Source organism: Miniopterus natalensis, chromosome 13 (genome assembly GCF_054644295.1).
Source record: "Miniopterus natalensis isolate mMinNat1 chromosome 13, mMinNat1.hap1, whole genome shotgun sequence".
NCBI classification, from domain to species: domain Eukaryota; kingdom Metazoa; phylum Chordata; class Mammalia; order Chiroptera; family Miniopteridae; genus Miniopterus; species Miniopterus natalensis.
The window spans coordinates 32,399,741-32,471,593 of record NC_142093.1 but is presented as its reverse complement, the minus strand read 5'-3'; positions in this window follow the sequence as shown (position 1 = coordinate 32,471,593).

Below are 71,853 nucleotides of genomic sequence, written 5' to 3'. Positions count from 1 at the left end.
TAGAGTGGTAAGGATATGCCTGCCAATCAGGAAATATCCCATAAAACTGACATCTAAAAAAAAATGTTTAAGAACAGGGCTTGAGTGGGTTCACCTTCTGGCTGGAGTAATTGTGTTTTTGGTTTCGCAGTGGGGTGCAGATTCAGCAGTGGTTGGCTGCAGTCAGCGCTGAAGGACTCGGGCCCTGGTTGACCTCACTCAGCGAGACCAGCGGCAGGAAGGAGAGATGCCTGCCAAGATCTTGTTTGGGGATCATGATCTGTGCTTGGGGAATAGCCAGGATTTCTCTGGGGTCTTGCCTTGAGGGAGGGCTGTCAGCAACCCCAGATCCCCGATCATACCTGGCCCGTGAATGCTGTCGGGACTCCAGAGGATTTAATCTACCACCTCTCAGCCAGGAGAGAGAGGGAGGGAACTGAGTGCAGACCGTGGCCGGGTGCCATGAACAAGCTTGGCTGCCTCACCTCAGAATTCCCAGCTCCCGTCTTGGGAGGGTCTCTCTTGCTGCATCGCCTCAGTCATTGACTTACTGTTGTAACAAAAACTTACGACGTGCAGACATTATATCCCAGGCATTGCTCTAGAAGCTTTGGGTACGGGGGTGGAGGAAGAGCCAGTGGCTGCTTTCACGGAGCTCACGTGCAGGGGGAGGAGACCAAGTACACACATGAAGAGACGAGCAAATTTGACAACAGACAAGATAATAGTCATTCGACAGGTCAGTGATTGTCTACGTGTGATCCGTGGACCCCTGAGGGTTTCTGAGACACTTACAGGAGGCCTGGGAGGTCAAAACTATGTTCACAAAAATGTTAAGATGTTATTTGCCTTTGTCACTCTCATTCCCTCACAAGCATATAGGGACATTTTTCAGAGGCTACTTGACGTGTGATGATGTCACTCTGGTGGGAGATGGAATGTGTGTAATATGGTAAATCTTGATAGCTATGACCAACATATCCCACATAAACTCAAGTTCTTTGGGGTCCTCAATAATTTTTAGGAGTGTAAAGGGGTTCTGAGACCAAATAGTTTGAGAACCACTGTGATAGATAGAGACTGGGGTGGTGGTGGAATTTATAAGTTATGGGATCTGTGCAAAAAAAAGAAAAACCGGTGCTATTCACTTGGGTGTGACTGTGGCTCTCTGGGCAGGGGTCATTCAGTCATTCTAGGGAGACATAAGCCTGGAGCTTGAGGAGAACCTCAGAGATTTTGGGAGGTTGTCCCTGGGGCATCTCCCTTCTAACTGGACTACAAGCTGATGTCAAGGCTCTAAAGGGCAGTGTTGACCAGTGTCACTCATAGCAGAAAGTTTCTTCCTATTCTTTAAACCCCAGGAAGACTCTTACTCCCACTTTTGCAGACACAAGACTTTCACTAGGCACGTGGAAAGTTAGAGTTGGGACCATTTGTGATAGCAGCTATGAGAAGCAGAAAACCCAAAGGCCTCACTGTCCAGTCCTCCATGTGCCAGACTCTAGGGCACTGGATTGTTAGGACTTGGTTTATCCTGGCACAGTCTCGGGAGGCATAGGGTAAGGAGCCCAGGAAGCTGAATCACTCCCAGGTAAGTTGCTGTGGCTCTGTGTGACATGATGACTTCTGCAGGGCCACTCAGCAAATTGTTCCCAGGTGTAGCTGCCTCAGCTCGACAGTCTGTCAGCCGCATTTATTGGGAGCCCGCTAGCAATGTGAGTCGGTAGGTGATCTGGGCATTGAAGTAGCAGTTCCCAAGAGTTGAGGGCTAAGTTATCTATCTATCAAATCCTGTCTCTCCACTGACATCTGGAAAACTAGGTGACACCCACACACCTGAGGCCTCGGCAGCAGCCCAATTAAAGGTTGCAGTTTTTCTTTAGTTACTTTCTGACCTTGGAGTTTGAGAGTGTGGGTATTGGGCTTTGCTTCTGATTAAACCGCGTGAATGTCCCAAGGTCTGAGCATTTGGAAATTAATATAGCCGAAGGTACACACATGTGTGTTGCCCATTTTGTTGGGTCCCTTTCAGTACGACCTAAGATTGATCCCTGGACAGTGACTGATCACTGAGCACTCACTTATTTCCACAGGCAGAAGCAACCTGTCCAGAAAAAGAACCCAAACATGCCACCGGATAAAGGTTTAAATGGGCTTTCTGCCAGTGAATTGCATTTGATAGTTGAGTGGGTGCAGCCCGTGGCAGGAATCCACACAGCTCACAGGAGATCTGTGGGGCCCTGGGGTGTTGCAATGTCACTCTGTCTGGGTAAGTGACAGCCAGGATGTGGGATTTGGTGATTATTTTTGGTTTGGTGTGTTTCTAGCTCAGAAGAAAGACTATATATAACATTGAGAGAGGCATAACTTCTAGATTGTCAAGGTTGGTGCTAATAGTGAATGATATACTAATATATGTTACATGGAATCACAAGCTTGCAAAAGCAATGCTCACGCACTCGATGAAAGGATAAATCTTCTGTTGTGTAATGGGAAAGGAGAGCTGGCAATGTAAATACAGTCTTAATCCCCCCCCCCCCCAGCATTGGATGTGTAATTAGGCATTCAGTGACTTTCTCGTCTAAGGAGATTTGATTTTAACGGGTGCTATGTGGTTAACTATGGAAGGAGTCTTTTGAAAAGGCAGAGGTGGGGATGGGAAGGTATTAACGGTGAAGACGGATTATTTCCTTGGTCTTGAAATGAACAAAACAAGCACCCTCCCCCAAACAAACCCCCAAATGGTCAGCATATAAAGTATGTGCATAGGTGCTAGACTCAGTCTAAGCCTTGGAAATTAAGCCAGGAACAGATAATTTTTACATCTTAATGCCTATGTCACATTTTGTCATTTAAGGACCCCTCCCAAGGGCTTCTGCTTATTAAACACAGTTTCATTGTCTGGAAATTGCAGTTTATGATGCAGTCTCATGATGTCTTGGGAAATGAAAGCATAACTTTGGGTAAATCCAAAAGTCTAAGAGAAAGTTTAAACACATAGTTTAACCAAAAACAATACAACTGAGCCCCCCCCCCACTCCCCCCCCCCAAACTTCCACGAGTGTCTGGGAAAGGCCAGGAGCAGCAACAGCCAGGCCAGGATGAGTGCCGGGTCTGACAGCACTGAAAGCGTCTGCTGCTGCCCAGGAGGAAAGGGTTAAGAAATAAAGGCAGAAACTGAGTTTAGAGATCGGAGACTGTGGACAGTCCTTAAAGGCAGCCACTCACTTGCCAAGCCCCAGCTCCCCTGTGTGGTTCATTCTGGGGCAAGCTTTCGGGGGACACAGTCTCAGAGAGTGGCATTGGGTGATGACCCCCCTCGTATCTTCAGCTTAAATGGCCAGGATTCCTACCTGGTTTCAATATACAGGGATTAGTAGTCTATTAGGGAAGGGAGTCTTTTCTAACCAATAGTAAGTTTTAAAAAAATTTTTGTTTGGGAAGAAAATATACCTACTATTCCTCTCCTGGCATTTTACAGAAAATATTTTGAGCTGTCAAAAGGGGGCATCCTTGCTTTTCCAGACAAAATAAATAGCAATTTGAGTTTGCTTTTTGGAGATGCCTCAGTGGGAGTGGTAGGAAGCAGCAGCGCTTGCAGTGATTCTAAACAGAACAGGTGTGCAGTTAGGGTACACATGGCGGGGGTGGGGGGCCCTAAGTATCTACAACCTCACCCCTCAAAGCCTGGCCATGGGCCAGCAGCACCAGCAGCACCGGGGAGCCTGTACAAGTGTGGGGTCTCAGGCCCCAGCCCAGACCTTCTAGATCTGAAACTGCATTTAACAAGGTCCTAGGTGGTCAGCGAGCGCCTTTAAGTCTGAGAAGCTTTGCTCCAGAGCCACATTTCTCAAATTTCCAGGGGAAGAAGAAATCACCTGCGTGGTTGTTCAGAACAGATCCCTGCGCTTCCAACTCCAACTAGTGACCCAGCATTTCCAGCAGAGAGGTTCGGTAACCTGTGCATTTAGTACACGTCCCAGGTGATATTAATCCTGAGGGAAGTGTGAGGAATACAAAATACTCTTGTTTTCATAGAACATATATAGTGATCTCTAAAATACCCTGCCTTCTCCAGGATACATCTTCCCTTTGGAAAGGTGCACTCTCCCTTTCCCTTCTCATTCCCACTCTTCCAAACAGTGCTAAGGATGGGGCACTGGGACCAGAGGAGAAGCGCAGGGCCTGTGGGTGCAGCCCGAGGCGAGCCAGGCGAGCCTGGTGACTCTGCGGGCACCGGAGGCCGCCAGCAGAGGGCAGCAGAGCACGCTCTGCGGCCGGGCCTTGCTGCTGTGCAGCGGGGACCAGGAGAGACCCTGGAAGGGGCCTGCTGCTTGCTTCTGGGACTTTCCGGGGCTTTGGGTGGACCTCAGGCCTGGCTGGACAGACACCATGTAGGTCTAGTCGATGGGGTCGCCCTTAGCCTGGCCGGTCTGAATGGGAGCCGGGTAAGGTCGGAGCCAGCGCTGTCCAGTAGAAACAGAATGTGAGCCACCTGGATTATTTTAACTTTTGTAGAAGCTGCGTTAAAAAAAAAAAAAAATAGGTGACATTAACTTTATTTTTTTTAAGGTGACATTGGCTTTAATAGTATATTTCACTTAACCCAATACATCCGAAATATGATAATTTCAACATGCAATCAACCGACACATTTCTAATGAGATAGTTCATAGTCTTTTTCTGTGCTAGCTCTTTGAAATCCAGTGTGTACTTTATACTTGCAGCACATTTCAGCTTGGACCAGCTGCATTGCAAGCACTCAGTGGCTACACGTGACAGTGGCTATGTGTTGGACAGTATGGGTCTGAGTAGTGGAAGAGCAGAGCGAAAACAGTAAGGCTGGGGGTGGGGAAGATTAGGACCAGAATCAGGGAATGATAAAAATCTGGCCTCGGGGCAGGTTTTGGTGTTTTCATACATGAACAAATATTCACTGAGGGGCTGTTTTTCGTTCCTTACTGAGCACCTACCATGTGCCAGGAGCCAGTCTGGAGGCTGGAGATACATAAATTCTCAAACACAGTCTCTGGTGCTGAAGACCTGGGTCCGTATTAGTGGGAAGATGGCCTGGAAACAGAATCTTTCAGATCTGTGTGGCACACACTGCGGCGGGCTTATGAGCGGGTGCTGGGGGGGACCCCGAGACAAATCGTTTGACTTGCCCTGGGGGGAGGCTCTGAAGGACAACTAAGTCAGAGTTGGTTGGGTCTGGTGTTTTCCTTCTCATAAGCATTTCCAGTTTTGCTCAGCAGTTGTTTGAAACACACATTTGTTTGGTCTGAGGGAGAAATGTGGCTGAGGTGAACATCTGGCTGGCTCTCGGGCCCCCTGAAAGGAAAAGCCAGGGCACTGTCAGCTGGTTGCGCGGGAATCTGCCTGGGGCAGCCCCCTGACCTTTTCCCAAAAGTCAAACCCACCATATCCAGGGCCTCTTTTCCCCCAGTGCTCTCCTAGGTTAGTGCTATTTTGGGAGTGTGGTTCTTCATTTCAGTGTGAATTTCCTCATCTTTCTGCACAAATTGAGTGAAATCTTTAGGGCATTTTTTTCGTATATGGATGGAAGCTGCAAGAGAATGGAAGGCCTCCAGCTGTTTGAGGCTCTGTCTCAACCACAATCAAAATTCTCCATCTTTTCTTGTTCTTGGCACTTTCTGATTGAAATAAGATTCCAGCATTTATCTGCACCTGCAATTTTGACAAAAAAGGAAAATTTAAAAGACAAGTGAAAGAATTCTCTGAGGGAAGTCAATGAGTCGACAGTAGTCAGCCGCCCGCGAATCTCTTTGCATCCCTCCATCAATTAAGCTACAGTCACATTGGAGAGCAGAACTTAAGTCTGTGAGTAGAAATGCAAAAATGTGCATCGATCAGTAGCAGGAACATTCCTTTGGAGTGAATATTACTTGGAGAGCAGCTGATGATCCATTTGCCATTGAAATGGGGAGGATTTTGAGTCAAAGAGGCCACTTTAAATTATAGATTTGAGTTTAGTTGAAGGTCAAACTTACCTTGCATGAATAAAATCTTCAGAGATTTTGGAATATACTCAGAAAATGCAGGCTGTCTTAAGCACATAAGCATTTCCTTCAGGGGATAAATCGGTTTAATATTATTGCCCTCTGCATAATTATTGATCACATCAGCATAGGAAGGCCGAATAACAATCTGATGGCCACTTTGATTCTCAGCAGCTACAACCATGAGTTTAGACAGGAAGTTGTCTGGAGACCTGGGAAGGTTGTTAAGGGAATTTGGAAGTGGCTGGCAATTTCATTTTGGCTCAACAGATGGCAAAATGACCCATTGAGAGGTGAAAGAATATATAGCTAATCCCATGTGACATAAATAATCTCCCGTCACCAGGAATTTGGGAGCCATCTGTGGGATCATAATGTTGATTTGTCTATCTGGATGCCTGTGTTACCTGACTCAGCTTCCTGGCAGCCAAGAAGAAGAGGGAAATAGAGTTACAAACTTATCCTTTAGGGGTAATGTCCTCAGCTCTCCAAGGAAGCGGACATTGGTGAGGAAGCTTTCTGAACATTAAAACTATTTGACTCATGGCTGTAAGATTCTTTCTGAAGATATCGGTTCACCTCGCAGAGTAATGATTAGGGTTTAGGAAAGTGTAAATGCACTTCGTTTTCCAACCTGTTACTATGAATTAACTTCCTTTCCCAACTCCTCCCCCCAGTGCTAATCTAAAGCTTGTGTTTTCTCCTAGGCTTGCTGAGTTAATTGGATTACAGAGATAATCCCCTCCCAATAAAAAGTAATCTCTGCAGGTTTTGGAATCTACATTCTGTTACATTTTGTAGGATTATCTCTCAAAGGCAACAGATTAGAACTGGTTGGTGTGAATACGCTGAAGTTTGTGCCGTAGCCCATTCCAGTGAAGGTGGGGCCTGAGAGCCTCGAGGTACAACCAAGGGAAGAAGGCGAGACGAGCAGTCTGAACACCTGAGCCTAGTCTCAGTATTGCTGCTAATTTGTAGTGTAATTTATGGCAAGTCACTTTACTTCTTTGAGACTCAGTTTTCTGTGCAAAATGAGGAAGTAAGTACTAAGCTGGCATTTCTCAAAATGTGGTCCAAAGAAAACTGATTCTTCAAAATGTTAATAAATATTCCATGAATAAAGAATTGGAGGTCAAGTACATTTGGGGAAATCTGCATACCATCATCTCCTTCTGAAGCACCGCGATGTCCATTAGCATATAATAGAGTTCTTAAGGCTTCCACAGTAAAGAAACACATATATGCATAAATGCAGGAGTTTTCAAACATATTTTGGCCATATAACCTTTCTTTTTCTAAAGAAAACTTAACTTCTAGAATATGGCTGGTAAATGTTGAACTTCATCAGAGACTCTCAAACTTTTGGTTCTCAGAACTCTTAAAAATTGTTGAAAATTCCAGGGAGCATATATTTATGTGAGTTGTCTATTATTTATCATATTAGGCATTTAAAAAGATACAGTTAAAATATTAATTCAGTAAACGTAACAATAATAAACATTGCATATTAATATAAATAACTTTTTTTTCAAAAAAGTAACTATATTTTCAAAACCAAAAACTATTGAGTGGAATATCATTGTTTTACATGTTTGCAAATATCTTTAACACCTCCTTAGGTAGAAGGCATCCAGTTTCTTATATCTGCTCTACATTCAATTTGTTGTGATATATTGTTTTGCTGGAGTCTGTAAAGAAAATCCAACTTTAGAGAGATATGTAATTGGAAATGGGAGGAGAATTCTAATAAGTGTGGAATATGAAATTATATCAATGCACACTTATTTATTATCCTCACCTGAGGATATTTTTTCCATTGCTTTTCAGAGAGAGTGGAAGGGAAAGAGAGAGAGAGAGAGAAACATCGATGTGAGAGAGACGCATTGATTGGCTGCCTCCTGCACGCACCCCGATCCTACCAGGGCCGAGGATCGAGCCTGTAACCGGGGCATGTGCCCTTGGCTGGAACAGAACTTCAGGGACCTTCAGTCTGCGGGCGAGCAAGGGCTAGGGCAACTTCTCAGATTCTGTTTCATTAAAATCTATCAGTCTATCTTGTATTTTGAATGGATTGTTTACCCCCACATGATTTTATAACATCATATGTTCATCAATTGCAAAATGTTGGTTTACTGAGTTATGTATATGTGTCTTCAACTGTTGACATGCCCCATTATACAATATCAAATATGCAACACCAAATATACAATATCAAAAAATCACACTTATTCATATCACTACAAATTTATCCGAAAAATCTTATAGTCAAGCTCACTGTGGTACAAGTTTTCCAAACTTCAACATTTTATTTGAAAGTCTGAATTGTATCATTCATCACAAATATGTCACTTGTTTCCCTTGAAGTAATAGGCATACCCAAGTCTGAAGGCCCACAGGTCGTCAGCGTCCTCTCGGATAAAGGTGCTGCTGTGCGATGAAGTCAGCAGCCGTCCCAGTGCTTTCGCGAAGGCCCATTGTCCCGGGAACCCAGCAGGCGTGCGGCCCGGAGTCCCGCTTCCTCCCATAGCATTTTAACTCAAAGGTCAAGGTTTAATAAAATTAGTAATTTTTACTGTTTCATCAGGGACATTCTTAAGGGACACTGGCTCTTTTCTTCTCAGCCGTTTCTCTGTAGCGGTTTGGTGCTGCTGCTTTGATTCATGCGAAGGCACCAGCAGTTTTATCACCATTGTGTTTGTATCATTAGTGCAAATGTCACAGTGAAAAAGACCAATAATGTCTTAGTGTTATTAGGAAATAAACTTTGACCTCTCAGATGCCCCCCAAATGGTCGTGGGGACCCTCAGAAGTCTGTGGATGTCCTTGTGAGAAGCACTGGACTAGATCACCTTGAAGGTCAAGCTCGGCTTTAAGACTCTAAGATGAGGGCGAATATAGATTCATTTACATTTCACACCTGGTCCCTCTTTGGGTGCACTTTTGTACAGTTGTTCCGTGACCCAGGATCAAAGTAAAACAAAGCCCAGTGGTTAAAAGCATGGAGTCTGGAACCGAGCTGTTTTGGTTTGAATCCTGGCTCCACCACTTCCACCTGTGTGACTCTGGGCACGTGACTTAACCTCTCAATGCCTTGATTTTTTAGCTCTCAAAGGGATATAATAAAAATCTGTACTTCAGAGGTTGCTGTGAGGATTAATGAGCTAACATAAAGTGACTAGAACAGGGCCTGACACGTAGCCAGCCCACAATAAATGTTCCCTTTATTGTGGCTGCAGGTCCGCGGAAGGCCATATACCCCTAACTTCATAGGAGCATTAGGTAGAGACCAGTCGCCCCGGCCCTGAGGTCGGCCAGGGCTCTATGTGCTGGCAGTCAGTGGGCTGGGCGGCATCTCTGTGTGATAACCGCCATCCCACCGTTTTGTATCCAAGCCAGCCTGGGGGTGGGAGTTTCTATTCTTAACACCCAGAAGAGCCTTAACAAGACGAGAGCCTATCCCGTGTCATGAACATGACTCTGAACTGTGGTTTGGCAGGTCTGTCACTGTAGTTTACATGGGATCCCAGCTTTCCTCTTCCAGTGCAGAGGAGGTTGTTGGAGTAAAGCCTAGTCTCTACTTTCTGAATAACACCTGGTGGTTTGATTTCTGGTCAGGTAGGACTATGAGAGCCACTGATCTCTTTGGTGAACACTAGGTAGTCGGGTACCTAATTAGGGGCTTCCTTGTTTCTGACCAAAAAAAGGATTTAGATTTTTTTTTAATATATATTAAGAAATATTTACAAAAATATTTCCCACACTCCACTTCCAGCAGTGCCTAGTCCACATCTGAAGATGGTGTTTGCCTCTGGTTTTCTTTCTTCCCATCAGTTCTCCCCTCTTCTCTCTATGAAGCCATACCTGCCCAGTCATGACCTTGAGATGCCCTTTAACAAGTCATCATGGATTGTAAAATACACCATTGCTTTAATCCCAGCTTTTGGGTGTGGAGGGAAAAAAACCACATATACATATTGTTCACAAAATTATTTCAGTGGTAGAAATATTAAAGTATCAAAAAATCTTGAGTTTTAGAAACAAGGAAATATAGTGCAAGGGGAAGGAGATTGGGTGCTTTAATATTTTAGTCAGTGCCATTTACACATGTGCCATTTATATAAAAACGAATGTGTGTCTGATAAGTGGGTTGTGTCTAGAATATGTAAAGAACTCTTACAACTCTTATAACCCAATTAAAAAATGACTTGAATAGATGTTTCTCCAAAGTAAGACCGGCTAATGGCCAGTAAATGCATGAAGACGGTCAATATCATGGAAATGCAAATCACGAGATACCACTTCAGAATCAGCAAGATGGCTGTAATCAGAAAGTCAGATATTAGCAAGTGCTGGCGAGGATGTGGAGAACCGGGAGTCCACACGCTACTGGTGGGCATGTAAAATTGTGCGGCTGCTTTGGAAAACAGACCAGCAGTTTCTCAAGAAGTTAAAAATTAAAAATACAGTTATGATTTGATCCAGCTCTGCTTCTATCTCACCAAGCAACCTTTAGATGATTAATTAGCACGACACAGAGAAAGGGTGGAGCTTGGATTAGGGAACTGGAACTTTTTGGCTTCTGGAGCTGACTCTCACCCACGTGAAAAAAATAAACTGCAGTTCTGATTTATACGTTAGTCTCTTGTGAGTTTAATTAGCTGGAGTTTAGTACTGAAGGTCTGATCATCTCCAGGTTTGTTGATCAAGGCCATTTTAAAATGCTTCAGGTTGAAAGTCTGATGTTGGACAGTGATATATTCATCAGGTCCACCCAAGCCCTGAGGTCTCTTGAAGGCCTAGCAGCTGACTCTCCCTAGATGACACCCGTGACCCTTCTGCTCACACATCTTTCCAACTATAACCAATCTGGCATCATGATACATATGCTGACATTGATCTTCTGTAGCCCGAGCAAGAATCCTGCCAGTTCTGTGGACCAACCAGCCAGTTTTTAAGCGAGACCTTTAATTGCTATTGACTGATCTGACATTGTGAGTGTGGACCTGTGGTCATTTGTTTGGCTGCTTTGACTCGGGAGGGTGAAAAATGCACTCAGCAGTGGAATAGTGTTTGACCCTGCTGGAGACTCAATGGCCTAGAACTTGTTAGTGAGGAAATTTTGTGCATGTCTCTTCTGCTCTCTGACCTGCTTTTTCGGCTGGTGAGAGCATGGAGCAGGAGACACAGGAAGGCACATTCTCCAAGCCAGCGATGGAGAGGGAGATGGGGAGAGCGGTGGACGATCCTGGAAGTGGGCTGAATTGTGTGAGCAACGATGATGAAAGGCACATTTCGAGGTCATACTATCTCATTGGGTTTTCATTTATACAACAAAATATTTATTTTGTTTCAATAGACAGCAAAGAAAACAAACTAGCCACTTCCCTCAAGGAGTTTACATCCTGAAACATGAGAAAGGTAACTGTATTAACTAATCTGCTAATGGGGACACCTATTTGTTTGCACTGTTGGACATATAGTCATTGGTGCTAAAGAGTTAAGTCAGGTGCTACCAGAAGGTTCAGAAGGCGTGGGTCTGAGGAGGGTGAAAAGGGCACAGATAGTGGCAGAATTCAGGCGCTTTTCCACCCTGGGGAGGGGCACCCAGGGCCAGCTTGAGCAGCGGGATCTGGGGATGAGATTTGCCTATTGACTTCCCTATGCAGTCAAAATGCATATACACCCTGGCTGGCGTGGCTCAGTGGCTGAACATCAACCTGGGATCCAGGAGATCGCGGTTTGATTCCCGGCCAGGGCACATGCAGGGTTGCGGGCTCCATCTCCAGTGGGGGGCGCGCAGGAGGCAGCCGATCAATGACTCTCTCATCATTGATGTTTCCATCTCTCTCTCTCTCCCTCTCCCTCTCTCTCTCTGAAATCAATAAAGACATTTTTTTTTTTTTTTTTTAAAAAGCATACACATATTACATATGGACTATATCTCTCTGCTTCCTTCTCCAGCACCCATCCCAAAGGGCCCCGCGTTTTGGGAACCCCGTAGTAATCACCAGCTTGCTCGAGTGCGTAGTGATTGCCACGTTGAGAAGGCAAAGTTTGATTTTGGCAGAAAGACAGGAGCTGAGTCGGTGACTATAGGCCTGTCAGAGGCTAAGTGAAAAGAGTTGGAGGGAAAGTAGATTAGCAGAAAATGTGGGGACAGAAGGTAAGAGGGAAAGAAGGCACCCCGAGAGAGGAGAAGCTGGTTCGAGGGTGGGCAACAAGGGGCAGAGAGGGCCTTGCAGGGGCTGTTTGCCAGCGCCAGGCCCCCTGCACGGTGCAGGGTCTGCATGGCATCCTTCTGCTTCCATCTCACCAGACTCTGTTGTTGTTTACACTTTAAAATATTATGAGGTGCCGCAGAGAGGGGATGGTATGAAACGCAGCAGGTTTGACAGTAGCAAATATAACTAGGTGGCAAAATGAAAACAAGAAGATAAGAATAGATTAGGATATTAAGAAAAACAAGGTATTTCTTTTTTTAAAAAGAGGAAGGGAAACTAAAGTCAAAAGAGGAATTTAAAGAAGATTAATTTTACTAAAGCTCTGAGCATGGGAAGCTGGCGCAAAAAAACATTTACTTTTCACAGGGTTGTAGATCGAGGGTTGGGGGCCAGAAGCTTCAGCAGTTTGGGGGGGGGCTGTGTAAGAGGAAGACTACAAAATGATGACAAAATTAGAAAGGGGCCTTGGGAGGGGACTCTGCTGGGGGTGGGCCCTGAAGCTAAAACTTCAGTAGCTTCACAGTAAATCCCCTGCCTTTATGTGGGGGGGCTCACTGATCTCCCCAGCCCCGCCCGAGCCCCCATCCACATTCCAGATGGCCTTTGGCACCGTCTGTAGAAGGGCCCTGTGTGCCGTCCTCCCCAAGCAGCCTTGTCTCCTGGGCACAGGTGAAGCTCCTCAGCGGGCACCCCGACCCTCTGTGGGCCAGCCTGGCCCCTCCTCCCCTTTGCACCTTCAGGTCACCGTCTCCACATTACTTGTCATTCCCCTAATGCTCCGTCAATGCTCAACACGCATTCTATTGCCTCTGCCTCGACTGGCCCCTCGCCCAGGCTCCCCACGTCCTCCTTCTGAGTCTCCTTTAAGAATCCCCGACTCCCCCGGCCTGGGCTGGGTTGCCTGCCCACCCTAGGTGCTCTCACTGCACTCTGCAGACTTTCATCACAGGACTCTCCACGCAGTATTGTATTTGCCTGTTTCTGCCTGCTGCATGCCCCCAGACCTTATGCTCCGGCTGGTAATTAGGAGCAGACTGCCTGGCTCTAAATTCCGGTTGTGCAACCTTGAGCAAGTAGCTTAACCTCTCTGATAGTTCCTCACTTATCCAAGGGGAACAATGACAGTGCTTATCTCTCAGAGTTGTGAGGCTTAAAAGACATAATGCACTAAAGTGATTAGCCTAGTGCACGGCCAGTGGTCTGTGGCACCAAGCTCTGCAGCTTGGAGAATGGGACTGAATCTATACTTGGATCCCCTGTGCCTTGCACAGTGCCTGATGTTTAGGGGGCATCACTAAACATACTTCGAATTAACCTGGGGATGATCAGTTTAAATGACTGAGAAATGAACATAATAAAATACTTTCCCCCCCAAATTAAAATAGCTTTTAAAATATTTATTATTATTATTTTTTATAAGAAGAGAGGTGAGGGGTAAAGAGGATCTTAATATATGGTGATGGGAGAAGGTATGACTTTGGGTGGTGGACACACAGAGCAATATATAGATCTTGTAACATAGAAACCCACACCTGAAATCTATATATTCATATTAACCACTGTCACCCCAAAAAATTTAATAAAAAAGAGAGGCATGCAAAAATACAAGAATTAAGTAAAACTACAATAGCTAATGTGACCTTTTTCATATAATTAGGAATTTTTTGAGAGTGAACAGGAGGGCTCTTATAATCAGACTGTGTCAAGCAAACCAGAAAATATGGTCACCCCACCTAGAAGCTCCATTCCCCAAAGATGGCCATGGTTAGCATGTTTTGTTACATAATAGCCTCCTGGTCTGTCTTTATTTTTTCTTATATTTATAGTGTAAATTCTATTTCCTAACATGCTTTTCTTTTACTCAACAATGTCATAAAATCCTTTTCATGTCAATAAATAGAGATCTTTAACCTTATTTTTAATGACTGCATACTACTCCATTCAGATGTATCATAATTTATTTAACTCATCTTGTATTGATGGATATTTAGATTGTTTCTAATTTTTGAGAATTATAAAATATTTATAAAGAAATTTTAAGTTGCTTGTTATCACTCTGTGGATTTGAGTTTTGCAGGGACAATATCCAGGTGGCCAATTATTTTCTCGAAGGTGCTCTGCCCTCCACGGTGGCTGTGTCTGTCACCTCCAGGGTCTTAGCTATGATCTTGTGGGATGGCTAGCTATTCTCCCTATGGGCATAAGCAGAGAAAAGTTAGTATGTCTTCCCCCTCAATTAAATGAGATTTTTAAAGGACTTTTTATTAAAACAACTAAGCATAAACTAATATTACTGACAATTGTATTCAAATGGATGACACACAATTTAGTCAAGAGGTGAAGAACTGTGAATACTGATGCTTAATTAGGTACCATTCTTATTGGCCCTTAATTCCATTGCTGCTTGAGTAAAATGTTTCATTCATTTATTTATTCAGACATTCATTCATTTACAAACTACCAATCACACTCAGTGCCAGTCCTGGAGACACTTCTTGCAATCTAAATCAAATACAGTGAAACCTCATTAATGTGAATGCCACTGGTTCATTAGAGGACATTTACTGTGTTCATGTTTGGTGTCATTCATGCAGGTGATAGTCATTCAAAACCCTCCCTCCAGTGCTCAAGACTTCACTTTAATTGAGAATATTGGTTACAATTTCTGCCAATTATATCCCGCGTGGAACTCCAACGCACACTAGCCCCAGGATGTCTTCAAGGGATATAGTCAAGAGAACTTCGAAATCTCCAGATTTGGGAACTCTGAAATAGTGCTTCCTGGGGAGTGTTGTGGAGATGAAGACAGAGAAAGACAAAGCTGTGCTGAGATGCAGATGCTGATGCTGGGCTACCAAGCAGAGAGCCTAGCAGGTCACGGTGGTGTGGGATACCGAGGATTGCGGGATGGACTGAGGACTTAACAATTGTTTCAAAGCAATGAGGCAAGACTTGAGAGCATATTGGTAAAAAGACAAAGAGAGCGGAAAGGCAAACATGGAGAGGTTACGTGAGAGGTATGTGGGGGAAAGGCTAGAGGACCAAGCTAAACAGAAACAGGCTTCCGTTGGGCCCTACCTTAAAACTGATGTGATGTGAAAAAGCCCCAGGGTGAATGTATCGGTTTGCTGTTGCTGTGTAACAAATTACCTCCACCTTTGTGACTTAAAACAATACCCACTAATGATCTCACAATTTCTGTAGGTTAGAAGTCTGGGTACAGAATAACTGGGTCCTCTGCTCAGGATCTCCCAGTGCTGATCAAGGTGTTAGTAGGGCCATGTTCTCATCTGGAGCTCAGGGTTCTCTTCCACACTCATTCAGGTTGTTGGCAGAATTCAGCTCTTTGTGGCTGTAGGGCTGAACCCCATTTTCTTGTTGGTATTAGCAGGGGTTGCTCTCAGTTCCTAAGGCTGCTCTCAGGTCCACAGGGCTCACTCTGTAGGCAATTTACAACGTGGCTGTTTGCTGTCTACCAGGCCAAAAGGAGAGTGTCTGTTGCTGCTGCTTGTCTCTTTTCAGGGCTCAGCTGATTAGGTCAGGTCTATCCAAGATAATTTCCTTTTTTATTAACTCAAAGCAAACTCTGCTGATTAGGACCTCAAATACATCTGCAAAATCCCTTGTGCCATATAACATATAACATTCACAGGAATGAGTTGCCATCACATTTGGGTCTGGCCTACACTGAAGGGAGAGTGTTATACAGGACATGTACACCAGGGGTGGAAATCTTGGGGGACATCTTAGAATTTTGTTTGCCACAATGAGCTAAACCAAAACAACTAGAAAAAGCATTTTTGTTGTGAGCCTTAAAGTCACTTGGGTTCTTAATCAAGAATTCAGTAAACACAATGCCCGCCAATGCAATGTTCTGGTGATGATAATTACAAACCTTTGAACAGTGGAATGAAAATCTCCAGGAACCGTATCACTGGGCCATCCCCTTGGTTAAAGTCCCAAGTTGAGGGGAGAGCAGAGGAGGGGGAGGGTGGCAGGGTTCGAGTGGGGACAGCATTCCAGTTCTTTCTCCTGGGGCCCAGTGAGCTCATTATATAAGACTACCAGTTTAGTCCTGAGGAACCATTCAGATTAAAGGGCCCCTAAGAGAAGGTCTTCAGGGAGCAAGCTCCTAGCAGAGGAATGTCCAGATGGTGTGTGGTTTCCAGAACCATGCAGGTGTGAGGGGGTGTGGGGGTGATGGGGAGGTGTGGAGAACTCAATTTAACCTTTAATACCCAAGATGGGGGTGCCCATCTTTAACCTGCACACTCACTCTTAATGCACAGACATTCGAGATGTTGCATTTGATAAGGTAACTGGTGGGAGCCAACTCTGTCTCAGACCTGCTCCCCTCTTGCTGCCAGAGATTCTTGGATGGGTCAATGAGGTACCTTGTGGAAACTTTGGGAGTACTGGTCGCCATGTTGCACAGGACTACATTTATCTCACAAATATCAAGCTGCTAAGTGCTCCATCATCGCAAACTTCAACATTCCTTCAGTAGTCAAAGTCAAGGGAAAGGGAAGGAGGGGGATTTCAGGGCCCTTCTGGTTCTAAATAGATGCCCTGCTCAGCCAGACTTGAGCAGGGGAGATGGGTAGAGATGAGTGGATCAGGAATCCTCATAATCACAGGAACCAATTAGATAAATGCAGATATAAAGACTTGGGCTTTGAGTGAATCACATTTGAGGTTCCAGCCTCTGGGACTGTCCCTGGCAGCCACTATCCTGTGCTATGAGTTGAACCAGTTAAACATGTTTGCAAAGCTGATGGACAGAATGCCATAAACATCAGAAAATGGTCTAGATGGAACCAAAAAGCAGCAAAACTCTGAAACACCAGAGTCTGCAAGGATCACCTGCACTGGGAGCTTACAAAACAGAAGAGCAGTGAAGACGCCTGCTGGGGGTATAGCCTCCGAGTGTGTGCACAGCTTAATGCTGGGCAGGTGGCTAAGCTCACTCACTAGTGATATGAGGCCCCTCTTTGCAGTGCACAAACTTAAATAAATGCCTCTGTAGAGTAGCGGTTCACATAGCTCATGGTCTTCACAATTATGAGAGTGCTAAGTTTTGGTGGGGATTGAGGGCCAACTGTCTTCACTGCATGAAGGCCTGGACTGAAAACTTAGAAGGAAGGAGAAACCCAGCTCTACACCTGTCTCTAATGTCGTACTGTCTGCCAGGAACTATTCTAAGTGATGCATGTAGGTATGATTATCCCTTTTTACAGATGGGGACGCTAAGGCATAGAGAGGTCAATTGTTTGAGGCCATATGAATAACAAGTGGCAGAACTGGGATCTGAAGCAAGTCAGCATAGGGTCAGAGCCCTCGTGGTTAGGCACCAGGCTCTTCTGACCTCCTGCTACGACGCTGCACATCCAGGAGCGAGTGCTCACAGACTTTGGCACTATTTTTCAGGCAGGTAACACGCATTGGGTAAGAATGTCTAAAGCGTGGAGGGCAGTAAAGGGGAGTGTGGGACGCCTAGGTGGTAATGATGGGCCTAAGGAGGTGTCTCTTCCTCTCTCCACTGCTCGCTGCCTGCAGGATTATTGATTGCAGCATTACAGAAATGCCACTCTCCACTTCAGGGCTGTTGCTACTTGCAGCGGCAGATGGCTGTCCTCAGGGTTCACTGCAGCTGAGCATAAATATAAAACCCTCCATTTCTAAAGGGGGGCCCGATGATGCCCAGGTGTGTGGTTCTGGAGTAATTTTGCTTCAAGTAAATCAGTAGGTCCATATTAGAAGACACGTGTTAATTTATTGCAGCAAGATTTTATGTCTTAGTCAGTCATTAGCAAAATTTTGTACCAGAAATTCTTTCCTCTTTAATCTTGGTGGGATTGGTATTACGCATAACTCGACTATTAAGGCAAGAATATCTTGCAGATAGGGAGGTCGTTAATCTAAAGGGTTTTTGCAGTGTGAAATGCAAATGCTCGGTGACAGGTATGCTGGGATCCCCCAAAGCCTTCTTAATCTGCCATAAAGGGATCTAAGGAAAGGTTTGATTGTTTTGTTAACACAAATAAGGAGCCTTTCTGCAGCTCAACTCTCTCTGCAGCTCCAATTCCTTTACCATTTGTTCAGATAAACTTTTCAGCCCCTAGAGGGTCGGTTCATCAACACCTTTCTCTCTGTGTTTCCAACGACAGACCTGGGGTTTGAGGCTCACAGCCACAGAAGGTGAGGGTAAAGCGGAGATGCTCTCTCTCCAGCATCTCCTCGGTGGCCTCAGTGGCCAGCGTTCTCGGGGACTCCTCCTTCCTACGGGGCAGCGCTCTGGGTGTTTCCCTGTCTTCTGGGTTGATGGCGCCATTGGTCAATTCTGGGAGATGAGGGATGTTGACGCATCCTTGCAGTAAACCAGGAGTTAGGAGGCTCTGATTCTAACCCAGCTCTGCCACAAGGTAGTTGCGTGACCTTGGGCAAGTCATCCCTATTGCCTCAGTTTCCCCAGGTTGGACGAATGGTTGCTCAAGTGCCTTCAGCTTTAAGTATTATCCTGCGACCTCTGCTTTACAACGCGCAGAGGCCCTCGGTGAAGGCTCTCACAGTCCACTCGCTTTCTTCAGTAAGTTATGCTGCCAAATGTTTTTACAAGAGCTCGGACGATGGTCTGGTAGAGAGTAAGCGTTAGAAGGGGGTGGGCTCTGGTGTTGGACTACCTAGCTCGCATCCTGGCTATGAGTGATTTGGGGCCAATTTTGTAGCCTGCATATGCCTTAGTTCTTTCATCTAATAATAGTACCAACCTCAGAGTGAACCTGTGAGATTTAAATAAGCACTTAGACTCAATCTTGGTGTGCCTAAATACGAAATGTTAGCTGTATTATTAAATTTATTCTCTGTAACTTGGAAAAAAAATGGGCTTAAATTCCTGTTGCAGGGATAATCAGGAAACCACTTCCCCCTTCAAAAAAAATTATTGTTTTCTTAGCGACTGGTGCAGAAAGGAGCCAAACCTCCCCACCCCGCCCCTGCTCAAACCCCAAGTTGCCTTCACTTGGGAGGGTGAGTGTGAGGACACGGCCGCCTGTGGACATCCCTGCAGCCAGCCCTCCTGGGCTTGGCCCGGGATCTGCTCCTGTCTTGCCTTTCTGGAGCCCACAGACACTCTGTCCCCCGAGTGGCCCCACTGTGTGCAGCTTTCTGGCCTGCTTCATCTCAGCACCTGTGGAGCACCTGCGGCACCTTCAGTGGTCTTGTGGCCTCAAGGGATCTTTGGGTCTCTCTCCCGCACTCACCATTTTCTCTCCCTCCTCTCTGGCCCCCCACTTGCATTTTTGTCCCCAGGGAGCCCCATCTCTTTCTCTTCATCCCCAAAGAGCCCTCCAAGGACCCATCGACAATGGTCTCAGCTTCATGCCTTGCAAAAAAAAACTCTGTCCCTCTGCACCTTTCACGGAAAACGATCAGCCCAAAAAGTTTAGGAAAAAAATTCATTATCTTTAATGGGATTTCGTTACCAGCCTCGGCCAGGAGGGACCCGAGTTCCCAGGAAATCTAAATTAATAAAGGCCCTACCAAGGGGGGGGGGGGGCTCAACCAAACTGAGATATAATTTCTTCTTGAGCTTTGCAATGAAGGGTGAGAGTCGCGAACAGAAAACCTAAAATGCCGTCTAGCTAGGATCAAAGATTTAAAGCATCTGCGAGAACCCCGGGACTGTTTGGAACCCATTTTGAATAAAGTGGAAATATTTGGAGGAGTGAAACGGCTGCTCTCGTTTAATTGGCATCTGGTTGATCAGGGACTGCTATCTACGACCATGAGAGGGCTGTCAGGAAAATCAGTGTAAAGAACACTTCACTAACAAATTCCTGATTTCATCTGCGCCAGCCACAAAACTTATTGTGCTCATTTTAGCTCTCGAATGAAAGAGCAACTGGCGGGTTCCTCTGGGGTCTCAGAAGAAGATTTAGAGAGGTTTGTTAGTCTATTAGAAAGCAGAGGGAGCGGTTCTTCCCTTCAGCTGTAAACTCCAGAGAAGTCTATTAGAAACTCTCCATGTAGAGCGCGGATCTCCCTCCCCTTTCATTCAATCACCCTGAGTCATTAGGCTGGTTGAACACCACTTTAGACTGTGCACTATAAATAATTAAAGCATAGAAACATGTGCGGTCACCTGATTTAGCCCCAAGAGGAAGTGGTAATGCAGAGGATGTTTGACTTTGTGCCGAGCTTCTTGCTGATGGCCAGGATTTTAAAACTGCATCTTCAGTCCCAGCCTAGTCCTCTAAGCAACAGCCCCTCCTTTCAGACTAGCACCATCCTGGCATTTTCTGCACCTGACAAACTCCACCAAGGGAATCCTGAAGCTGGAACCTACCCCTCTAGGCCAGCTGTTCCTCCTGATGTTATGTGTCAAGACTGTACCTCCGATCTCTAAGCCACCGAGTGTGGCAGGTGGTACCCTCTAAAAAGGGCCCTGAGTCAGTTTCCTAGGGCTGCCCTAACAGATCACCACAAATTTGGTGGCTTCAAACTACAGAAATGTATTCTCTCATAGTTCTAGAGGCCAGAACAGAATCAAGGTGTCAGCAGCTCCCTCCAAAGGCTCTAAGGGAAGGTCCTTCCTTGCCCCTTCCAGCTTCTGATGGCTCCTGATGTCCCTTGGTTTGTGGTAGTGTAACTCCAATCTCTGACTCTGTCTTCACGTGGCCTTCTCTGTGTGTCTCTCTCCTCTGCGTCTGTGTGTCATCTCCTCTTTTTATGAAGACATCAGTCATTGGATTTAGGAACCACCCTAATTCAGTATGACCTCAACTTAATTATATCTGTAAAGACCCTATTTCCAAATAAGGTCACATTCTGAGATTCTGGGTAAACGTGATTTTTTTTTTTTTTTTGGCCGGGGGGAGGGGGGTACCATTTAACCCAGGACAGGCTATAACAATATTTCCAATTTCATATGTGCTTCCAGAACCTTGCCGCTGTTCTATGAAGAGGTGAAGTTTATGCCCTCTCCCCTTGAACTGGATGGGCCTTTCTTACGGCTTTAATGAACAGAGAACAGCAGAAAAGATGCTGTGAGCCTTCTGAGGCTAGGCCGTTAAAGACACACAGTTTCTGCCTGCCTTTCTCGCTTGTGATGCTTGCTCTTGGAATGAGCCATGTTGCTGTGAAGGAGCCCAGGCACATGGAGGGGACTAGGTGGGGAAAAACTGAGGGCTCCCACCCCTCAGCGCCAGCTGAGCTTCGAGTGACCACCACCACCAAGGTGCCACCATCTGGGAAGAGGGTCCTCTAGCCCTCAGTCAGCTGCCCAGACCGATGGGGCATGGACACAGAAGAGCCTTCCCTGCTGAGCCCTGCCCAGATTGCATATTTATAAGCAAAAATAAAAGTAAAAATGATTGTTGTTTTAAGCTACAAAGTTTTGGAGTGGTTTTAATGCAACATTAGATATCTGGAACATGGAGCCTAAAACCTTCAGAGCATTGTGACTCCTCTCTCTCACCTCAGTGCCCTCTTTCTCTTCCCATCCTCCTGCCCCCACCTAGCTGGGCACCTAATTATTTCTCCCTGGATCACATATTAGCATATTAACTGGCCTCTGGACTTCGGCCCTCCCTTCCTCCATCCTTCCAAGTGGTCTCTGTAGCTCATTTTGGTCTTGCCACCATTATGCCCAAAATTCATTACTTAGAGCCTTTCCCCACATTCCGTAACAGAGATGACTTCTTTAATATGGGGTCGGTTTACCTTCCCTGCCTTATCTCCTATGCCTTCTCCATAAGGATTCTTCCAACAAGTCAGACTATTCACTGTTCCAAACATACCTCCTTCAAGAAGCCTCCTCAGGTCCCTTAGCCAAAAATGATCTTTGCTTTCCTCTGAACTCATCTTACCTCTTCTCACCTCTTCTCTGATCAAACCAAATAACTTGCAGCTCTGTGACCGCACCAAACTTTCCCAAGCCTTCTGGCCCATGTGCCTGCTACATGTTTTCCCTTCACCATTTTCCAAAGGGGTAACTCACACTAAACTTCATACCTCAACTCAATATCATTTTCTTTTGAGGAATTTTCTGTGATCCACTTGGTCTGGCTTAAATAGACTAATGTATGATTACCTTGGGCTCAGAATAGATCCCATGTGTATCTCTGCGGCTGTGGAGGGCATGACCTGTGTCTTTAACTCCTGTATCCCATGTATCCAGACCATGGAAAATGTTCCGTAAATGTTTGTTGAATGACTAAATGCTGAATACAGTAGGAGCTCACTAGAAAGATCTCAAAGGCCTTTCAACATGGTTTTATAGGAAAAGGATTTGGAAATAAGTTTTTGCTTAGCCATTAAAGGTCTGGTGCTGTATTTCAGGTTCCTTGAGTCGATTTTTGAGCTCAGCTCCAGGTAAAAGAACTCTGTAAACATCCTTTCATATTTTGGTAATGAAACATTTTAGCCAGAGAACAATCAATTTAGCATTTTGCTAAATATTTTTTGTGTACAAATCTTATTTCTTCAATAAAATTATAAATTTTTAAGTTTAAGGACTGCATATTTTATCTCTTTAGATTCTCTCACAACTCCTATTTGGGGGAACAAATAAGCCCCTCAATATTTATTCAGCAGATTTTTGTGGGGAGATATAACTAATCCCCCAAATTTCTGTTGGTTTCTTTTGGAAAAAAACAAAAAACAAAACAAAACTGCTTTTGAGTGTACCAATCTACAAAGCTGCTTCCTTCCCTTCCATGGATAATGCTGCTCCTAGACTTGGACTATTGGAAGAAGTGAATTTTAAAGAGAATTGCATTCTGGGAGGAATTTCCCATTTCACACTCTTTAACTTGTCTTTCCTTTTGGGGATAGAATTTGAACCTTGAGTTTCCTGGGATGTCATTATACATCCTGGGGTTTAATCATCCAAGACTTGCCTCCTCCCAACCCCTCATGTGTCCTTAGGGACCATGAAGACATTACTGCGAGAGAGAGAGAGGTAAGCTCTTTAAAAAATCTGCGTTTTAAGCTGTATAGTTAGATGACCTCCCTTAGCCTCTAGTATTAAATCTGAGACTCTTGAGAGCATTTGCTGAGGGAATCCATCATCTTTTTATTTTGCGTTTCCTGGGTCTTACTCAATGCTATGACTCTAGGGGGAAAAAATACCATGACTAGTACTTGAAATGTTGGCACCTATAGTATCTTGAGTTAATGTTACTTGCAGCTTTATCCAGGAACAATTCTGCCGTGAAATACTCAGCTGTAAAAGAAACGAGACTACTGAGAAGAATTCTTTTGAGTGGCTCTGGCATGCAGAGAGGCGATGGGGATCTGTGTGTGTGCGTGTGGGAAAGTGAGGGGGGTGATAAATAGTGGGCTGCCTCTCCTTTAAGAGCATGTCCTTTTATTCCTGACACTTAAAAAGACACTGTCAAAAAGATGTTTTACTGATTTGACTTTCTGTGCAGGAAAACGTGCAACAGTTACCTAGTAAGTGGTTTTATAGGGAGTCTCACCCACACGTTATAATAAACTGAGCCCGAAGATAACATATCTTTTGTGCTTTTACAGTGCTTGGATGATAACTGTGAAAAATTATCTAGTGGAGGTTAGCAAACTGTACCTGTGGTCTTTTTCTCATGACCTCTGTATGATAAAGTTTACTATCTTGGAGCATGATGCATTGTCAAATAATAGGTTTGCTTGTCTGGCCAACAAGAAGTAATTGAGGAGTGTTATAGTTTTACAATCCATGTTTCAATGACTCTGCTGCTTTTGAGTTGTTAGACCTGAACAAAATGGGTCAATGTTGAAAGAATCAAGCTCCCCCCCCCCCCATCTCCCACCTTCTTTATGGAGGTGTTTTGAAAGGGAGGGATGGATGGGACATGGGCCTTGACTATGATGATTCTCTGCCTTCGCATCCCTGGCTTTCAATATGAGGCTCGAGATGGGAGATCTTAGTCCTAGTTTAAAGATTGAGAGCAAATTTGGGTTTGACTTACCAACAAATATCTATTGAGCATCCTTGTATTTATTTTGTCCTTGGTAGAAAACAAGTTTATTTTGGATTAGAGGTTCTTTGGACCTCGTATCTATGTCTTTAAGAAATGATTTTCCCTGCACATTCTTAAGACTTGTTGGGAGCAGATTGAAGCAGGATGATCTAAGGCAGGTGGCACATTAAAGAACGTTTTATTTTGCTACAATCCATATGGGGGGGGGGGGGAGCGCTAGATCTTGTCCAGCATTTTATAAAATGTGTTCCATATAACACTAGTTCCATGAGATGCTTTGTGGCAAAGTGTGTTTGGGAAACATTGCACACCCAATCTGAGCCCTTATTTTAGTGCCTTATGATAAATATTAGCATGTTAAAGGCTTGAGAAATCCAATAGCAGAGAGGCACCTTAACTACAGCATTTTCCAAAGATGGTTACAGAAGCCTACCCCACCCCCAACATCCTGCAGAGCTAGTGTGCTCTACAATGTATTTGGGAGAATTTGGTGGTTTTGGTGATTTATAAATAAAGCCATCATTCTTTCCAAAAAGAGAACATTGAGAGGCCAATCACTGCTTAGCAATCCCCTGCACACACAACATGTACACATATGCACTTGTCTTAGAAATTTTTTTTTCAATAGGGCTATTAAGATAAAAAATTAAGTTTTCCCCATACATAGAAAGAGTTATTTCACTCTTACGGGGGCCAAGAGCTTTTTAGGAAAATAAATAAGATAAATGACTAGAATTCATATTTGTGTAGGAACATTTGATGGATTTATTTGTGTTTGCTGATGGTGGTGGTTTACTGAAAATTCAGGGAGGGGATAAAGAACTGGTATCTAAAATATACAAAGAACTCTTAAAACTTAACAATAAGAAAACAAACAACTCAATAAAAAATGGACCAAAGACCTTAATAGACACCTCATAGTCATCAAAGAAATGCAAATTAAAACAACAATAAGATATCACTATATACTTATTAGAATGGCCAAAATCTGGAACACTGACAACACCAAATGCAGACAAGGGTATGGAGCAACATGAACTCTCATTCATTGCTGGTGGGAATGTAAAATGTTATAGCTCTTTGAAAGATAGTTTGGTGATTTCTTACAAACTAAACATACTCTTACTATATAATCCAGCAATTGTGCTCTTCAGTATTTACCCAAAGGAGTTGAAAACTTATGCCCGAACAAAAACCTTCACACAGATGTGTATAGCAGCTTTATTCATAATTGCCAAAACCTGGAAGCAACTGTATGTCCTTCAGTAGGTGAATGGATATATAAACTGTGGTACATTTAAACAATGGGATATTATTCAGTGCTAAAATGAAGTGAGCTATCAAGCCATGAAAAGACATGAAGGAATCTTAAATGCATATTACTAGATGAAAAAAGTCAATCTGAAAAGGCTACCTACTATTATATTGTGTGATTCTAACTATATGATTTTCTGGAAAAGACAAAACTATGGAGACAGTAAAAAGATTAGTGGCTGCCAGGGGTTGGGGATGAGGGGGGAAGGGATATATAAAAGATGCACAGATTTTTAGGGTAGAGAAAATACTCTGTAGGATACTATAATGATGGATACATGTTGTATACATTTGTCCAAACCCATAGAATGTATACATCAGTTGTAAAATATATACCCTTCTAGAGGGGGTGTTGATAATGGGGAAGGTTATGCATGTGTGTAAAGACAGGGAGTATGTGGGAAATCTTTCTACCTTCCCCTCCATTTTGCTGTGAACCTAAAATTGCTCTTAAAACAATAGTCTTAGGAAAAAATGCAAGAAGGGGCCTGCTGGGTCTGGGAGAGAATCTATTCTAAAAAACAGAAGTGTTAAACATGATTAGCCAAATTCAATAACAGAGCTCTGCCGATCAAAGGGGAGCAGTGGTCCTCTGGTGTTCTGGTCGCTACCTGCACATGGCTTCTTAGAGGTGGTATCCTCCCTGAAGAAGGAAGGCAGTGTGTGTAGAGTTCAAGGAGCCCTAGCAGTGCTTTGGGACACCTTTTAGAGATACTAAGAGGAGGACATCTGTTAGATAGTCCAGCATACAGTGACAATAAAAGGTTCCAGGGAGTGTGACTCAGAAGCCAAGAAATAGACAATAATGGTGGCTTGGGCAGTGGTCTGGGGGAATGTGAAGATGGGCCTCAAAGATGATCAGTGGTAGCTGTGTGGCATGTGGGAAGCAGACAACGGGTTGGGAATCTTAAAAGAAGGCCTGGAGACTAACAGAAGCTAGCTCTACTATATTAATAGAACTTAGCTTTATTCACAGGGTCAAGTCCATGGACTGCCTTCCCATCACTTAAGTATTTACACTCCTGGCCAATTCAGCCAAACTGTTTCAGACAGAAGAGATAAATACCTTGGGGAGTGCAGTTGGGACATCATACAAGAACCCATAGGATGGTTGTATTAGTTACCTGTTGCTGTGTAACAAACTACTCCAAACCTAATGGCTTAAACAATAGTAAACATTTATATCTCACACAGTAGGTCAGGAATTTGGGAGCAGTTTAGCTGGGTGGTTCTGTCTCAGAGACTCTTGAGAAGCTGGCTGAGGCTATGTCATCTGAAGGCTTGACTGAGGCCGGAAGATCCATGCCCAAGAGGGCTTCCTCACCAGGCTGTGGGCAAATTCCTCAGTTTCTGGCTGGATGTTGGCAAGAGGCCTCAGTTCCTCATGTAGATCTCTCTATAGATCTGCTTGAATGTGTTCATGATATGGCAACTGGTTTTCCCCAGAATGGTCCAATCAAAAACAAAGAAGAGGCCACAGTGCCTTTTATAACCCAGCCTGAGAAACCACACACCACCACTTCACTATTTTCTCGTTGTTAGAACTGAGCCACTAAGTTCAGTCCACACCCAAGGGAACTTAAGCTTCACCTTCTGAAGAGAGCAGTGTCAAAGAAATTGTGGACATAATTTAACACCACTATAATGGTGGCTCACTTGTACTTAATCCCCTCAAGAGGTGAAAGGGTTAACAAGAGTGTCAGGAAGGTCTTTATTTGGAGACAGGTGTGGATAAATGTGCTGGCCTGCCCAGAGGTGAAATCTATTGTGAGTCATAGAAATTCTTTTTAATTTATTTTAAAATCAAAAGATGGGCTCCAGACATGAGTGCTTGTTAAATCAGATGAAATTAAAAATAGCTTAAATGGTGGGGAAGAGGGGGGAGATGATTAGTTCTCAGGATATATTAAATGTCCTCACATGAGAAGGGAGTCAGCTATCGGGAAGGGCTGCTTTGGAAAACATATGCTGTGTCAAACTCCGCCAGCAGATGCAGAATCTGCTGCTAAAGTTAGCTCTCTGAGAACAGAGCTGGATGGGCTGCCATCACAGATGTCTCAGCAACCAGCACCCGAGACAAATATAATTCTTACCACTGGAAAGCAAGGCCCCTCACAAGAGCCTTCTCACCCCGGTGGAGGGCTGGAAGCGAGGTGCAAAGACAGATTTATGACCCCAAATGCCGACTCTTCTGTGATTCTTGAGGATAACAGATGATTTTTAAGCCACGAGGTGTCCTGGTATTTTGCATTTCTAAATTTGAGAATCCCTCATAAGGTGAATTCTCGTTACTTTAAGCGGAACCCATGCTATATAAAATTCAGGGCCCGAATGGAAAGGTTTTAAAATGTTTTTTTGAGATTTACAGTCCTGAAATGTTGGAAGCAGAGGAGATGTGTTCCAAATGCCTAAAACAGTAGACAAAGAGTTAGAAAACTACACTAATGAGAAATTATCTAAATATTTCATTAACCCAGGAACCAAACAAGGAAGGGACCCAGTTCTGTGGCAGATGACAGATGATGTTCATATGCTGAGCTTCTGATACATGACAGAGTAGGATTTCTTCAGAGTGGGCTTCATAGAATGTAGCCCACAGGGAAGCCTCAGAAAAGAAGGATTCTCTGATAAATAAAGCTGGGGAATGATGCAAACACAGTTTCCCTCTTGGAGAGTCACAGGCACACATCAGCATTTTAATGGCTCTAAGAAGCCCTTAAATGAAGAAACATATTAAATTTTGTTTAGGTTCTTAGATCCCATATACCATGGACCCCCCCCCCCCCCCCCGCTAAATTCTATTACTCTCCAGCTCTATTTCTGTCCCTTTAGAATGTCAGCTTCACAAGGGCAGGTCTTTGTCTGTTTTAATCTTGGTAAAGGCTCCATAGCCCAGAGCCTGGCCTGGAACTGTTCACAAAGACACGGTAAAGCAATGGCTCTTAAGTTTCAGGATGCCCTTTCCAAGGCCCTGCACCTAATTTTCTAGTCACAATTTTGTGTTCTGTCCCTCAAAGAGGTCTCCCAGGGTTGTTATAAGCTTTAGGTCCTATACAACCTGGATCTGCCCCCACATGGAACACATTAGGTGCTCAACCAATAATTACTGAATAAATGAATGAGCAAATGGATACCATGAAACCAGTGTTCATTGGAATACACACTGGGAAACGCCATCACAGAGACGGGAGACTCTCAGGCAGGAAGACCTAATAGTTAATGTTCATGTTAGACTGAGGAGGTATGAGAGAGGAATAAAATCTCAGCTGGGAAAAAAAGAAACTGCAAAATATTGGAGCTGGAATAAGGTCTAGTTGATATATGATTAATGATTAGGGCTTACCAGTCTCTGTTATCACCAGTTAGGATTTATCTGATATAATGTTAGAGAATTTCATTATGAGGGTTTAGAGGGCAAACAACAATCTCAATGCAATTTTTAGTCATCCCACTTAGCGGCGGAGGTTCCTGAGAGGCAAAGTGCTGGAGCTCCTGCACACAGACCCTCAGCTCCCTGGGCTAGCCACGGCTCTGCCCACCGGGAATGCGGCCGTCTCAGATGTGGCCAATGGATCCCTACAGTGTTAGAGGATGAACAGAGCTTCATAAAACCCAGGGACTGCCAGTTCTGGCCCCTTCCCACTAGTTTCCCCCCTTTTGTTTCTAAATGCATGTTTGACCCTTAAGTAATGAGGTAGACTTTTAATAGTCCCACCAGACCAGATGAACGTTGTCTTTTAAAGATGGTGCTTTGGGGAGCAGCACACAAGCTCCATACAGCTGTTACTAATAAAAATGTGGCCCTCTTTTGGAATTGTCTTTTGTGTCAATTATGAGGCACACGAGAGAGATCCATCCCCTTGGCCATATGTTGTTTTTGACCAAAAATGGTCTTACCCAGCTTACCCTGCAAAATGGCCCAGCATATTTAGCTGGCTTGATTTTAGAATCATTTTAGGATTTCTATTCAAACTCAAATCCACTGTCAAAAGACAAAAATTTTCCAGTATCGAGATTGTTCCAAAATATATGCCATGTGATCTGAAAGCAGCTCCCCAAGAGGAGACCAAAACCACTTTGAGCATTGGCATCATCTCCAGAGAGCCGGGGGCATCTGGGAGGGCTGCCTTCAATGGGACAGTCTTTGCTGCCATTTATCTAGTTCTATTGGAATTTTGAAAGTTCTGATTCTGAACCCTGACTACTCATCACAGTCACCTGGGAAGTTTTGAAAACACTCCAGGCTCAGACCCTCTTCCTAGAGGTTCATATTCAACTGGCTTGGGGGGAAGCCCAGGCATTGATTTTCTGTGTGTGTGTGTGTGTGTGTGTGTGTGTGTGTGTGTGTGTGAGTGATTTGAATGAACAGCCAGGATTAACCTTTATGTTAAAGAATCAACCCTACTAACTTTAGTCACAGTCGTTCCTGTTTAATTTTTCTGTTCGGATGAAAATCTGTTGCGACCCGGCAGCACTGAAGGTTAATCTAACACAGATAAGGGAAACATTTGGGGGCTGAATTGTCAGTAGCAAAACTGGCACTGTGTGCCACACCACTAGGGGGCAGACTCTAACATTTATTAATAAGTGTGCAAAGATAGTAACTTTCAAGAAAAAAAAAATTCCTGGAAGTAAAAGGAAAAGTGGTCGAAGGCTTTGTTTGTGATTAGATTACCCACCCCCAGGTGCCTCATTTTACTAAGTCTCCCAATGCCACGATTTTGTCAGAGTTACCAGTCACGGAACTGTGAGTGCTAACTATAGAAGAGGGAGTGGTAGAGAAAACTTGCTGATATATTTTGAGCATTGGGGTGTACACTGCATCCATGATCTCATTTAATCCTGTATAACCTTATGTAACAGAATTATTATCTCCTTTTTAGGCATGAGGAAATCTTCTATAGATGACTGAGGCACAGAGAGGTGAAGCCACTTACACAGCATTATGTGGCCAGTAAGTATTAACAGCAGATAAGAGTTTCAAGTCTAGGTCTATATGATTCCTAAGTCCATGCCCTTTCTTTATGCACACAATCTTTCTGGAGAAGGGTGGTGTTTTGAGGTGTGAATTTTTGTTTTGTTTTTGTCAACATCGGTCAGATAGATTAAAGTGAGTGGTTTGGTGCTATTCTTGTCATTCTCGGCAGAATGACAAGCTATGTGTATCTCAACTGCAGAGGTACTATCTTCTATAGATGAGGAAACTCTTTGTCCAAATACTAGCTGTGAGGTTTAGGGGAAAGAGTTACGGGCTATAAATCTATGTGGAAATGGTCCATTTACTGCCTATGTCTGCTCAGAGAATAAAAGCTCTGTGAGGGCAGGGCTCTGTCTAGCTCACTTATCTAGGGCTTGCCACATCATAGATATGCAAAAATATTTGTTGAGTTCTCCAGCTGAAGGATGAATGCATGCATGCACACATGAAAGTCTTGAGATCTAAATTATATTCTTGGGTCTGAAACATCAGCCATTACAATTTGGTCTAAGTCTCATCTCCTCTCTGGGCCACAGCTTCTTTATTAGTAGGTTAAAGCGATGATTGAATCTAGATGGCATGTAAAATTCCCTTCAGATCCAGCACTTCTGGGATTCAGCTTTTACCCCCTCACTGGATGGCTGAATGTGAGGAGGGACTTGGGGGTTCAGTTCTGGTCAGTGATCTGCAGACAAAGAGGAAAATGGTGGGAGAGACCTTCAGAACCTGACTCAACTATTAACGGGCCCAAAGAGGAGAAACTCTACATGACTGCTCATGGCGAGGCGAGCAGTGTGTGGAAACAGGAAGCGAAAAGAGAAGAACTGGGGAAGCACACTCACAACTTTAAATGAATCTTCGCTGCTTCATCTCTTAAAGTAAAAAAGAGGTGTTGGGGCTTGAGGGTGAATTATTTATATGAATGAGATATAATTTCAGCAAAATGTGCCACACATGCTATGCCTCCACCATGCTCAGAGAGCCTGTATAAACACACATGGATCGCCAATGGATACTTTTGAAAAATTAATTTTAGTGCTTATGGACTTTCTGATTTGTCTCCAGACACACCAAAAATAACTTCACTCCTCATGCTGTTAATGAGCATAATTACAAAAGTATGCAGAGCATGGCTTTCTGTCATCAAGAAAGGAATCTCCCAGGGAGATTCCCCCCAAACCCAAGTAGAATATAATGGAGGAGAGAGATTGGTCATTTTTTCCCCTGTGGGGAAAGAGCTTTATCATTTAAAACCAGCTTCTTCAATTCAGCCCTTGTTTCTGCCACTACTGGCTCAACTTTCATTCACTCACAACATAGTAACGCTTGGTAATGAGCTAAAGTTACTCCTGACTCTGCTGAGCATGGTCTAGGCACTCTACATCATCAATTAATCTAAGCTCCGCAACGGCGTTATGACGTAGGTGCTGTTATAGTCCCATTTTATGGACAAGGAAACAAGAGAAAAGAAAGGCCGAGTAACTTACCCAAGGGCACCCTGAAAGGGGGAAAGCCGCTGGCTTCAGGGTTTGCACTTTAAACTCTCACACTATACCCCCTCTCAAAAAAACGTTCAGTAAGCCCCACTGTACAATGGACCAGGACCATGCTGGGAGAGAGCTTTCAGTGTCAGGTCAAACAGGCCGGAGGTTAGGCCAGTGTCCCAAGGATGCTGGGAACTAGGAAACAAGCCAAGAATAGAAGCAGAAGCCCAACTGTGTGCACTAGGCATAGGAATGAAAGATGGTTGTGGGAGGTCACAGCTCCTTAGACTGGCGGATCCGCAGATTCTCTCTCCAGGAGCAAGGCACAGGCCACCCCACACTCTGCAGGTAGAGACTGCCTCACCCCCACTGCCAACCATGTCTCATTGGCTCAGGGATTGGGGAGCAGCCTGTGAGGTGGAGGTCTTGGTAAGGTCCAGCTGGCCACACTAGGATAGGCAGGGACAGTTTTCTGCCCCTAAGAAATTAGAGTTACCCAGAGTTCCTGGGCCTCCACTCCTTTTGGACCCTCTGGAGGCCATGTCATTCTTCTACTGCTGGGTGGCCATGTGATTAAATTCTAACCAATGGGATGAAAGCATAATAACTGTGTGCAACTCTCATTTTAAAGAAAATGTATGCAAGTCTTTAGCAATTTCTCCTTTATGTTGGCCTGAATACAGGTGATTGCTGGACTTAAGCAGCTATATTGGCCCATGAGGTAGAAGTCATGTGTTAAGGATGACAGTACAACAAGATACAAGGAGCTTGGATCTCTGGTGATTGTTGCATGTAAACCTCAAACTGTATACATTTATGTTGGAAGAAATAACCTCTTTCATTTATGCCGCTGTTTTGGTGTTGCATTTGTAGTCATCACTGGCAGCTGAACCTAATCCTAATACAGGTCCTTTCTACAAATCAGGCCCTGGGAAAGAGCAGGAGTGCTTCACAGCTTCGGAGAAAGAGCAGCAGAGGGGTCCTGAATAGAGTTTGGGGGCTTGTGAATATCAGCGTGACTGACCGGAAGTGGGTTTATGAGATGCTAAAGATTTGTAGAGAACAATTTGTAGAGAACAAATATGAGAGGATTTCATATTTGTAATTTGTATTCTTTGTCCTTAATTTTACAAACTTTACAAACTTCAGACTCCACAAAACTTGAATCCACTGATGGCACAGATTACTGTTTTTGTTTTGTCATACAAGAGCGTGATACAGGGACACCTCAGGACATCTCTGGGAGGAGGGTTTGACCTTGAGCCTAAAGACATCCTGTTCCCTCTGTCTTCCTCCCATCCACCCTGTAGGACCTCCCTCAAATCTTGTAATCTTAAGAAAGCCTTCCTTGAATGTCAGGAACCAGCCTGTGTCTTTTTCTCCCCAACTAAGGGTCCGTAGGATTCACCTCATTGCCTTTTCTGTGTTCAGCTGGGTATTATAGAAGGAGCCTTGGAATCAGAATACCTGGACTTGAGGCCTAGCTTGACTTCTAACTAGACACAAGGCTTCGACCAAATAACTTAGGCTCTTTGGACCTCAGGTTTTTAAAAAAATCTGTAATGAGAGGATGATAGCACTTGCTTGCTAGTAAGCCAGAGGATTAAATTAGATAAATTTGCTTGACTGATGATGAAGTATGATAAAATCAAAGAAATTATGATTACTAGTATCACAGCCCTCATCCCCAAGAGTAGTGTGCCTCTTTTAGCTCCAATGCCATCTGACACTCAATCACCTGCTATTGTATATTGTTCTCTAATGGTTTTATATGCCAAGTTTTAAGTAAATTGGCAGGTCCTAGAAGGCAAGACCATGTTTTATAATCTCTGGACATCTAGAACAGGGCTGGGCATACAGAAAGCATTTTAAAGGGCATAGCAGTAGTTATCCAACAAAGGAAAATTTGTTGATAAATGCACTATTGTCTTGGTTCTAGGACTGATTAGAGCTGGGGAGACAGACTTACACCAAACATGCTCAGAAGATGTTGATGTATTGCAGTCAGACATCAACTTATTTTAGAATGAGAACTGTTTTTCCATCACTGAAGTGCATGTTTCCTGCCTACCCCCTTCCTGGCACCTGTATGCCTGGGAGGCCAGAATTGTATTGAGAAGGTCGGTTGTGAGCTTGGTGGGGAGAAGTGGACCATTTTGAGGAGTATTCAATCTTGTCCACTGTGTGGCTTTATGAGTCACCTCTGCCCCATGACAGAGCTCACTTATCCAGGGAACAGAAAATTCACATTCTCCGGACTTAGTGCCTCTCCAACTTGAACACCAATGTATAAACAGGGTCAACTTCCCACTCTGCAGACTTCCCTTTCTATGTTCTAGGCTTTCTCCTAACAAGATACAATATAATTGATTTTGTGTCTGCTTTTTAAAAGTACAATCACATTCAATTCTGCTTCCCCAAGTGTCTTAGCTCAGGTTGCTATAACAAAATACCATAGACTGGGTGACTTAAACAACAGAAATTTATTTCTCATAGCTGGAGGCTGGGGAGTCCAAGATCAAGGTGCCAATTTGGCTACTGGTGAGAACACTCTGGCTTGCAGACTGTCCTCTCTCTGTGGCCTCACATGGTGCAGAAAGAGAGAGTGCTGGGGTTTCTTTCTCTTCTTATAAAGATACCCTTGGGACTTTATCTAACCCTAATTACCCCCCAAAGGGCCCACCTCCTAATATCATCACATTAGAGAGTTAGGCCTTCAATATATGAATTGGGGGGTGGGGAGCACAAACTTTCAGTCCATAGCACCAAGATTATACTCTACCTTTCATCTCAGCTAGTGCTCTATCTATCTGTCTGACTATCTATCTATTTATCTATGTATCATTAAGAGGTAATTTGAAATTCCTAGTATTCTTGGTTTCCTAGTTAGGCTGAAGGCATGGCTTATGTGTGCTGCATTAATGCTCTTCTGTGGCTTTCAGATGATGCAAGAGGAGATCCTGGGTCAGAAGCTGCCATTATCATTTGGGGTTTGGGACTCCCCAAACTTCTCAATCTCTTGGATTTCTCCCTCAGATAGGGAATCACATCCAATGTGTGGGACTTAAAAAAAGTTTTTTTAAACTGGTTTAACTCCTGCTGAGAAACCTGATTTTAAGTTTTTGAGGACACCTCTCACTGTTGTCCCTTCCAGAATCAGGGATTCTAGTACTACTTGTACATTGAATAATTGAATGTTTGTGGTGCTGATCACTGGACCCTGTCCTATGTCTTCCAGCCTCACTGGCAGGGACTGACTTGTTGATTTTTATTGCCACCTGTTTTCAGCCCACCTGAAATGGATCATTTGAAAATTCACCCGGCCCTGAGCCATAATCCAATGCAGTTAAAAGGTACTTTCTCTCCTGCTGAGAAATTAACACCTTCTCCTTTGTCCCAACTTTCTGGGATCATTTCCAATGTGTCCTGGCTGGAAGTTAATTAAATCCGTGTTGACACATACTCAATTTCAAATGGCTTTCCACACACAGGAAACCTGTTGAGATTTTCCCTTTTGGGCCCAAAACCGCTGTTCCATCCTTTTATTCCAGTTTTAAGGGTAAATTTTCCACTTGCCAGGAAAGGATGGAATTTAAAATGGGAAATTTATGGGATTCCCCACTCTAAGAAAATCACGGTCTCCCACTTCCCTATTATTAAGCTTTCTCGATTTCAAGATCTGCCTTCCGCAAGAAACTTCATTTTGTCTGTTAAAACAACTGACTTTATGATCACAGGAAGCTTTCAGAGGCAGGGCAGAAGCAAATAACGAGTAAGGTTAAAACCCTCAACTCCACAGCAGCTGCTTCAAGAACACAGTGCTCAAAACCAGAGTCAGAAGATGTGAATGTAGGTCAAGTAATTTCTAATTCTGATTGGATGTTGCATACGTGCAGCCCGGAGCTTTTTCTCCTGCCCCCCCCCCCCCCCCCCCCCCGCCCCTCAATCAAGAGTTAGAGAGATTTGGGTGGGTTACAGGAAAAGTCATTAGCAGCAATACTAAGTCTTTGGTTCACCCCAAGAGGCACATGTCAGCTTCGTCTGATGCTATGTGCTTATTTCAGTGTCCAGAGTGCTGCTCGTGAACATCTGGGGAGAGCACCCTCCACGCTGAGCTGTGGCCTCGGTGCTGAAATTCCCTCGCTTAGCTGGGCCTGTCCATGCTGCTGTGTTACTGTGGGGCCAAGTTTGCAAACCCGCAGCTGTGGGCTGTATCAAAAACGCAGGTGTGTCTGATTTAGCCTGCACAGTATTCACTCATGTATTTATTTTTTAATGAGCCAACTTAAATAAATTAGAACGTTTTCATACAAAAACTAGGATTTGTGGTTTTCTTGAAAACTCGGTGCTCCGGCAACACTAGCATCCCTGCTTGGTAACCGGGCTGTCGTTGCCCCCTTCGGATGAGACATGCATCTCCAGTCCGCCGGTTCCTACATAGCTTGCTTCATTCATTTACATTTCCTGCTCTGTGTTACAAGAATGTGCCACTTCGCCATTAAGAAATGCCCTCCACAAATGGCCTGATACCCTTCAGCAGCATAAGGTAAATGCTTCCAGCCTCTATTGGAGAGGAAAAGATGCAAGTTATTCTCAGTTATTTATGTGTAAGTCCAGAGCGAGTGGGTCAGAACAGCTGGCCTAGAGCAAATGAGTCATGAGCTATGGGGTAGGTTTTTTTGGTGAGGTGATGTGGAAGGAAGGTCAAGGTCTAGAGTCAGGGTGGCAAAGACAAGAGGTCGCTCTGAGACCCAGGGAAGGTGATGCCAGGAAGAAGCTGGGACCTTTGCAAAGAAGACTCTGAAAAGTACTGGGTTGTCTGGGATGATGCCAAAGGAGACGTGATGGCCATGAGATGTTGTGTATACATGGTGATGAGAACCAGTCCCGTCCCCCTAGGAGACTGGGCTTCCTCAGGTACAGAACCCTGAGAAGGGGCCCTGTTTCATCCATCTCTCTGTTATAGAGATATCCATGCTGGGGGCTCAGTAAGTGGCCTTGAAATGGGACTGAAAGGTGTGCCTGTGTGTGTGTGCCGTGCATGTGTGTGCGTGTGTACATGCCTGAGTGTGGGAAAGCGCAGGATGGGACACTGGATAAAGGGTGGACATTAACAGGAAGACAAAGAGAGGAGGAATTGCATCTTGGGGGTATATAATACACGCCAAGAAATACAGGGCTTTGTCTTTAGATGACAGTGGTTCATTTAGAAATATTTCCCCTCTCTTCCCAAGGACGAGGAGTGCTGATGGTTAGTGGATTGCATTCTTGCCCCCGAGGCCCAGGAATCCACAGTGACAGCTCTGAGTAATGAAGGCTGGGGTGAGCAGCCTCATTTAGTGAATCTTTGGATACTCACCAACCCTCCTCTGACATCCATTTTCTTTAAATCTGTCTGTTTCTAACTAGAGTATGCTTAGCACATCACACGGCACAGATGGAGAGGTGAAGGGAATGTGACAGAGTGCGTAAGGACATTGGAGCTGAGTTCAGTCCTGGGATCAAGCTTTCCCTTCCTCCGCCGGCCTTAGCTGTGTGATGACAGGCAAGCGGCTTCACCTCTCTGAGCTGTGGCTTCTTTGCTAAAAGTGGGGATAATCAGTAGCCTCTTAGAGTTTATGTGAAGAGTAACCAGTGCCTGGCATTTGGTACGTGCTCCATTAACGTTCTCTATTATTATATCAAAGTTCAAAGCTGCCCTGGCTGGCTGGCTCAGTTGATTGGAGCATTGTCCCGTACACCAAAAGATTTTGGGTTCAATCCCCAGTGGGGGCACGTACTGGAGGCAACTGATGCATGTTTCTCTCTCACATTGATGCTTCTCTCTCTCCCTTGCTCTCTCTCTCAAATCAATAAAAAACCAAACATATCCTCAGGTAAGGATTAAAAAAACACGCTAAATGGGCTTTCTAATTTATGACTTTCTCCTAAGATGGTTTCTTAACATTGTGTTCTGCGCAGAGGACAATTGGCAGAGATGTTTTCAGATGAAGTGCAGTACTTGGCTCCCCAATACTGCAGTTGTTTTCCATGTTTTGGGGGCATGGACATGGAGTGGGGATACAGGGCAGACTTCTATTTGTGCGCTGTGACCCCCTTTATTTTGCAGTAAGGAGCTAGCTCTGGTCCCTGCTGTGTCACACCAACTCTCAGATCACTTACCCTTGTTAAAAAATGCCATCTGCCTCAGTCCTCTTTGCAGAAAGCCTCCCTGAGTCCCATCAGGGTGTCCCAGGAAGCTTCCTGACCACACTGCTCAAACCTAACCATGCAGGCTGCCCACATCACAGCAGGAGGGGCTGGCTCAAAACCTCACACCAATTTTCCCCTCCGCCTCCTCTGGAAACCTGGAACTTCTCCCAAGTGTAGACAGATACCCGCTTTGGACCAGAACTAGAGAAAATGCCTTATACCCCTACATAGGAAACTGAAGACTCTTTCATGCTTCTCTTGCCTCCTCTCCCCTCCCTCCCCTTTCCATTTGTGGAAGAGAAGATGAAATGCAGCATTAGCCCCTGTTCCTCCAGCGCAGCTCCTCGATGAGCATGTCAGGCTGGATACTGTAGCTAAACATAAATGAACGGTTATTAATGATGGTCATAATGTTTTCTAGCAGTTAGCTGGCTGTGATTCTAGAATTTTTTTTTCCACTGTGTTTTGAAGGGTTAGGTTATTTAAACTTACCATCAAATAGAATCAAATCAAAGTGAGCTAATTTTTCTTAAACACTAATCATTTTAAGGCTATTGAACTAAATATAGAGGCAGTTCATTAAATCATTAAAACAGCCTGCAATAATGCTCACAAAGTCATTATGGAGCTATTCCCTAGCCAGAGAGGTAGTGTTGCCTTAAGCACAGTTTAATCAAATTAGATGGTGGGCTATGTCATGGGGTTTCTTCTATTGATATTCATTAAAAATACATGATTTATCACTAATCTCTGTGAGGTAGATCCCACTCTTCCAAATGAATTTTGTAAATGTCAGGGGGAAGAAAACAGAATGGCGTATTGTTATAATAATTTAAGAGTGGTGTGATCACATTTACATTTTATATACTATGCAATTTAGGAACAGATAATAGCTTTAACAAGGCTAAACTTTTTTCCTTAGTTAAAGTTAGAACCGAAAGGCCAAACCCTAAGGATTAGCCATGTTTTATCCCAGATTGGGCCCCAACATTTGAATGATCTTTTAGCAGTAGAATGGCAGCTTGTTCCCTTGTTCAGCTAATACTTTTCTCAGATTCTTTGGTGGGGAAATTTCTACATAAATTTATACTGTCCTGATGGGTCCCAATAAGATTTCTGTATTCAGATTCTGTCGTGATTCGGGGGTTGGGAGAGTTGAGTTGTTTTCTGGGCTTGGGAACCCTCCTTCTGTGTTCATGTTTCATACTCCATCGCTCTTTGGCCTGCAGATCTTGCCCTTGTGATGGTAGTGAAATTTGCCCAGTGCCTTCCTTCTCTGGGGACTGTAAAGGGCTGATAACAGTTTAAAAGTATCACCCCACCCAGAGGTATTTGCATTTTAACTGGGATCAAAGCTGAAACTAAAGGGATTAAGTCCTAATAGTAGAATTTTAAGCTTCATCCAGTGGGTCAAAGAGGATTTTCTGCTGCCAGAGGGACCCTCCCTTTGGCTTTGATGGGAGAGAAGTGTGGTCCGAAGTGGCCAAGGTCAGCCGAAAGGGGGGTGGGGGGAAACTTGGTAGCAGGTAGGCCAACAGTGCTTTTTCCTTTTTCACGTTGTGCTATTTTTTTTTTTTTTTAAACTGAGAAATGAGCTTTCTCTGTTTCAAGAACTCCCTTCCCAAACAGGTATTTTTCTAGGGGGTACATGTTCCAATATTGATATTCTGATTTGTTCTCTAAACATTATCCCCTCCCACCATCCCCCCAAAACAAAAAAACACCTGGGGACTAATGTTTGAAACTCAGATTTACAGTTTGGTTTAAAGTCTCAATCTTGCCTTTAAAATACCCCTGAAGGAAGAAAGACACTTAAAGAAGGAGCAGTCCCCCTTCGACATGAAAATGTGCCTGTTCTTAGCAAGACACATGAGATGTCTCCTTACACTTAAGACGCTTATCACAAGCTTTTCAGAATATGACTTACAGCCAGAATGGTCAGAACCAGCAGACAGAGGCACTCGATTTGTACAAGATAGAGGCTTTTAGCATCTTGGCCATTTAACCTAATCTAAGAGAGAAATGCAGCTTCAATGAAATCCTACTTATTTTACTCTGCTATATTGCAGAATAATGGCATGCCTCCCCTTTCTGCACAGGAGATCTCTAACTCGACTCTTGGCTCGGTGGGACGCTCTCAGAGCCATTTCCAATGCCAAAATCAAGCTACAATAGGTCTTGGCCATTAGCCATGGAATCTCCTGCCCGTGAAATAATGGAGATGAGAGCGGGACGGTACTGAATTATTGGCAGGAACTGACTTAACTTCTCAAAATAATAAACGAGGGTCCTAGCAAAGCCTCTTCTTAAGTAGCTAAATGTCTAATTCACCTGGGCTATTGTTTCCAAATTCATTTCATGTTCGGTAATTTGATGAAAGGAAGCACTGGTGGTTTCTCTCGGGCGGGCTTCTCACACCTAAGGGCAGGGCGCGTTCGTTTTGATGATGAACACAGGCGAGTTTCCTGGCTTAATGGGAACGTGCTAGTTCGACTGGAAATGACACTGCCTTCTCCCCCCTCTTCATTCATCAGGTAAACACCCTGATTACTCCCCTTCCAAGTCTGTGCTCGGCGGAACTTGTGTTATCCACTGACACGCTGGAAACATTCCTGCATATTTGTGGCTGATTTCAGGTGGGCAGCGGTGGGTGTTCATTGATTGCTCAGCTCACAGCTCTTTTCAAAGATGGGTAACAGGAGGCTGGGAGAAGAAATGGAATGAAATAGGGTATTTCTTCTTCTCTTCCCCTGACATCCCTAAAATGTCACTAAGAAACATGGGGACAGCTTTGCTGCCACTCACTTAAAGGACATTGTCCTTATTTTCATAGGTTTATTAAAACTGTTATAAATGAGAAGACTAAAATCAGAGGTTGTGGAACTAAGAGGGTTGGGTAGGAAGGACCAGGGCAAACGACTCAGCCAGTTTTCCCAGATGGGTCCCAGGATTAGCATCAAAAGTCCTACATCCCAGGAAACCTCTCAGTCTTGGGCAAACCAGCATGAGTGGTGACCCCAATGCTCCTCCTGCCTTTGCCCTCCTTAAGTCCCATTTAAGTCAGCTGGGTGAGCTAAGAGTCACTTGAATTTTCAGACAGAGAACATCTTTTGAAGCATTCCACTCTTATTCTTAATAAACTGAAACACTTAAACAGATAGCGAAATTATTAATAAAAATGATTTTTTACATCCATAATCCTCTTAATAATTAAAAAGTATTTTCAGAGTTATTTTCCCTTGTAATCCTCGAAATTAGGGCAGTAATCCCATTTTAGAGAGAAGAAAACTGAGGCTGCAAATAGTAGTTTCCTGTCTTCACTCTCCTCTCAGCCTGCCCTTGGGGTGATGGAGAGCAGTCTTACCCACCTTTCTTAGATTGGAAGAGTCTTCGCTTAGCAAGAATTCAGAGTACGCACTACACACCCAGGACTCGGTGAGGAGGACACAATTTTCAAGCCTGGCCCGCTGACCTCTCCTCAACTCTTCCCCAGGTTCAATTCAGAAACTATTATATCACCTTAAAATCCTGCTCTAAGAGAATCTTAAACCCTCTCCATGCTAAGCTTCAGCATTTTGGTATCACCCAACAACCAAAAGAATAATTAAGTCCTTCTGATTTTAAATAATGCCACAGTCATTTGAGAACTCAAGGACAGTGGAGTGAGTTTACCTGGCACGGCGCTTGGGGTGTGCACACGTGTGTGGGTATATGTGTGTGTGTGTCTTCTAATAACGACCCACGTTTTTGCTGCTCTATCTCAGTGCACCAGAGGAGTGGTTATGGTCAATTATGTCATTGTTAAAAAGAAGTCTGTCTCTTTATTGACACGATATAGACTCTTTCAATATATAATGGTGCCATTAACCTTCATGTGGTCACCAGGCAGCCCCTCCCCACAATGTGTCTACAAGAGTGAGTTCCCCGGGAAGTAATTAACCTTAGACATGTATCTGCCTCTTTCTCGTCTCATCCAAGGCCCTGACCTCACACTCACCATGAGCCTTCGAGCTGCAGTTTCCTGTTAAGTTTGGTGTGTGCCAAGGTCCTGCAGGGAGAAGAGACACACCCTTGTGATTAGCAAGAGCATCCTGCACAGGGCTATGTACAGGTGGCAGTTTAATAGGTACTCTTGGGTGACGGAATTGAGTTGTCAGGCCCTCTGTTCTCTTGGCTATTAATCCTTTTCTGTCATGGTTTAAAAGACAGGATGAGACAGCCAGAAAAAGAAAAAACCAAATCTCGTAGAGCCTGACCAGAATAGAAAAGAGTGTTTCAAAAAGACAAGTGAGGTTAGAGTCGTTTGCATAGGATGGTTGACCACTGGACCCCCAAAATTCTAGGCATGGTCTCAGGGGGCCAGTTTTCAAGTTGAAAGACAGCGAGGGATTTCCTTTCCAAAATGTACCTATTCTTCTGTTTTTCTTACACGTAATAATCAGCTTTCATGGGCAATAGCACATGTCCCTTGAGGACAACAAATCTAATTTTTTTAGCAGTTATTCTCAACGCTAAGCACAGGAGGTGCTCAGTATTTTATGACGTTCATTCATATTTGTTGAATGACTAAATATCATAAGCCTTGGCCCAAAATAAGGGAGTAAAGGTAATATCTATTGCTTAAACGTCTTTACAATCCTACGCCTAATAGTAGGTGGCAGTCTTAATCACAGGCTACTATGTACTATAGGAGGTAATAGAAACTGCATCTGCATGAAGCATGTTTAGTGACATCTTGGTTGTTGGGTGGTCACATTAACCATTGTTCACACCTCTTTATCTGCTCTAATTAAGCCTTGAAATTTCTTCTACTGAACAAATACTACTAAGGGTATGGGAGCAGCATATGCGTCACGTTTAGCATTGAACCTATGATACAAGTACTTAATGATGGAAACGACGTGCTGTGTCCCTAGAACGCTGAGGGATATGGGAAAACAGGTTGGTGAGGAACCGTAGGGCCAGACTTGATGAGTCAAACGATAAACGCTTAGCCAGGTGAATGCCAGCTTCCAGAATGAGGCATAAATCCAAGCTTTCTGGGTATGTCTATAACAGACAAGGACTACTTCTGCGTAATTGGGGTGTCTTTATAACCTCCTGAGCTGTTTTGACTTCTAGGTCGGAATCAACGTATCACAGAAGGAGCCCTGACTAGAGGTAGCTGCATTCATACTGTTGGGAAGGGTGTGAGAAAGTCCCCAGGGACAATGGCTCTCCAATATCAAGTATAAGAGATGTTTCATTTCTGTTCTTGGCCTGAGTCCTTTTAGAACACAACCTCTCATGGTTTCTGTTTTCCTTAGATGAAGGCATAAGATGTAGTCAAGAGAAGGTATGATGTTGAATATTCAAGAGAAAGAGTAGTTGCCAAAAAAAAAAAAAAGAAAGATGGAAAGAGGAATTAAATTTAGCTTAAATAAGACAGGGAAGGAGAGTCCAATCCAGAGGGTTCAACTTCTGTCAAATTAAGGAAACAGAAGATACAGTTGACTCAAAACAGACAAGACCAACTTGGAACTGTCTTCAACTACAATATGTGTGAAAGGCGTTCTGAATGACACTTTTTTTTTTTTTTAATCACCAACATTCCCATGCAGGTTACAAAGGCTACCACCAGGTTGGAGACTGGGCAAGATCTGCCTCCAAACAAAGTGTTACTTTTGTCTTCTACCTAATGAGACAATGAAGTCAGGGGATGTGAAGATAAATTCCTTTTACCCAAAAGGGACATAAGCAAAAGAGAATCATGAGACCCTTAAGAGGGCATCAGATTGTGGCTGCTTTGTCTCCCTTCTCAAAAGAGAAACCAAGGTACCATGATGGAACTAAACTGAATCGTTTCTAGAAAGTCTCAAATGTTTCTCTCTTATCCCTTCAAATATAAATGCAAGAGAACAGAGAGCTGACATGTTCCAAGGTCAGATCTTTGAAGGCTGGACAATGTTTCCTGATCGTCACAAGTGAAAAGCAGGTGAACCAGTGAATTTTCATGTCAGTTGGAGAGAAGTTTTGTACTAGGTATGCTTTTTGCCACTCATAGAATGAAGAATTTTTAACATCTTTTGAAAATCTGAACTACGTACTTTTGCTCAGTGAAAGCTCATAGCCTGATGAGAACAAATTTCTTTATACCCTTAATTCAAAAGGTTGGAAACAATTTTTCAGAGTGATGGAACTCCTTTACGGCATATGGAAAAGATCAGTTTTAAGAAACAAACAAATACAGTTTTTGTAATCATTAAACATCTTCTTAGTTCATAAATCCTTTTTTCCTCCTGACCCTCAAAAGGGAAAAGCACCAATGCAGTAAGGTCTATGATTCTTGGAACTTTGACACTAGAACAAATGCATACACTATAGCTTTTCCATACTAAGTTTTCTTTCTTTTTCCCCCTAAATACATTTCCTTGAAGGTAGGGGCAAAAATGTGTCATCTATTGAAATAGACACTTGTTTCCTTTGCAAGATTGGTCATTGAGATTAATTAAAACATTCTAATTTAGAAAAGTCAGCACAAAAGAACATTTTGTTTAGTGTGTCTAAAATATAAATTTTGTTTTTCTATATAGGATGGAACAAATCCCAGAACAATAAGGATAGTATAATCCCACTTTTGTAAATTGAAACAATTGCATGTGTGCTTAAAATGAGGGAAAGGTGTTGAAAAGTTATCTAGGTACATGGGATCCTGAGTGCTTTCTGATTTCTTCTTTATTTGTCTTCTCTCTCTCTCTAATAAACATGAATTGCTCTTATCATAAAGAGAAGGGATATTAAAAACAAAAATAGTACTCAAATAAAATAATACTCATAAATAATACTCATAATATTCATAAAAAAAAATACACCATGGATTTGATATGTGTATATTTTATTTGCTTCCCTCCCGAAGTTCTTTGAGTGTTACCCAGCCATTCCCTCTGCTTCATCTTCCAGGTGTAGTGGACTCCAGTGCTCAACTGCTTCTCTGGATGGTGAGGAGATGGTCCCTGGGAGTGGGAAGCAAAGATCATCTGGGATATGGGACACGAGACAGCAGTGTCTTCTTTGTGCCTCCCTTTTGATTGACACAAAATGATTAAGGAACTGAATCCTTGAAGCAGGAAATCCCACGGCGATGAGGACGACGGAGCCCGAAGCGCCTAGAACACCTGCAGGCACGACCCCGGAGACCAGGTTCAGTGACGCAGGTCCAATTTTATTGCGGAAGTTCAGCGGTATATAAAGGGTATTTGAGCAATGGGATGGTGCCATGTCCAGCTGGGCGCCCAGTGGAGTAAAGGGTCAGGGTACTGTGTAGGCGGCCTCTTAGAGATGCCACTCCCTGTTGTGCCAAGGAAGTGTGTTTGCTGGAGTGTGCTCACAGCATTGCATCCACCACTGCACCGAGGTGTATCTCTTGGGCTCTACCTACAAATCCTGTCTCCTTTTCAAAGCCTAACTTATGCCAATTCTCTATTTCTTTCTTCCTCTTTCTCCCTCTTTCCCTCCCTTCCTGTATTTTTTTTCCCTAGTAAATTTGAAGCTTTTTAAGGATAGGGGCCTTCTTCATTGTCATGGTTCTTGGTATAAGGTAAATGCTCATTAAGTGTTTGTTGAGTAAAGGCCCAAAGACTCTAAGCAACTTATTCAAGGTCACATCAGGTTAAAAGCAAGGTCAAGACTCAAATCCAGGCTAAACCCGAAGGACCAGGGGCTACAGAAAGTGTACTAAGCCAAATCGAAATGAATGTGGGGGTCTCAAGCAGGAGGGCTATGTTAATAAACTGGCAAGGACATGGGTGATATGCAGCACATGTCATCAAGCTAGGGACAGAGACAAAGATTGTGAAGGCAGAAATTAAGCTGATATGCTTCCATATATGTTTGCTAAAGCTCCCTTTATTATCACAGTTGTTCCTTTATGGAATAACTACTTTTAACCATTATTTTCAACTTCTCATAGGTAAGAAGGTATATAGCTTTGTAAAAAAGTGCAGTCACAACAAGCATCATATTTTTGCAGAGACCATAAATGATACATTTATTCAGCAAAGGAAAAAATAAATCTATCAACATCAAAATCACAATGGACCTGTTTCTATAAAAGGCCCCCGAGAGACAAAGCACCAAGTATGAAAGCAACAAGAGTACAGCGGAGAGATTTCTCCCCACTGAACCTTCCACCCCATGAGGCAGCCAGTGCAACCTCCAGACCCAGGAGGTTAGAAAGAAAATCATTTTGTTGGGTAAAAGTATTCTGAGTAACTGCCATTTTTGGAAATGAAGAATTTCATTTTTCCATCTGACAAATGGAGAAGAACTTGTTTTCAGTGAAGATACTGGAGTTAATCGTCCCAGGATAATGGTTACCTTTGACCAAAGACACAGCCCCAGGAGTTGTGGCTTCATTCCCTTCAAGTGTTGATCAAGTCTCAATCTTCGGGATAGTCGTGACACATTCTATTTCTGTAACTCCCTTTCAGAAAAGCATCCTATAATTTTTATCCACTTCTTGTAGTTGTTGCTGATGGTGACTCGTATCTCCACTAGAACCATGCTGGGCAGAATTGACCCTTTGCAAGCATCCCTTCATGACATGCTGAATAGAAAAATCGAGGGGTGGAAGGAGAAAGCAAGCAAGAAAAGGGGTAGGTAAGAGGCAGCGCCGGGGTGATGGGGCCAAGAGGAGTCAGGCCCTCTCAACAATCTGACCCTCATGTGCCTTTGCACCCACATCCAACTTGTTTCATTAAAGACGTGTTGCTTTGAAAGCCTCTAAGTACGTCTACTGCTGGGTTTAGAGGCATGAAATCACCCCAGGCATGTCAGTAATTTGACTCCTCTTTAAAACAATATTTTTTTAAAAATTGCTTACCTGGAATTTAATACGATTTGAAAGACACTGATTTTTCTAGAAGTAAAAATTGTAGTCACAGGCCAATTTTCTTACTGATTCATTTCAATTGGCTGAATGGGATCAATGTTCTGAAAGGAAACCAGCATAATGTTTCCTACCTTTCTGTTCTTGCCCTTTTTTCCGTTTCCTTTTGTAGTGATTTTTCTGAAATATACCATGTTCTGGAGGAGTATTGCAGTGTTTAAAATTTAGATAAAACACATCACTTGTCCCTGATAGTAGCACTGTGCTACTAAGTGCTATTATGTAGCTTCAGCATTTCACTGGCTGCCGCCATCAGCTGGTTGACCTCAGGTGTGTGTCTCTGCTGGTGTGTAGCTTGTCGGGGCGTAGTGCAGAAATAATAGCAAGAGGGAAGCATTCATCAGATATGGCATTTTAAAAGTTTTTCAAAACTTCTTATTTTGAAATAATTGTAGACTCACAAGAATTTACAAAAACTATCAATTAGTCCTGTGTAACCTTTATGCAGCTTCTCCCAAAGGTGACATCTTATGTAGCTGCAGTAGAATATCAAAACCAGGAAATTGACATTGGTATGTTTTTGTTAACTAGACACAAACCTTTAGTTTTCACCATTTTTCAAAAACCTGCACTTATGTGAGCGTGTGTGTGTATGTGCATAGTTCTATGCAATTTTATTCCGTATATAGATTTGTGTAACCACCACCGCAATCAAGATACGGCACTGTTCCATCACCACAAAACAACTTCCACCTCCTGGCAATGACTTTTACTGTGCGTTTGTGGGGAATTAGGGCTGAATTAGTTTGCCAGGGCTGCTTTAACAAAGTACCACAAACTGTGTGGCTTAAACAACAGGAATTTATGGGCTTGCATTCTGGAGACAGGAGGTCCAAGATCAAGGTGTCAGCAGGCTTGGTTCCGTGTGAGGGCTAGAAGGGAGAATCTGCTCCATTGTCTTTCTGAACTTCTGGTGGGTTGTCAGCACTCTTTGGTGTTCCTTGGTTTCTATTTTCATCTTCACGTGAACTTCTCCCTTTGTGCATATCCATGTCCAGATTCCCCTCTTTTCAAGAGCACCAGTCATATTGGCTTAGGACTCACCCTAATGACCTCATTTTAACTTGTTTACCCCTTTAATGACCTTGACTCCAATTAAGTTAGGACTTCATATAAATTGAGGCGGGGGCAATACAATTCAACCCATAACAAGGATTAATTTATATTTTCTCAAGATATGTTGAGTCCTGAGTGAAATCTGAGTTAACTGACATCCTGTTTAGAGATTATTCTTTGATGTTGAAATGCCCTGTACAGACTGGTATCCTAGACTGCTTCCTGAAAGGCCTGGTCCAAGTATCTCAATGAAGGAATTCTCTGGGATCTAAAAAAATTCCAACACCTGAATAAACGAAAAAGATGTAGAGGAACTGATGCATTTATTTGAGAGCTTAATAGTAAATAGAAACTTCAGTACTGGATCACTGGTTCTCGGTAACCAGCACCATCCACCATCTCTCACCAGGATTACCTTACAGCCTCCTACAGGTCTCCCAACCTCCAGTCTTTCCTCCTCTAAATGCTCATAGTTTCAGAAAAGACTTCTAACAGTGTGAATCTGATCATGGTGTCCCACACTAAAGGACTGGTTCTCCAGTCACTTCAACATGCCTGCTCTTGCCTCAGGGTCTCTATGCACGCTGTTGCTCCTGTTTGAATATTGCTTTAAATCCCCTCTGCTCACCTGGTTGACTTGCCCCACCTATGTCAGCATAGACCGCACTCCCTTCAGAGGGCTTTACACTACTTCCCACCGCAGAGTGGGTAGCCCTTGCAGACGTTCCCAAGTGCATGGTGGCTGTCCTCATACCGTAATAATCGATGAATCTTTCTGTATCCTTCACAAAAATACAAGCTCCCTATATGCTTGCCTGGTGCACTATAGGTCCTCAGTATATATTTGCATCATGAATTTGTGATAACTTTTCTAGGATTGTGTTGAGCCTCTTCTTCTGGAACTTGATGGAGAAAACTAGGTTGGTGATTTAAATGAAAATCAGAGAACTAACTACATAGAGGAAACAGTTGCTTAGGGTAGAATTAGACCTACCGTTAGGGTTAGGTTGAGGGTTAGGGTTACGGAGATAGTTGTGGATAGGTTTAGACCTAGGGGTAGGGTTAGTATCAGGATGAGGGTTAGGGTTAGAAAGACAGTTAGGGTTAGGATTAGACCTAGGGTCAGGGTTAGGTTGAGGGTTAGTGTCAGGGATATGGTTAGGGTTAGGATTAGACCTAGGATTAGGGATATGTTCAGGGCTGGGGTTAGAGAGATGGTTAGATTGGATCTAGGGTTAGGGTTATGTTGAGGCTTAGGGTTAGAGACATGGTTTTCGAGAGCTTTGGACCTAGGGGTAGGGTTATGTTGAGGGCTAGGGTTAGAGAGATGGTTAGGGTTAGGAATGGACCGAGGGTTAGCGGTATGTTGAAGGCTGGGGTTTGAGAGATGGTTAGGGTGAGGATTGGATATAGGGTTAGCGGTATGTTCAAGAATGGGGCTAGAGAGATGGTTTGAGTTTGGATTGGACCTAGGGTTAGGATTATGTTGAGGGCTAGGGTTGGAGAGATGGTTAGGTTTAGGATTCTACCTATGGATAGGGTGATGTTGAGGGCTAGGGTTAGAGAGATGGTTAGGGATAGGATTGGAACTAGGGTTAGGGTTATGTTGAGTGCAGGGTTAGAGAGATGACTATTGTTAGGATTGGACCTAGGGTTAGGGTTATGTTGAGGGCTAGGGTTGGAGAGATGGTTAGGGTTAGGAATCCCGCTAGGGATAGGGTACTGTTGAGGGCTGGGGTTAGAGAGATGGTTAGGGTTAGGATTGGTGCTAGGATTAGGGTTATATTGAGGAATAACGTTAGAGAGATGGTTAGGGGAAGGATTGCGCCTAGGGTTCGGGTAATGTCGAGGCCTAGGGCTAGAGAGATGGTAAGGGTGATTTTTAGACCCAGGGTTAGGGTTATGTTGAGGACTAGGGTTAGAGAGATGGTTAGGGTTAAGATTGACCTAGGGTTAGGGTTATGTTGAGGGCTAGGCTTAGACTGATGGTTAGGGTTAAGATTGGATCTAGGGTTAGGGTTATCTTGAGGGATAGGGAGAGAGTGATGGTTAGGGTTAGGATTGCACCTAGGGATAGGGTTATGTTGAGGGCTAGGGTTAGAGAGATGGTTAGGTTTGGGATTGCACCTAGGGTTAGGTTTATGTTGAGAGCTAGGGTTAGAGAGATGGTTAGGGTTGGGATGGCACCTAGGGTTAGGTTTATGTTGAGGGCCAGGGTTAGAGAGATGGTTAGGGTTAGGATTGGACCTAGGGTCAGGGTTATGTTGAGGGCTAGGGTTAGAGAGATGGTTAGGGTTAGGATTGCACTTAGGGTTAGGGTTATGTTGAGGACTAGGGTTAGAGAGATGGTTAGGGTTAGGATTGGACCTAGGGTTAGGGTTATGTTGAGGACTAGGGTTAGAGAGATGGTTAGGGTTGGGATTGCACCTAGGGTTAGGGTTATGTTGAGGGCTAGGGTTAGAGAGATGGTTAGGGTTGGGATGGCACCTAGGGTTAGGTTTATGTTGAGGGCCAGGGTTAGAGAGATGGTTAGGGTTAGGATTGGACCTAGGGTTAGGGTTATGTTGAGGGCTAGGGTTAGAGAGATGGTTAGGGTTAGGATTGCACTTAGGGTTAGGGTTATGTTGAGGGCTAGGGGTAGAGAGATGGTTAGGGTTAGTATTGGACCTAGGGTTAGGGTTATGTTGAGTACTAGGGTTAGAGAGATGGTTAGGGTTAGGATTGCAACTAGGGTTAGGGTTATGTTGAGGACTAGGGTTAGAGAGATGGTTAGGGTTAGGATTGGACCTAGGGTTAGGGTTATGTTGAGGGCTAGGGTTAGAGAGATGGTTAGGGTTAGGATTGCACCTAGGGTTAGGGTTATGTTGAGGACTAGGGTTAGAAAGATGGTTAGGGTTAGGATTGAAACTAGGGTTAGGGTTATGTTGAGGGCTAGGGTTAGAGAGATGGTTAGGGTTAGGAATGGACCTGGGGTTAGGGTTATGTTGAGGACTAGGGTTAGAGAGATGGTTAGAGTTAGGATTGCACCTAGCGTTAGGGTTATGTTGAGGGCTAGGGTTAGAGAGATGGTTAGGGTTAGGAATGGACCTAGGGTTAGGGTTATGTTGAGGGCTAGGGTTAGAGAGATGGTTAGGGTTAGGATTGCACCTAGGGTTAGGGTTATGTTGACGACTAGGGTTAGAGAGATGTTTAGGGTTAAGATTGAAACTAGGGTTAGGGTTATGTTGAGGGCTAGGGTTAGAGAGATGGTTAGGGTTAGGAATGGACCTAGGGTTAGGGTTATGTTGAGGACTAGGGTTAGAGAGATGGTAAGAGTTAGGATTGCACCCAGGGTTAGGGTTATGTTGAGGGCTAGGGTTAGAGAGATGGTTAGGGTTAGGATTGCACCTAGGGTTAGGGTTATGTTGAGGACTAGGGTTAGAGAGATGGTTAGGGTTAGGATTGAAACTAGGGTTAGGGTTATGCTGAGGGCTAGGGTTAGAGAGATGGTTAGGGTTAGGAATGGACCTAGGGTTAGGGTTACGTTGACTACTAGGGTTAGAGAGATGGTTAGAGTTAGGATTGCACCTAGGGTTAGGGTTATGTTGAGGGCTAGGGTTAGAGAGATGGTTAGGGTTAGGCTTGGACCTAGGGTTAGGGTTATGTTGAGGGCTAGGGTTAGAGTGATGGTTAGGGTTAGGATTACACCTAGGGTTAGGGTTATGTTGAGGGCTAGTGTTAGAGTGATGGTTAGGGTTAGGATTGGACCTAGGGTTAGGGTTATGTTGAGGGCTAGGGTTAGAGAGATGGTTAGGGTTAGTATTGGACCTAGGGTTAGGGTTATGTTGAGGGCTAGGGTTAGAGAGATGGTTAGGGTTAGGATTGGAGCTAGGGTTAGGGTTATGTAGAGGGCTAGGGTTAGAGAGATGGTTAGGGTTAGGATTGGACCTAGGGTTAGGGTTATGTTGAGGGCTAGGGTTAGAGAGATGGTTAGGGTTAGTATTGGACCTAGGGTTAGGGTTATGTTGAGGGCTAGGGTTAGAGAGATGGTTAGGGTTAGGATTGGACCTAGGGTTAGGGTTATGTTGAGGGCTACGGTTAGGGAGATGGTTAGGGTTAGGATTGGACCTAGAGTTAGGGTTATGTTGAGAGCTAGGGTTAGAGAGATGGTTAGGGTTAGTATTGCACCTAGGGTTAGGGTTATGGCCAGGGCTAGGGTTAGAGAGATGGTTAGGGTTAGGATTGGACCTAGGGTTAGGGTTATGTTGAGGGCAGGAGTTAGAGAGATGGTTAGGGTTGGGATGGCACCTAGGGTTAGGTTTATGTTGAGGGCCAGGATTAGAGAGATGGTTGGGGTTAGGATTGGACCTAGGGTTAGGGTTATGTTGAGGGCTAGGGTTAGAGAGATGGTTAGGGTTAGGATTGCACTTACGGTTAGGGTTATGTTGAGGGCTAGGGTTAGAGAGATGGTTAGGGTTAGTATTGGACCTAGGGTTAGGGTTATGTTGAGTACTAGGGTTAGAGAGATGGTTAGGGTTGTGATTGCACCTAGGGTTAGGGTTATGTTGAGGGCTAGGGTTAGAGAGATGGTTAGGGTTAGGATTGGACCTAGGGTTAGGGTTATGTTGAGGACTAGGGTTAGAGAGATGGTTAGGGTTAGGATTACACCTAGGGTAAGTGTTATGTTGAGGGCTAGGGTTAGAGAGATGGTTAGGGATAGGATTGGACCTAGGGTTAGGGTTATGTTGAAAGCGAGGGTTAGAGAGATGGTTAGGGTTAGTATTGGACCTAGGGTTAGGGTTATGTTGAGGGCTAGGGTTAGAGAGATGGTTAGGGTTATTATTGGACCTAGGGTTAGGGTTATGTTGAGGGCTAGGTTTAGAGAGATGGTTAGGGTTAGGATTGGACCTAGGGTTAAGGTTATGTTGAGGGCTACGGTTAGGGAGATGGTTAGGGTTAGGATTGGACCTAGGGTTAGGGTTATGTTGAGGGCTAGGGTTAGAAGGATGGTTAGGGTTAGTATTGCACCTAGGGTTAGGGTTATGCTGAGGGCTAGCGTTAGAGAGATGGTTAGGGTTAGGATTGGACCTAGGGTTAGGGTTATGTTGAGAACTAGGGTTAGAGTGATGGTTAGGATTAGGATTACACCTAGGGTTAGGGTTATGTTGAGGGCTAGTGTTAGAGTGATGGTTAGGGTTAGGATTGGACCTAGGGTTAGGGTTATGTTGAGGGCTAGGGTTAGAGAGATGGTTAGGGTTAGTATTGGACCTAGGGTTAGGGTTATGTTGAGGGCTAGGGTTAGAGAGATGGTTAGGGTTAGGATTGGAGCTACGGTTAGGGTTATGTAGAGGGCTAGGGTTAGAGAGATGGTTAGGGTTAGGATTGGACCTAGGGTTAGGGTTATGTTGAGAGCTAGGGTTAGAGAGATGGTTAGGGTTAGTATTGCACCTAGGGTTAGGGTTATGGCCAGGGCTAGGGTTAGAGAGATGGTTAGGGTTAGGATTGGACCTAGGGTTAGGGTTATGTTGAGGGCAGGAGTTAGAGAGATGGTTAGGGTTGGGATGGCACCTAGGGTTAGGTTTATGTTGAGGGCCAGGATTAGAGAGATGGTTGGGGTTAGGATTGTACCTAGGGTTAGGGTTATGTTGAGGGCTAGGGTTAGAGAGATGGTTAGGGTTAGGATTGCACTTACGGTTAGGGTTATGTTGAGGGCTAGGGTTAGACAGATGGTTAGGGTTAGTATTGGACCTAGGGTTAGGGTTATGTTGAGTACTAGGGTTATAGAGATGGTTAGGGTTGTGATTGCACCTAGGGTTAGGGTTATGTTGAGGGCTAGGGTTAGAGAGATGGTTAGCGTTGGGATGGCACCTAGGGTTAGGTTTATGTTGAGGGCCAGGGTTAGAGAGATGGTTAGGGTAAGGATTGGACCTAGGGTAAGGGGTATGTTGAGGGCTAGGGTTAGAGAGATGGTTAGGGTTAGGATTGAACTTAGGGTTAGGTTTATGTTGAGGGCTAGGGTTAGAGAGATGGTCAGGGTTAGGATTGCAACTAGGGTTAGGTTTATGTTGAGGGCTAGGGTTAGAGAGCTGGTTAGGGTTAGGATTGCAACTAGGGTTAGGGTTATGTTGAGGTCTAGGGTTAGAGAGATGGTTAGGGTTAGGATTGGACCTAGGGTTAGGGTTATGTTGAGGGCTAGGGTTAGATAGATGGTTAGGGTTAGGATTGGACCTAGGGTTAGGGTTATGTTGAGGACTAGGGTTAGAGAGATGTTTAGGGTTAGGATTACACCTAGGGTAAGGGTTATGTTGAGGGCTAGGGTTAGAGAGATGGTTAGGGATAGGATTGGACCTAGGGTTAGGGTTATGTTGAAAGCGAGGGTTAGAGAGATGGTTAGGGTTAGTATTGGACCTAGGGTTAGGGTTATGTTGAGGGCTAGGGTTAGAGAGATGGTTAGGGTTATTATTGGACCTAGGGTTAGGGTTATGTTGAGGGCTAGGTTTAGAGAGATGGTTAGGGTTAGGATTGGACCTAGGGTTAAGGTTATGTTGAGGGCTACGGTTAGGGAGATGGTTAGGGTTAGGATTGGACCTAGGGTTAGGGTTATGTTGAGGGCTAGGGTTAGAAGGATGGTTAGGGTTAGTATTGCACCTAGGGTTAGGGTTATGCTGAGGGCTAGCGTTAGAGAGATGGTTAGGGTTAGGATTGGACCTAGGGTTAGGGTTATGTTGAGAACTAGGGTTAGAGTGATGGTTAGGATTAGGATTACACCTAGGGTTAGGGTTATGTTGAGGGCTAGTGTTAGAGTGATGGTTAGGGTTAGGATTGGACCTAGGGTTAGGGTTATGTTGAGGGCTAGGGTTAGAGAGATGGTTAGGGTTAGTATTGGACCTAGGGTTAGGGTTATGTTGAGGGCTAGGGTTAGAGAGATGGTTAGGGTTAGGATTGGAGCTACGGTTAGGGTTATGTAGAGGGCTAGGGTTAGAGAGATGGTTAGGGTTAGGATTGGACCTAGGGTTAGGGTTATGTTGAGAGCTAGGGTTAGAGAGATGGTTAGGGTTAGTATTGCACCTAGGGTTAGGGTTATGGCCAGGGCTAGGGTTAGAGAGATGGTTAGGGTTAGGATTGGACCTAGGGTTAGGGTTATGTTGAGGGCAGGAGTTAGAGAGATGGTTAGGGTTGGGATGGCACCTAGGGTTAGGTTTATGTTGAGGGCCAGGATTAGAGAGATGGTTGGGGTTAGGATTGTACCTAGGGTTAGGGTTATGTTGAGGGCTAGGGTTAGAGAGATGGTTAGGGTTAGGATTGCACTTACGGTTAGGGTTATGTTGAGGGCTAGGGTTAGACAGATGGTTAGGGTTAGTATTGGACCTAGGGTTAGGGTTATGTTGAGTACTAGGGTTATAGAGATGGTTAGGGTTGTGATTGCACCTAGGGTTAGGGTTATGTTGAGGGCTAGGGTTAGAGAGATGGTTAGGGTTGGGATGGCACCTAGGGTTAGGTTTATGTTGAGGGCCAGGGTTAGAGAGATGGTTAGGGTAAGGATTGGACCTAGGGTAAGGGGTATGTTGAGGGCTAGGGTTAGAGAGATGGTTAGGGTTAGGATTGAACTTAGGGTTAGGTTTATGTTGAGGGCTAGGGTTAGAGAGATGGTCAGGGTTAGGATTGCAACTAGGGTTAGGTTTATGTTGAGGGCTAGGGTTAGAGAGCTGGTTAGGGTTAGGATTGCAACTAGGGTTAGGGTTATGTTGAGGTCTAGGGTTAGAGAGATGGTTAGGGTTAGGATTGGACCTAGGGTTAGGGTTATGTTGAGGGCTAGGGTTAGATAGATGGTTAGGGTTAGGATTGGACCTAGGGTTAGGGTTATGTTGAGGACTAGGGTTAGAGAGATGTTTAGGGTTAGGATTACACCTAGGGTAAGGGTTATGTTGAGGGCTAGGGTTAGAGAGATGGTTAGGGTTAGGATTGGACCTAGGGTTAGGGTTATGTTGAAGGCGAGGGTTAGAGAGATGGTTAGGTTTAGTATTGGACCTAGGGTTAGTGTTATGTTGAGGGCTAGGGTTAGAGAGATGGTTAGGGTTAGGATTGGACCTAGGGTTAGGGTTATGTTGAGGGTTAGGTTTAGAGAGATGGTTAGGGTTAGGATTGGACCTAGGGTTAGGGTTATGTTGAGGGCTACGGTTAGGGACATGGTTAGGGTTAGGATTGGACCTAGGGTTAGGGTTATGTTGAGGGCTAGGGTTAGAGAGATGGTTAGGGTTAGTATTGCACCTAGGGTTAGGGTTATGTTGAGGGCTAGGGTTAGAGAGATGGTTAGGGTTAGGATTGGACCTAGGGTTAGGGTTATGTTGAGAACTAGGGTTAGAGTGATGGTTAGGGTTAGGATTACACCTAGGGTTAGGGTTATGTTGAGGGCTAGTGTTAGAGAGATGGTTAGGGTTAGTATTGGACCTAGGGTTAGGGTTATGTTGAGGGCTAGGGTTAGAGAGATGGTTAGGGTTAGTATTGGACCTAGGGTTAGGGTTATGTTGAGGGCTAGGGTTAGATAGATGGTTAGGGTTAGGATTGAACCTAGGGTTAGGGTTATGTAGAGGGCTAGGGTTAGAGACATGGTTAGGGTTAGGATTGGACCTAGGGTTAGGGTTATGTTGAGGGTTACGCTTAGGGAGATGGTTAGGGTTAGGATTGGACCTAGGGTTAGGGTTATGTTGAGGGCTAGGGTTAGAGAGATGGTTAGGGTTAGTATTGCACCTAGGGTTAGGGTTATGGCGAGGGCTAGGGTTAGAGAGATGGTTAGGGTTAGGATTGGACCTAGGGTTAGGGTTATGTTGAGGGCAGGAGTTAGAGAGATGGTTAGGGTTAGTATTGCACCTAGGGTTAGCGTTATGGTGAGGGCTAGGGTTAGAGAGATGGTTAGGGTTAGGATTGGACCTAGGGTTAGGGTTATGTTGAGGGCAGGAGTTAGAGAGATTGTTAGGGTTGGGATGGCACCTAGGGTTAGGTTTATGTTGAGGGCCAGGATTAGAGAGATGGTTGGGGTTAGGATTGAACCTAGGGTTAGGGTTATGTTGAGGGCTAGGGTTAGACAGATGGTTAGGGTTAGGATTGCACTTACAGTTAGGGTTATGTTGAGGGCTAGGGTTAGAGAGATGGTTAGGGTTAGTATTGGACCTAGGGTTAGGGTTATGTTGAGTACTAGGGTTAGAGAGATGGTTAGGGTTGTGATTCCACCTAGGGTTAGGTTTATGTTGAGGGCCAGGGTTAGAGAGATGGTTAGGGTAAGGATTGGACCTAGGGTTAGGGGTATGTTGAGGGCTAGGGTTAGAGAGATGGTTAGGGTTAGGATTGAACTTAGGGTTAGGTTTATGTTGAGGGCTAGGGTTAGAGAGATGGTCAGGGTTAGGATTGCAACTAGGGTTAGGTTTATGTTGAGGGCTAGGGTTAGAGAGATGGTTAGGGTTAGGATTGCAACTAGGGTTAGGGTTATGTTGAGGGCTAGGGTTATAGAGATGGTACGGTTAGGATTAGACCTAGGGTAGGGTTATGTTGAGGACTAGGGTTAGAGAGATGGTTAGGGTTAGGATTGCAACTAGGGTTAGGGTTATGTTGAGGGCTAGGGTTCTAGAGATGGTTAGGGTTAGGATTGGACCTAGTGTTAGGGTTATGTTAAGGGCTAGGGTTATAGAGATGGTTACGGTTAGGATTGGACCTAGGGTTAGGGTTATGTTGAGGGCTAGGGTTAGAGAGATGGTTAGGGTTAGGATTGGACCTAGTGTTAGGGTTATGTTGAGGGCTAGGGTTAGATAGATGGTTAGGGTTAGGATTGGACCTAGGGTTAGGGTTATGTTGAGGACTAGGGTTAGAGAGATGTTTAGGGTTAGGATTACACCTAGGGTAAGGGTTATGTTGAGGGCTAGGGTTAGAGAGATGGTTAGGGTTAGGATTGGACCTAGGGTTAGGGTTATGTTGAAGGCGAGGGTTAGAGAGATGGTTAGGTTTAGTATTGGACCTAGGGTTAGTGTTATGTTGAGGGCTAGGGTTAGAGAGATGGTTAGGTTTAGGATTGGACCTAGGGTAGGGTTATGTTGAGGGTTAGGTTTAGAGAGATGGTTAGGGTTAGGATTGGACCTAGGGTTAGGGTTAAGTTGAGGGCTACGGTTAGGGAGATGGTTAGGGTTAGGATTGGACCTAGGGTTAGGGTTATGTTGAGGGCTAGGGTTAGAGAGATGGTTAGGGTTAGTATTGCACCTAGGGTTAGGGTTTGTTGAGGGCTAGGGTTAGAGAGATGGTTAGGGTTAGGATTGGACCTAGGGTTAGGGTTATGTTGAGAACTAGGGTTAGAGTGATGGTTAGGGTTAGGATTACACCTAGGGTTAGGGTTATGTTGAGGGCTAGTGTTAGAGAGATGGTTAGGGTTAGGATTGGACCTAGGGTTAGGGTTATGTTGAGGGCTAGGGTTAGAGAGATGGTTAGCGTTAGTATTGGACCTAGGGTTAGGGTTATGTTGAGGGCTAGGGTTAGATAGATGGTTAGGTTTAGGATTGAACCTAGGGTTAGGGTTATGTAGAGGGCTAGGGTTAGAGACATGGTTAGGGTTAGGATTGGACCTAGGGTTAGGGTTATGTTGAGGGTTACGGTTAGGGAGATGGTTAGGGTTAGGATTGGACCTAGGGTTAGGGTTATGTTGAGGGCTAGGGTTAGAGAGATGGTTAGGGTTAGTATTGCACCTAGGGTTAGGGTTATGGCGAGGGCTAGGGTTAGAGAGATGGTTAGGGTTAGGATTGGACCTAGGGTTAGGGTTATGTTGAGGGCAGGAGTTAGAGAGATGGTTAGGGTTAGTATTGCACCTAGGGTTAGCGTTATGGTGAGGGCTAGGGTTAGAGAGATGGTTAGGGTTAGGATTGGACCTAGGGTTAGGGTTATGTTGAGGGCAGGAGTTAGAGAGATTGTTAGGGTTGGGATGGCACCTAGGGTTAGGTTTATGTTGAGGGCCAGGATTAGAGAGATGGTTGGGGTTAGGCTTGAACCTAGGGTTAGGGTTATGTTGAGGGCTAGGGTTAGAGAGATGGTTAGGGTTAGGATTGCACTTACGGTTAGGGTTATGTTGAGGGCTAGGGTTAGAGAGATGGTTAGGGTTAGTATTGGACCTAGGGTTAGGGTTATGTTGAGTACTAGGGTTAGAGAGATGGTTAGGGTTGTGATTCCACCTAGGGTTAGGTTTATGTTGAGGGCCAGGGTTAGAGAGATGGTTAGGGTAAGGATTGGACCTAGGGTTAGGGGTATGTTGAGGGCTAGGGTTAGAGAGATGGTTAGGGTTAGGATTGAACTTAGGGTTAGGTTTATGTTGAGGGCTAGGGTTAGAGAGATGGTCAGGGTTAGGATTGCAACTAGGGTTAGGTTTATGTTGAGGGCTAGGGTTAGAGAGATGGTTAGGGTTAGGATTGCAACTAGGGTTAGGGTTATGTTGAGGGCTAGGGTTATAGAGATGGTACGGTTAGGATTAGACCTAGGGTAGGGTTATGTTGAGGACTAGGGTTAGAGAGATGATTAGGGTTAGGATTGCAACTAGGGTTAGGGTTATGTTGAGGGCTAGGGTTCTAGAGATGGTTAGGGTTAGGATTGGACCTAGTGTTAGGGTTATGTTAAGGGCTAGGGTTATAGAGATGGTTACGGTTAGGATTGGACCTAGGTTTAGGGTTATGTTGAGGAGTAGGGTTAGAGAGATGGTTAGGGTTGGGATTGGACCTAGGGTTAGGGTTATGTTGAGGGCTAGGGTTAGAGAGATGGTTAGGGTTAGGATTGGACCTAGTGTTAGGGTTATGTTGAGGGCTAGGGTTAGATAGATGGTTAGGGTTAGGATTGGACCTAGGGTTAGGGTTATGTTGAGGCCTGGGGTTAGAGAGATGTTTAGGGTTAGGATTACACCTAGGGTAAGTGTTATGTTGAGGGCTAGGGTTAGAGAGATGGTTAGGGTTAGGATTGGACCTAGGGTTAGGGTTATGTTGAAGGCGAGGGTTAGAGAGATGGTTAGGTTTAGTATTGGACCTAGGGTTAGTGTTATGTTGAGGGCTAGGGTTAGAGAGATGGTTAGGGTTAGGATTGGACCTAGGGTTAGGGTTATGTTGAGGGTTAGGTTTAGAGAGATGGTTAGGGTTAGGATTGGACCTAGGGTTAGGGTTATGTTCAGGGCTACGGTTAGGGAGATGGTTAGGGTTAGGATTGGACCTAGGGTTAGGGTTATGTTGAGGGCTAGGGTTAGAGAGATGGTTAGGGTTAGTATTGCACCTAGGGTTAGGGTTTGTTGAGGGCTAGGGTTAGAGAGATGGTTAGGATTAGGATTGGACCTAGGGTTAGGGTTATGTTGAGAACTAGGGTTAGAGTAATGGTTAGGGTTAGGATTACACCTAGGGTTAGGGTTATGTTGAGGGCTAGTGTTAGAGAGATGGTTAGGGTTAGGATTGGACCTAGGGTTAGGGTTATGTTGAGGGCTAGGGTTAGAGAGATGGTTAGGGTTAGTATTGGACCTAGGGTTAGGGTTATGTTGAGGGCTAGGGTTAGATAGATGGTTAGGTTTAGTATTGCACCTAGGGTTAGGGTTATGGCGAGGGCTAAGGTTAGAGAGATGGTTAGGGTTAGGATTGGACCTAGGGTTAGGGTTATGTTGAGGGCAGGAGTTAGAGAGATGGTTAGGGTTAGTATTGCACCTAGGGTTAGCGTTATGGTGAGGGCTAGGGTTAGAGAGATGGTTAGGGTTAGGATTGGACCTAGGGTTAGGGTTATGTTGAGGGCAGGAGTTAGAGAGATTGTTAGGGTTGGGATGGCACCTAGGGTTAGGTTTATGTTGAGGGCCAGGATTAGAGAGATGGTTGGGGTTAGGATTGAACCTAGGGTTAGGGTTATGTTGAGGGCTAGGGTTAGAGAGATGGTTAGGGTTAGGATTGCACTTACGGTTGGGGTTATGTTGAGGGCTAGGGTTAGAGAGATGGTTAGGGTTAGTATTGGACCTAGGGTTAGGGTTATGTTGAGTACTAGGGTTAGAGAGATGGTTAGGGTTGTGATTCCACCTAGGGTTAGGTTTATGTTGAGGGCCAGGGTTAGAGAGATGGTTAGTGTAAGGATTGGACCTAGGGTTAGGGGTATGTTGAGGGCTAGGGTTAGAGAGATGGTTAGGGTTAGGATTGAACTTAGGGTTAGGTTTATGTTGAGGGCTAGGGTTAGAGAGATGGTCAGGGTTAGGATTGCAACTAGGGTTAGGTTTATGTTGAGGGCTAGGGTTAGAGAGATGGTTAGGGTTAGGATTGCAACTAGGGTTAGGGTTATGTTGAGGGCTAGGGTTATAGAGATGGTACGGTTAGGATTAGACCTAGGGTAGGGTTATGTTGAGGACTAGGGTTAGAGAGATGGTTAGGGTTAGGATTGCAACTAGGGTTAGGGTTATGTTGAGGGCTAGGGTTCTAGAGATGGTTAGGGTTAGGATTGGACCTAGTGTTAGGGTTATGTTAAGGGCTAGGGTTATAGAGATGGTTACGGTTAGGATTGGACCTAGAGTTAGGGTTATGTTGAGGAGTAGGGTTAGAGAGATGGTTAGGGTTGGGATTGGACCTAGGGTTAGGGTTATGTTGAGGGCTAGGGTTAGAGAGATGGTTAGGGTTAGGATTGGACCTAGTGTTAGGGTTATGTTGAGGGCTAGGGTTAGATAGATGGTTAGGGTTAGGATTGGACCTAGGGTTAGGGTTATGTTGAGGACTAGGGTTAGAGAGATGTTTAGGGTTAGGATTACACCTAGGGTAAGGGTTATGTTGAGGGCTAGGGTTAGAGAGATGGTTAGGGTTAGGATTGGACCTAGGGTTAGGGTTATGTTGAAGGCGAGGGTTAGAGAGATGGTTAGGTTTAGTATTGGACCTAGGGTTAGTGTTATGTTGAGGGCTAGGGTTAGAGAGATGGTTAGGGTTAGGATTGGACCTAGGGTTAGGGTTATGTTGAGGGTTAGGTTTAGAGAGATGGTTAGGGTTAGGATTGGACCTAGGGTTAGGGTTATGTTGAGGGCTACGGTTAGGGAGATGGTTAGGGTTAGGATTGGACCTAGGGTTAGGGTTATGTTGAGGGCTAGGGTTAGAGAGATGGTTAGGGTTAGTATTGCACCTAGGGTTAGGGTTTGTTGAGGGCTAGGGTTAGAGAGATGGTTAGGGTTAGGATTGGACCTAGGGTTAGGGTTATGTTGAGAACTAGGGTTAGAGTGATGGTTAGGGTTAGGATTACACCTAGGGTTAGGGTTATGTTGAGGGCTAGTGTTAGAGAGATGGTTAGGGTTAGGATTGGACCTAGGGTTAGGGTTATGTTGAGGGCTAGGGTTAGAGAGATGGTTAGGGTTAGTATTGGACCTAGGGTTAGGGTTATGTTGAGGGCTAGGGTTAGATAGATGGTTAGGGTTAGGATTGAACCTGGGTTAGGGTTATGTAGAGGGCTAGGGTTAGAGAGATGGTTAGGGTTAGGATTGGACCTAGGGTTAGGGTTATGTTGAGGGTTACGGTTAGGGAGATGGTTATGGTTAGGATTGGACCTAGGGTTAGGGTTATGTTGAGGGCTATGGTTAGAGAGATGGTTAGGGTTAGTATTGCACCTAGGGTTAGGGTTATGGCGAGGGCTAGGGTTAGAGAGATGGTTAGGGTTAGGATTGGACCTAGGGATAGGGTTATGTTGAGGGTAGGAGTTAGAGAGATGGTTAGGGTTAGTATTGCACCTAGGCTTAGAGTTATGGTGAGGGCTAGGGTTAGAGGGATGGTTAGGGTTAGGATTGGACCTAGGGTTAGGGTTATGTTGAGGGCAGGAGTTAGAGAGATGGTTAGGGTTGGGATGGCACCTAGGGTTAGGGTTATGGCGAGGGCTAGGGTTAGAGGGATGGTTAGGGTTAGGATTGGACCTAGGGTTAGGGTTATGTTGAGGGCAGGAGTTAGAGGATGGTTAGGGTTGGGATGGCACCTAGGGTTAGGTTTATGTTGAGGGCCAGGATTAGAGAGATGGTTGGGGTTAGGATTGAACCTAGGGTTAGGGTTATGTTGAGGGCTAGGTTTAGAGAGATGGTTAGGGTTAGGATTGCACTTACGGTTAGGGTTATGTTGAGGGCTAGGGTTAGAGAGATGGTTAGGGTTAGTATTGGACCTAGGGTTAGGGTTATGTTGAGTACTAGGGTTAGAGAGATGGTTAGGGTTGTGACTGCACCTAGGGTTTGGGTTATGTTGAGGGCTAGGGTTAGAGAGATGGTTAGCGTTGGGATGGCACCTAGGGTTAGGTTTATGTTGAGGGCCAGGGTTAGAGAGATGGTTAGGGTAAGGATTGGACCTAGGGTTAGGGGTATGTTGAGGGCTAGGGTTAGAGAGATGGTTAGGGTTAGGATTGAACTTAGGGTTAGGTTTATGTTGAGGGCTAGGGTTAGAGAGATGGTCAGGGTTAGGATTGCAACTAGGGTTAGGTTTATGTTGAGGGCTAGGGTTAGAGAGATGGTTAGGGTTAGGATTGCAACTAGGGTTAGGGTTATGTTGAGGGCTAGGGTTATAGAGATGGTACGGTTAGGATTAGACCTAGGGTTAGGGTTATGTTGAGGACTAGGGTTAGAGAGATGGTTAGGGTTAGGATTGCAACTAGGGTTAGGGTTATGTTGAGGGCTAGGGTTAGAGAGATGGTTAGGGTTAGGATTGGACCAAGGGTTAGGGTTATGTTGAGGGCTAGGGTTAGAGAGATGGTTAGGGTTAGGATTGGACCTAGGGTTAGGGTTATGTTGAGGGCTAGGGTTAGAGAGATGGTTAGGGTTAGGATTGGACCTAGGGTTAGGGTTATGTTGAGGGCTAGGGTTAGAGAGATGGTTAGGGTTAGGATTGGACCTAGGGTTGGGATTATGTTGAGGGCTAGGGTTAGAGAGATGGTTAGGGTTAGGATTGGACCTAGGGATAGGGTTATGTTGAGGACTAGGGTTAGAGAGATGGTTAGGGTTGGGATTGCAACTAGGGTTAGGGTTATGTTGAGAGCTAGGCTTAGAGAGATGGTTAGGGTTAGGATTGGACCTAGGGTTAGGGTTATGTTGAGGGTAGGGTTAGAGAGATGGTTAGGGTTAGGATTGGACCTAGGGTTAGGGTTATGTTGAGGACTAGGGTTAGAGATATGGTTAGGGTTGGGATTGCACCTAGGGTTAGGGTTATGTTGAGAGCTAGGGTTAGAGAGATGGTTAGGGTTTGGATGGCACCTAGGGTTAGGTTTATGTTGAGGGCCAGGGTTAGAGAGATGGTTAGGGTTAGGATTGGACCTAGGGTTAGGGTTATGTTGAGGGCTAGGGTTAGAGAGATGGTTAGGGTTAGTATTGGACCTAGGGTTAGGGTTATGTTGAGTACTAGGGTTAGAGAGATGGTTAGGGTTAGGATTGCAACGAGGGTTAGGGTTATGTTGAGGGCTAGGGTTAGAGCGATGGTTAGGGTTAGGATTGGACCTAGGGTTAGGGTTATGTTGAGGGCTAGGGTTAGAGAGATGGTTAGGGTTAGGATTGGACCTAGGGTTAGGGTTATGTTGAGTACTAGGGTTAGAGAGATGGTTAGGGTTAGGATTGCAACTAGGGTTAGGATTATGTTGAGGGCTAGGGTTAGAGCGATGGTTAGGGTTAGGATTGGACCTAGGGTTAGGGTTATGTTGAGGGCTAGGGTTAGAGAGATGGTTAGGGTTAGGATTGTACCTCGGGTTAGGGTTATGTTGAGGACTAGGGTTAGAGAGATGGTTAGGGTTAGGATTGAAACTAGGGTTAGGGTTATGTTGAGGTCTAGGGTTAGAGAGATGGTTAGGGTTAGGAATGGACCTAGGGTTAGGGTTATGTTGAGGACTAGGGTTAGAGAGATGGTTAGAGTTAGGATTGCACCTAGGGTTAGGGTTATGTTGATGGCCAGGGTTAGAGAGATGGTTAGGGTTAGGATTGGACCTAGGGTTAGGGTTATGTTGAGGGCTAGGGTTAGAGAGATTGTTAGGGTTCTGATTGCACTTAGGGTTAGGTTTATGTTGAGGGCTAGGGTTCTAGAGATGGTTAGGGTTAGGATTGGACCTAGGGTTAGGGTATGTTAAGGGCTAGGGTTATAGAGATGGTTACGGTTAGGATTGGACCTAGCGTTAGGGTTATGTTGTGGACTAGGGTTAGAGAGATGGTTAGGGTTGGGATTGCACCTAGGGTTAGGGTTATGTTGAAGGCGAGGGTTAGAGAGATGGTTAGGGTTGGTATTGGACCTAGGGTTAGGGTTATGTTGAGGGCTAGGGTTAGAGAGATGGTTAGGGTTAGGATTGGACCTAGGGTTAGGGTTATGTTGAGGGCTAGGTTTAGAGAGATGGTTAGGGTTAGGATTGGACCTAGGATTAGGGTTATGTTGAGGACTAGGGTTAGAGAGATGGTTAGGGTTAGGATTGCAACTAGGGTTAGGGTTATGTTGAGGGCTAGGGTTAGAGTGATGGTTAGGGATAGGTTTGCAACTAGGGTTAGTGTTATGTTGAGGGCTAGGGTTAGAGAGATGGTTAGGGTTAGGATTGGACCTCGGGTTAGGGTTATGTTGAGGGCTAGGGTTAGAGAGATGGTTAGGGTTAGGATTGGACCTAGGGTTAGGGTAATGTTGGGGACTAGGGTTAGAGAGATGGTTAGGGTTAGGATTACACCTAGGGTTAGGGTTATGTTGAGGGCTAGGGTTAGAGAGATGGTTAGGGTTAGGATTGGACCTAGGGTTAGCGTTATGTTGAGGGCTAGGGTTAGAGAGATGGTTAGGGTTAGTATTGGACCTAGGGTTAGGGTTATGTTGAGGGCTAGGGTTAGAGATATGGTTAAGGTTAGGATTGGACCTAGGGATAGGGTTAATTTGAGGACTAGGGTTAGAGAGATGGTTAGGGTTGGGACTGCACCTAGGGTTAGGGTTATGTTGAGGGCTAGGGTTAGAGAGATGGTTAGGGTTAGGATTGCACTTACGGTTAGGGTTATGTTGCGGGCTAGGGTTAGAGAGATGGTTAGGGTTAGTATTGGACCTAGGGTTAGGGTTATGTTGAGTACTAGGGTTAGAGAGATGGTTAGGGTTGGGATGGCACCTAGGGTTAGGTTTATGTTGAGGGCCAGGGTTAGAGAGATGGTTGGGGTTAGGATTGGACCTAGGGTTAGGGTTATGTTGAGGGCTAGGGTTAGAGGGATGGTTAGGGTTAGGATTGGACCTAGGGTTAGGGTTATGTTGAGGGCTATGGTTAGGGAGAAGGTTAGGGTTAAGATTGGACCTAGGGTTAGGGTTATGTTGAGGGCCAGGGTTAGAGAGATGGTTGGGGTTAGGATTGGAGCTAGGGTTAGGGTTATGTTGGGGGCTAGGGTTAGAGAGATGGTTAGGGTTAGGATTGAACCTAGGGTTAGGGTTATGTTGAGGGCTACGGTTAGGGAGATGGTTAGGGTTAGGATTGGACCTAGGGATAGGGTTATGTTGAGGGCTAGGGTTAGAGAGATGGTTAGGGTTAGTATTGCACCTAGGGTTAGGGTTATGTTGAGGTTTAGGGTTAGAGAGATGGTTAGGGTTAGGATTGGACCTAGGGTTAGGGTTATGTTGAGAACTAGGGTTAGAGTGATGGTTAGGGTTAGGATTACACCTAGGGTTAGGGTTATGTTGAGGGCTAGTGTTAGAGAGATGGTTAGGGTTAGGATTGGACCTAGGGTTAGGGTTATGGTGAGGGCTAGGGTTAGAGAGATGGTTAGGGTTAGGATTGGACCTAGGGTTAGGGTTATGTTGAGGGCTAGGGTTAGAGAGATGGTTAGGGTTAGGATTGGACCTAGGGTTAGGGTTATGTAGAGGGCTAGGGCTAGGGAGATGGTTAGGGTTAGGATTGGACCTAGGGTTAGGGTTATGTTGAGGGCTAGGGTTAGAGAGATGGTTAGGGTTAGTATTGCACCTAGGGTTAGGGTTATGGTGAGGGCTAGGGTTAGAGAGATGGTTAGGGTTAGGATTGGACCTAGGGTTAGGGTTATTTTGAGGGCAGAAGTTAGAGAGATGGTTAGGGTAGGGATGGCACCTAGGGTTAGGTTTATGTTGAGGGCCATGGTTAGAAAGATGGTTGGGGTTAGGATTGGACCTAGGGTTAGGGTTATGTTGAGAGCTAGGGTTAGAGAGATGGTTAGGGTTAGGATTGCACTTACGGTTAGGGTTATGTTGCGGGCTAGGGTTAGAGAGATGGTTAGGGTTAGTATTGGACCTAGGGTTAGGGTTATGTTGAGTACTAGGGTTAGAGAGATGGTTAGGGTTGGGATTTCACCTAGGGTTAGGTTTATGTTGAGGGCCAGGGTTAGAGAGATGGTTAGCCTTGGGATGGCACCTAGGGTTAGGTTTATGTTGAGGGCCAGGCTTAGAGAGATGGTTAGGGTAAGGATTGGACCTAGGGTTAGGGTTATGTTGAGGGCTATGGTTAGAGAGATGGTTAGGGTTAGGATTGGACCCAGGGTTAGGGTTATGTAGAGGGCTAGGGTTAGAGAGATGGTTAGGGTTAGGATTGGACCTAGGGTTAGGGTTATGTTGAGGCCAGAAGTTAGAGAGATGGTTAGGGTTGGGATGGCACCTAGGGTTAGGTTAATGTTGAGGGCCAGGGTTAGAGAGATGGTTGGGGTTAGGATTGGACCTAGGGTTAGGGTTATGTTGAGGGCTAGGGTTAGAGAGATGGTTAGGGTTATGATTGCACTTACGGTTAGGGTTATGTTGCGGGCTAGGGTTAGAGAGATGGTTAGGGTTAGGATTGGACCTAGGTTTAGGGTTATGTTGAAGGCGAGGGTTAGAGAGATGGTTAGGGTTGGGATGGCACCTAGGGTTAGGTTTATGTTGAGGGCCAGGGTTAGAGAGATGGTTGGGGTTCGGATTGGACCTAGGTTTAGGGTTATGTTGAAGGCTAGGGTTAGAGAGATGGTTAGGGTTAGGATTGGACCTAGGGTTAGGGTTATGTTGAGGGCTACGGTTAGGGAGATGGTTAGGGTTAGGATTGGACCTAGGGTTAGGGTTATGTTGAGGGCCAGGGTTAGAGAGATGGTTGGGGTTAGGATTGGACCTAGGGTTAGGGTTATGTTGAGGGCTAGGGTTACAGAGATGGTTAGGGTTATTATTGGACCTAGGGTTAGGGTTATGTTGAGGGCTAGGGTTAGAGAGATGGTTAGGGTTAGGATTGGGCCTAGGGTTAGGGTTATGTTGAGAACTAGCGTTAGAGTGATGGTTAGGGTTAGGATTACACCTAGGGTTAGGGTTATGTTGAGGGCTAGTGTTAGAGAGATGGTTACGGTTAGGATTGGACCTAGGGTTAGGGTTATGTTGAGGGCTAGGGTTAGAGAGATGGTTAGGGTTAGTATTGCACCTAGGGTTAGGGTTATGTTGAGGGCTAGGGTTAGAGAGATGGTTAGGGTTAGGATTGGGCCTAGGGTTAGGGTTATGTTGAGAACTAGCGTTAGAGTGATGGTTAGGGTTAGGATTATACCTAGGGGTAGGGTTATGTTGAGGGCTAGTGTTAGAGAGATGGTTACGGTTAGAATTGGACCTAGGGTTAGGGTTATGTTGAGGGCTAGGGTTAGAGAGATGGTTAGGGTTAGTATTGGACCTAGGGTTAGGGTTATGTTGAGGGCTAGGGTTAGAGAGATGGTTAGGGTTAGGATTGGACCTAGGGTTAGGGTTATGTAGAGGGCTAATGTTAGGGAGATGGTTAGGGTTAGGATTGGACCTAGGGTTAGGGTTATGTTGAGGGCTAGGGTTAGAGAGATGGTTAGGGTTAGTATTGCACCTAGGGTTAGGGTTATGGTGAGGGCTAGGTTTAGAGAGATGGTTAGGGTTAGGATTGGACCTAGGGTTAGGGTTATCTTGAGGGCAGAAGTTAGAGAGATGGTTAGAGTTGGGATGGCACCTAGGGTTAGGTTTATGTTTTGGACCAGGGTTAGAGAGATGGTTGGGGTTAGGATTGGACCTAGGGTTAGGGTTATGTTGAGGGCTAGGGTTAGCGAGATGGTTAGGGTTAGGATTGCACTTACGGTTAGGGTTATGTTGCGGGCTAGGCTTAGAGAGATGGTTAGGGTTAGTATTGGACCTAGGGTTAGGGTTATGTTGAGTACTAGGGTTAGAGAGATGGTTAGGGTTGGGATGGCACCTAGGGTTATGTTTATGTTGAGGGCCAGGGTTAGAGAGATGGTTGGGGTTAGGATTGGACCTAGGGTTAGGTTTATGTTGAGGGCTAGGGTTAGAGAGATGGTTAGGGTTAGGATTGCACTTACGGTTAGGGTTATGTTGCGGCCTAGGGTTAGAGAGATGGTTAGGGTTAGTATTGGACCTAGGGTTAGGGTTATGTTGAGTACTAGGGTTAGAGATATCGTTAGGGTTGGGATTGCACCTAGGGTATGGGTTATGTTGAGGGCTAGGGTTAGAGAGATGGTTAGCGTTGGGATGGCACCTAGGGTTAGGTTTATGTTGAGGGCCAGGGTTAGAGAGATGGTTAGAGTTAGGATTGCACCCAGGGTTAGGGTTATGTTGAGGGTTAGGATTAGAGAGATGGTTAGGGTTAGAATTGGATCTAGGGTTAGGGTTATGTTGAGGGCTAGGTTTAGAGAGATGGTTAGGGTTAGGATTGCACCTAGGGTTAGGGTTATGTTGAGGGCTAGGGTTAGAGAGATGGTTAGGGTTAGGATTGGACCTAGGGTTAGGGTTATGTTAAGGACTAGGGTTAGAGAGATGGTTAGGGTTGGGATGGCACCTAGGTTTAGGTTTATGTTGAGGGCCAGGGTTAGAGAGATGGTTAGGGTTAGGAATGGACCTAGGGTTAGGGTTATGTTGAGGGCTAGGGTTAGAGAGATGGTTAGGGTTAAAATTGCACTTAGGGTTAAGGTTATGTTGAGGACTAGGGTTAGAGAGATGGTTAGGGTTAGGATTGCAACTAGGGTTAGGGTTATGTTGAGGGCTAGGGTTAGAGAGATGGTTAGGGTTCGGATGGCACCTAGGGTTAGGTTTATGTTGAGGGCCAGGGTTAGAGAGATGGTTAGGGTTAGGAATGGACCTAGGGTTAAGGTTATGTTGAGGACTAGGGTTAGAGAGATGGTTAGGGTTAGGATTGCAACTAGGGTTAGGGTTATGTTGAGGGCTAGGGTTAGAGAGATGGTTAGGGTTCGGATGGCACCTAGGGTTAGGTTTATGTTGAGGGCCAGGGTTAGAGAGATGGTTAGGGTTAGGAATGGACCTAGGCTTAAGGTTATGTTGAGGACTAGGGTTAGAGAGATGGTTAGGGTTAGGATTGCAACTAGGGTTAGGGTTATGTTGAGGGCTAGGGTTAGAGAGATGGTTAGGGTTGGGATGGCACCTAGGGTTAGGTTTATGTTGAGGGCCAGGGTTAGAGAGATGGTTAGGGTTAGGAATGGACCTAGGGTTAAGGTTATGTTGAGGACTAGGGTTAGAGAGATGGTTAGGGTTAGGATTGCAACTAGGGTTAGGGTTATGTTGAGGGCTAGGGTTAGAGAGATGGTTAGGGTTCGGATGGCACCTTGGGTTAGGTTTATGTTGAGGGCAAGGGTTAGAGAGATGGTTAGGGTTAGGAATGTACCTAGGGTTAGGGTTATGTTGAGGGCTAGGTTTAGAGAGATGGTTAGGGTTAAGATTGCACTTAGGGTTAAGGTTATGTTGAGGACTAGGGTTAGAGAGATGGTTAGGGTTAGGATTGGACCTAGGGTTAGGGTTATGTTGAGGGCTAGGGTTAGAGAGATGGTTAGGGTTCAGATTGCACTTAGGGTTAAGGTTATGTTGAGGACTAGGGTTAGAGAGATGGTTAGGGTTAGGATTGGACCTAGGGTTAGGGTTATGTTGAGGGCTAGGGTTAGAGAGTGGGTTAGGGTTAGGATTGCACCTAGGGTTAGGGTTATGTTGAGGACTAGGCTTAGAGAGATGGTTACGGTTAGGATTGAAACTAGGGTTAGGGTTATGTTGAGGGCTAGGGTTAGAGAGATGGTTAGGGTTAGGAATGGACCTAGGGTTAGTGTTATGTTGAGGCATAGGGTTAGAGAGATGGTTAGAGTTAGGATTGCACCCAGGGTTAGGGTTATGTTGAGGGTTAGGGTTAGAGAGATGGTTAGGGTTAGGATTGGATCTAGGGTTAGGGTTATGTTGAGGGCTAGGGTTAGAGAGATGGTTAGGGTTAGGATTGCACCTAGGGTTAGGGTTATGTTGAGGGCCAGGGTTAGAGAGATGGTTAGGGTTAGGATTGGACCTAGGTTTAGGGTTATGTTGAGGACTAGGGTTAGAGAGATGGTTAGGGTTGGGATAGCAACTAGGGTTAGGTTTATGTTGAGGGCCAGGGTTAGAGAGATGGTTAGGGTTAGGAACTGACCTAGGGTTAGGGTTATGTTGAGGGCTAGGGTTAGGGAGATGGTTAGGGTTAAGATTTCACTTAGGGTAAAGGTTATGTTGAGGACTAGGGTTAGAGAGATGGTTAGGGTTAGGATTGCAACTAGGGTTAAGGTTATGTTGAGGGCTAGGTTTAGAAAGATGGTTAGGGTTCGGATGGCACCTAGGGTTAGGTTTATGTTGAGGGCCAGGGTTAGAGAGATGGTTAGGGTTAGAAATGGACCTACGGTTAAGGTTATGTTGAGGACTAGGGTTAGAGTGATGGTTAGGGTTAGGATTGCAACTAGGGTTAGGGTTATGTTGAGGGCTAGGGTTAGGGATATGGTTAGGGTT